Source organism: Bombus flavifrons, chromosome 8, assembly GCF_040668555.2.
Source record: "Bombus flavifrons isolate JBK064 chromosome 8, iyBomFlav1_principal, whole genome shotgun sequence".
Lineage (NCBI taxonomy): Eukaryota > Metazoa > Arthropoda > Insecta > Hymenoptera > Apidae > Bombus > Bombus flavifrons.
Window position 1 is genome coordinate 15,878,577 of NC_138449.1, and position 72,089 is coordinate 15,950,665.

General features: G+C 49.9%; 1 protein-coding gene across 1 annotated transcript; it reads right to left on the reverse strand.

Annotated features, from left to right (window-relative positions):
• Positions 1-10,463: 10,463 nt before the first annotated feature.
• LOC138182523 (uncharacterized) lies at positions 10,464-54,536 on the reverse strand. Its single transcript, XM_069118464.1, has 2 exons — positions 50,738-54,536; positions 10,464-11,656 (listed from the first exon to the last, which is right to left on the reverse strand). The coding sequence occupies exons 1-2, from the start codon at positions 51,876-51,878 to the stop codon at positions 11,289-11,291; spliced, it is 1,509 nt and encodes a 502-aa protein (XP_068974565.1). The 5' UTR covers positions 51,879-54,536; the 3' UTR covers positions 10,464-11,288.
• Between the last annotated feature and the right edge of the window lie 17,553 nt (positions 54,537-72,089).

Here is a 72,089-nt window from a genome sequence, read left to right on the forward strand (position 1 = left end):
ACCCAAATGGATTGCACGGGTCATCTGGCGTCAAATAAATCCACGAGTCCGGTGGGTGGCGCGAACGCGACCGTGCCGATCTCGGCCGTGCGTTGCGCATGGTTCATCGAGATATACGACGTAAACTCTTTCTTCCCCCATTTCACTACCTCTCACCCTCTTTAATCCTCTGTCTGTCGTGGTTCCGTGGGTCGGGTTCGCTCCTCTTCCTCTCGTGGGCCTCGTGGTCCCAGGAAGGACCACCCACCCAACCTATACTTAGCGAGGTGTCGGCAAATTGAGCTATAGATGCCGAGGGTAATGCAACAGAGGGGTGTCCGGCCATTCGTCGAGGGTGGGGGGTGCACACGGTGTGGACCAGCATCGTCGATACCATCCGGCGCGAGGTTATTAGGGACCCGGACGGCCTGGACGGGCGGTACACGCTGCCACCACTAATTTCTTACAGCACCTGGTCTGTTCTTTTACCGCAAAAGACCGAGTCTGCCTTTTCACAGGATTTCGAGACGATCGCTAGTCCCTTCGACACACCGGTACCTGTCCCTGTTGCCTTATTGCCCGGCGATGAGAAGCTCTTTCTCTTTCGCCGTCTATCCGCTTCTTTTCACGCCGTTACGGCAGGAAATATTTTGTAGGACGCGCGTTGCGTCGGTAAGCTGCTGGATATCTACATCGACGGCGATAAATCACGAACAACCAAAAACCGGTAATAGGTGGAAGCATTCGTAATACGTTTTCGTATGATTAACGAGCCGCTCGCGTAGATTATTTCAAATCTATTATTGCCGAGTCGAAGGTAAGTCGAAGCTCGGAGTATCTTCGTTCAAGTCGTGGCGCTTCCGGGGCGTCGAGAGGCGAAGAAACGGTTTCGCTCGGAACGATTAGCGTGGGTAATGTTGCGGTCGACGGACCGCAGCTTTTCCGGCATCGGGTCGTCGATGTTTGTATGATAATAACGAAGGTGTGGAGAAACTCGAGAGGCACTTGGGCTGAAATCGAGAAACGACCGGTGTCTTCGCCGTGTAGCGTATGGTAAGTCGGCAAGGAGGCTGGACGTAGAGCACCGAGAGACCGACACCTCGAGACAGAGAACGCACGATACCGAGAACGAGGACGATAGAAGGGAAAGGGTAAAGAAGAAGAAGAGGAAGAAGATGAAGAAGCGAGGAAGAAGACGAAGAAGAAGAAGAAAACAGGTTGTAAGAGGAAGAGGAAGCTACGGGTGGAAGGAGTCGACGAAGGAAGAGGGAGAAAGAGGGGAAGAAAAGCGGTCCTTTTGATGGAGCCTTTGTCGGGTCTCGCGGCGCTCGGCGATTTGCAACTAAAATCGCCCCGTTCGCTTCGCAATCCTCACCCTCGCAGTGATTTGCTGCGAATTTATTAATGCGACCATCGGTGTGGGTCCATGCGGTGCTTCTCTTTCGCCAATGTACATACATTTCGACATCGTGGATAATCCTCGTAACCTTCTCGGGTATACCAGTTCTCGAGGACTCGTCGTACTCCTCAGTCGAAAGAAGCCCCATCTTTTCTCTCGAGACGCGAAATTCCGATGCGACAAATCGGTCATTCGTCGTCGTTGGACTGTGACGCGGGTCTGCGTCGCGAATAAGCTCGGAACTGCACCGATGGCGAGTCGGCGCGCTGATCGATTGTCCATCGAGCTGCTCCCTGTGATCGAACGTTTCTCCGCTTGGCTATCCCCTTCGCGCACTCGCGAATTTCCACGGCAACGTGTAACGCCTTGCAAAAGTTAAGCAGAAGGACCACTCCGCCTCTCGACACAATGTTGCCGGCCGGTCGGCGTATCTCTCGCGGACCCCGCGGAGATTGCATGTCCCGGGCGTTACACGCGCGGCCCGACGCGCACACGGAGAAGAAAAGAGCGTGTGGATGATCGTCGAACCACATAGCCGGCCGAACACGAGCGTGGAAATATGAATAATATAGAGGCGAGGGACAGGAGAGAAGGAGCGAGAGAAGGAGCGAACGACGGCGTCCGAGGAGAAACGAAGGGAACGAAGAAGGAGGAAGACGGTGAAAGCGGTGGAGGAAGAAGGACGAAGGAGAAGGTGGAGGTTGGTAGGCAGAGGCGAAGAGAAGGAAGAGAGCGGTAAAGGAGCGCGGGTAGAGACCACCCCGTGGCTTGTCGGCTCGTTTGATCTTCTCCCACCCCGGCCATCCTCCTGCACCCCCTTCCGTTCCCTCCTCCTTACCATCCTCTGCCTCTCGCCGTGCCGCGTATCGTTCTTTCTCACTTCTCGGTTGCTCGTGCTCCGAGTGCTGGCCTGTTCCGTCGCTACGATTTCGATGTCGCCGTCTCTCTCTCTTTCTCTCTCTCTCTCTCTCTTTCTCTGCCGCGCTCTCCTCACGAAGAGGTTCTTCTTCACCGCGGTGATTTCTCGTTTCTCCGTCCGATCAGAAGGTTCCGTCTTTCTCCGGTCCGTTCTCTGTTCTCTGGTCTCGTGGTCTCTCACCTGCGGAGAAGAGGCGTCCGACACGTCAGAATCACACCTTCTACGACTACCCGCTCACTAATAATCCGAACCCCCGTGTGCCGTGATGCCGTGTTCCCGGGATCTGTGGAATTCTCTGTGTCCGAACCCATGGCCGGCTTTTGTCTCCTCGCAACCGTCCACCGATTTCAGCCCCGAATCTCCGTACAATTCTACTTCGCACTCGCGTCCTCTCTTCCTCTTCACCGACGATTAAATCGTACGACGTAATTGTTTCTCGCGTTAGTCGGACACCTGTCCTCTTCCAACGTTTCCACTTCGATCCATTTATCGTAGAAGAAAGGTAAAAAGGAAGGGGGCGGGGTGCAAAATGGCGTCGCACGTACACGTACTCTTAGCATCGAAACGAAGCATCGGCCATTAGCTGTCATTTTTCAGCGCTAATTGGGCCGACCGTTCGAAATATCACCAGCTACGCTTCGAGATATCGGAATCCGATAGAGCCGAAGGTAAAGAACGGCAAAATCTCTTCGAGGGAAATCCGTGGCACGAATATCGGATATCGTTCTGCAGACCGTTGTAGCCTGGGCGTTAGTCGAACGCGCTACTTAATTATCCCGCGGCCTCTAATCTGCCTGTGCCGACACACACGCCACGCTATGCACCTAGTAGACGCTGCCGCGGCCGAACCTACTATAGACGTCGACGAACCTAAATCTCTGGGTTAACCGGCCCCGACCAACGGTGCTTCTACTTTCCAACTGTCGTAGATTATGACATTTTCTACGATTCGGCCGACGTTCGTCGACCTTTCGATCGATCGTACGTTGGACAGCCTGTATCTTCCGTTAAATAGCGCAGAACCCAGGACGTACGATCGTACGTTCCGTTGTATCGCGCCCGATCCAATTACATCGAAATATTCACGTTCCCTAGCATCGACGATGACCTCGGCCCTTCCTCCTGTGAGAGAACGAACGGAAGACGGCTAGGCGAGTCTCAAGAGGCGGCAGTATCGAGGACGAAGAAAGAGTCGCATCAGGAGGAGGCCGCGAAACGCCACCGATAAATTTCTCTGGAAACTGGAATGCCCGGGACCACCTCCACGCTTACGAGTTGCAACACTTCTGGCCGCGCTGATCGGACAAACTGCCGGCCGGCCGGTGATCTATAGTGATGTCCCGGCCTCGCTCGGTACAATAACCGAGGTGAGAGCGAGAGTGTAGGGGATCCAGAGGTCTGTAATCAGCAGCCGAGCCGCTGGCAGACCCTGCCGCCTGGTCCTGGGCCTCCTTACCATTAACCTATCCGGTACCCGTTCCGTTCCGTCAACCTGACGTCATCGTGATCCCTGATCATTCTATACGCGCGTATCCTGGCCGCGTGAAACGACCTGTACATCGATCCTATGCAACTTTCCTGCCCCCTAGGTATCCTTCTAGGACTAGTTTAGGTCGTTGCGACGATGATTCTACCGGTGATTGATGCGATTGTCTATGACTTGGTTAATTGCTTTCGCTCCAAAAGGAGCAAAGTTGGGGATGTTGATACATCTTTGCGGTTTCGATGCTATAGCGTGTAAGGCCATCGACCACTAAAGGGTAGGATTTCTAACAAAGAAACTCAAACATGACGTCATATATGAAAAATCGTGTAACGAAAGGATACGCAAGGATAACGCATTTAAACGGACGAGAATGGTAAATTTATGAAATTTCTACGAAAAGTCGATGATAGAGCTCTAACGTTGAACGAAAAGCGCGTATATATGTATGAATAAGCAACGAGCGAAAGATTAAATCTTTGCTCTTCGTATTGCAAATTGATTTCGTCCGAATCGACACGCGAATATACCGTCGATCTCGAGACAGGTGAACTGGTTTCGTACGTAATGCGTCATTTTTCGTTTCGACCACGAAACAAATCGTTTAATTTTAAGATCGCCGCTTTACAACAACCATCGACGGGACATGCGATCCGTATGGAAAAGTCGAGCGAAAACGGCGCAGTATAAAACGTGTTAACGATCCTTCCATTCGTCGAATACCAGCACGAGGTGTCGGTTAACAGCATTTGAAACGCAAAGTTGTATCGCTTCGAGCGTTTACGCAGTGAAACGAGTAAAATCCATTCGTTCGTTCGTTTACGAGTTAATGCGTTTCCGTTCGATAGGTTAGGAGCTCACGAGGGAAAAGTAGCCGTTGATTCGCCTCGTCCGTTCTTCGATACGTTATATCGTACGCTCCACATCGAGCACAATGGGGAAAATAGATCGTTCTATCGGAGTATATTTTATGGACATGTGGTGCGTCTAACGCCGATACCGATATACTACCGTCGTCGTAATTAGCGGTCATCGAGGACTCGTTCCGTCGGACAGACTGTTTACCGGGAATGATCGAACGGGTAATCAGAACGGATGATTGACGGGTCTGATTTTGACGTTTACAGGCTGTCAGGCGAATGAAATCGACGTCAGACATCCGCCAGGCAACTTTATCATTTATTATTCCAGTCTACCGGCTTTCCCTGTTATTATTCCGACCGTGCACTGTCGACGATTTCGAGTATCGGCCGGTACACGTTTTCTAACGTCGATACGCACGGGATCGTTCGGCTAACGGCGACCGTGGCGAACGACAGACGCGTCGGACAGATCTAGTTAGCGTTCGTGGGCTATCGAAGCCGACCGAACCGGTGTCCAACGCGTTTATTAAACGGTTTAATTTGCCAGCCACCGCCGCACGAGCACAGAGGATATTAATGACACATACACGGAAAATTGCACGGTACACGACTAGTATCAGCGGCGACTCGCGACTTAGAAAACAAACGCGACCCGTTTCGACACTGGCGCGCACGCCGATCTCCAAGGCGGACTCCTATCCCGAACGACTATCGAGACTAATTCCCGCCAACCGTTCATTTAACTGTCAAACGATGATTAATCGAGCGAACATGGCCAAACGATTGACCCGGCGAAACTGGCCAACCGATTAAATCGTTGGATAGGTTAACGGCGCGCGACCGATACCGTGCTATCATTTACGTCGCTTCGACGTCCTGCAGCTTCCACCTGCTTCCTTATTAGCCGCGTAACACGGAAGGAGTTACGTAATCTGCCGTGTTCGTCTTATTGCCTCTTCGCTATTACACGAAAAACGTCTGGCGTTTGAACTAGAAAAATTCATCGAATCTTTCCCACAACTTCCTATCTCTCTTATTAAAAAAAAAAAAAAAAACCTAGAGTCATCCATCTTTTAATCGTACAATTCTTCGAACCTTCGAGGTTTCAACAGGATCTTCTTATCCCTCGAATATCCTCGTCAGATACTTTACACGACGATCGTGCAGTTTTCTCAGAAATGTCTTTGCTCTAAGCATGTTCCAAGAACGATAATACTAGAGCGAATTACGCGATTTTTGTCGAAACACGAGATGTTACGCGATCGCGGTGAATCGGTCGTGCGTTGATTTTCGTGCGAATCGCACGATACCAAGAGTTTGTTAGCGTCCGGACTGTTGAATATCATGGCTTTTTAGCCTGCAGGTGTCATTAGGGCGAGGACGAACGGACGGACGCTGATTGGTCTCGGCCGATCGCCTTCGGGGACACCGGCTCATCAGCTGTCCCGTTCGCGCCGCCGCCGTCGCCGCCACCGACGAAGACAACGACGACGACGACGACGAACCAACGTTTCCGTTACGTCTATACCAAGTTTCGATCCCGATTCCGTAGTATTACGCAGTAGAGGAAAATAGTTGTCACTGGATCGTCCGACGACTGAATATAGAGATAGTTTCGTGTTTTTTAAAGCGTTCAGCTCTCGTGGATCTGGCTAGGCGATGGATCAGACGAGATAAACTCTTGCACAGTTCGGTGAACAGAGATTTAATTAAAAGCTAGTTTTCGTGATGCGCGTACGTAAAGATATGGACACGGTAGCTCTTGTAGATCGAGCTTGTTTATCTTGTTCGAATCACAAAGACTTTGTTAGCGTTCACGGCCAGTCTTGCTTCGTTAAACTCTGACAGATTTGGACTCTTATCTCGTTCAGTGGGTAGAGAATTTGCCAGAATCCAATTTCCGTGTGCATTAAGGGATCATCGTTGATAGAGGTTGGCGCGGGTTTTCGTTGACGTTGGTCCTTCGTGCCAATTCTGCGTTCTTATCTCGTTGGAAACGCAAAGATTTCGTTAGTATGTCAGTTAGCCTCGTCCACGTCCATCACGGAGGCGTAGATCGAAAAGGGGCCACCGAATCGTAGTTCGCGAGTTCTCGTTAGCGTGGCTAGTTTCGCCCCGAAAAAAAGTCCACCTTCCGTGTAAATGAAACTCGTTGGCGAGGAGGAAGATCAAAGACCCCGGCAGGTAGAGAGGGCTCCTTCACGAGCACAGAGCAGTCGGTCTACGGGGAATCTAAAAAACGGCTGGAAAAAAGAAGGGCCGAGAAAACGACAACGAAGGTTGGGGGCAGGAGGGAAGAAGAGGAGGAAGAAGAAGAAGAAGAAGAAGAAGAAGAAGAAGAAAATGAAGAAGAAGAAGTGGAAGAAGAAAGCGGCTGAAGGAGGAAGGAAAGATTTGGGCGCGCAACGAGCGACCATCCGGCGGATATCGTATTAACGAGGCCCGTTGATGGGTCCAGCCTAGATTCACGCTGTCTAATTACATCGTGGACCGAGGGAAACTCGTTCCTCGCGTGCTGAAGCGGATCACGTCGAAATTATGGATCTGCCGCGCGCGGGGCCACGACTGACTGACGCATGACTGGCTGCAGGTTAAGCGAGTCAACGAGTAAATGAGTCCGAATTACGTGGGCGTGTCAATGCCAGAGAAATGATCCTCTGCCCTGGCCGTGCCGCAGGAATTCCCTTTGCTTCGAGGATTATGCAAAGCGCCAATCGCTTTCAGCAAAGTACCGATCACCGATTTCCCAGTTATTTGGACTCCGTTTGCGTCCGTCTGTCTCCATTTTCGGACTACGATACCACCGGTCGCGGTATACTAATTGGAACATTTATATTAGCCATTCGAAGAAAATGAATATAAAAACATCGCGTCTCCGAGTCGGTTAGACCCGTTCCCGCGTCCTTGAGAGATTAAACGTTGAATCGCGGTTGATCGCCAATTTACCAAAAACCCTATGAAAGACGAAGCCTTTTTTCAAGGACCAATTTGCATCGGAAATTCTCTCGCAGCTAGAAGCGTGAACAAATCGGACAAGGAGAAAGGACAAGCAAGGTAATTTCACAACGGTGCAAATAAACGGGGGGGGGGGGGTGGTCGCGTGACACGATTAATTATCCGCGAAGGATTGTTTGCTCTTCTTATCGTCCTGCGTTCGATAACGCGTGTATCCGACTCGATAATGTCGGCTCAACATCGTTTTATTTTCCAACGATGTCATTCTCGTTTCGGCCGGACCCGCGGACAATAAGCGAAATTACGTTGATGTACCGGTTGGATATCGGTTGAGTTATTGGTGTATCGGCTATATCGAGAAAATTGGCGGTGGTCATCATCGCCATTATGAATTCTTTATTTGGATGTTGCGGCGCTTGAATTACAGGGCGGTGTGGGCTACCTTGCTTACTGCTTCATACGTGGACTCGTCGATACCAGCGACGGCTACGAACCGACAACGCCACGTTTCATTTGAACCAGCGCGCGATTCGTTTTAAATCGAATCGCCACCGTTGTTCCCTTCGAACGAATACGTCGTCTTTTATCGATCCGTCGAACGTCTACGTCGATAAATAATCGACACTTATCAACGACCAGATACGCAGTGAATCCGCGGAGAATATAAACGACGCGTTCTTTTCCGAACGCTGAATAAATCTCCTATTCCAAGCGGATTCGAAGCGCATGCGTGCATACTTGGAAAAGTAGTAATCGGATTTCTTCGCCTCTTCCTTCTCCCTTGCCCTTTCCTTCTTTCACCGATTCTTCTCGCTTTCCTAGTTTTTGCCGCGTTTTACGTAACCGCATCGCGAAAGTCTATATTGCGGGGAGAACGTCTCGAAGCGGTATCGTCGTTGCACACGAGGCGAGCCAAGCGAAACGTGTAATCAGCGTGTATATGCTCATCGCAAGTAATCACACCTCTAATAGACATCCTAGATTCAGCCTCGATTAATCGATCAACGACGGCGGTAACGACGCGTGTTTTATATCGAGATAATGACGACAGGCTAATGACGGGCTCATTAACGAGACTCGATATAAAATGGTTCCGTTTAGCATCAGATATTCCGCTAACAGGAAGTAGGTCGGTAATACGCGCTTCGGGTATCTTGTCGTATATCTCTCTTGTTTGGGCAGAGACGGGGAAGAGACGACCGAGGTAAAGAGGGGAGGGAAGAGAGAGAGAGAGAGAGAGAGAGAGAGAGAGAGAGAGAGCCGTCGCCAATGTCCGATTAGCTCTTCTATTTACGAGGCAGAAGCTAACGGCGCGACATGCGAATCGCCATTAAAAGCAGACTGTGTATTAAAAACTCGATCGTTTGTTCACGGCTGTCGACCTTCTCACGCATCGTGTTCGATAACGTGACAGTTTTCACGATCCATCCGCATTTCATTAATATTTTCAGAATCTTTGACGAGAAAACGAGATACGCGACTTTTCATACATAAACTTTGAACGTAACTTCGTACTTAACTTTCATACCTAAACTTTTCATGCTTGAACGAATCTCGTAGAAAAAGTTTATTTTTCAAAGTCGCGATATTCCCTTTAGGTTTGGAATTATAATCCAATGCATATAACTTGGTTTGGAATTTTGCAAGTTTCCGTGTAAACGGAGTTTGGCTCGGTTATGACGAGTACCAGACTTTCCGCGAACGAATTCGGATCGCGAAATGACTTACTTCATCTTAATAAATTACTGCTTCGAGTAAACCCTGTGAATAACATCAAAAAGATTCTCGGAAGGGCCGCGTGTATCGCGCTATTTCCGGACAATAATTCTCATCCTCGTGTGGCCCTTTCAAAGCGTCGAATGTCTCTGCGAAACTTTCTACGGCGTACTCGTCGTATTAACTCGTAGCAGTAACTCGCAATTGTACCTAACGTAATCCCACCAGACGATTTCCGAAGTTGTTCGATCGTTTCGTCTACCGTCTTTCTTGGTAGTCGCTTTGCGTATTGTCTAGTTTCGCGGACAACGAGTTGACATAAATCGTCCATCTGATGGTCTGTTTCGCCTCGGAGCACTTACCATTCTGCTGTTTTTCTATCGCATTCGGAGAGCGAATCGGATCGGTTTAAGGGAGAGCGATGGGACCAGGAACAGGGCACAATTATTCCTCGCCTTTATTTTAAATGTCTTCGTTTATTTCGACTCACTATACACGCTACTAAGATTCCGTTCACACACACGCACTCTCTGCTTCCCTTTCACGCGTCTATCACCTCGCAGACCATCAAGCGCGATACGGATTTACATCTTACGCGATCATAAAGCTCACTAATTAAACTGTTGACCAGGTATATTGCAGTATCCCATCTATCGTTTATAAATCTCTTTCCATTTATTTATTTATCTATTTATTTATATTCGTTTGTCCTGTTGTCTCCCTTTCCGTTTATTCTAATCATGCTCGACAAATCTATCTCGTTTATGCGTAATATTATCGGAGGGGGAGGGCGGGGAGAGGGATGAACGATGTATATATAATATATATAGCTTATGTACAACGACGAGCACTTCACGACTGAACGGCTCTCTTTTATAATTTATACGCTATAATAATTACTTAATAACTTACGTAAATCGCCGATGCTTCCTCCGGATTACTTTTGGCTTTTTTTTTTATTCGCCACGATTATCTTCTTTCGCTTTTCCGCAAATAAATACAATATGGTACACAGGTGTCCGCAGAACGATCGCAGCAATTCCGTCCTAGATATTCGCTAAAGGAAATGTGACATTCGTTCGACGTTTCGTACAGGATACGTACTTTTCTCTCTTTCATGTAACGTGGATTACACTTTGCTTGCGCGTAACACACCCGATGAAATAGGATGGTCCGATCGCGACTGTAACATGAAAAACATCGTACGGTTTCATCGACGGGTTCTCGACGGGGCTTGGCTGTGAATATTTGGCAGTCTTTAATTTACAAAACATTTTACAGCGATCGACGAGTCGCTACCTCCGAAAGGATCATCCATTCGGTGTCCCCATCTTGACGCGTCGACACGATCGTTTTGGGCCGGGTCCACCAACGACGCCTATTATCCGTCTTGTCAGACCGTTGCAGACTTTTGCAGACTCTATTCAGTCTTTGTACATCTTCTCGACGAAGAAACGTCGCGGACGACCTCATCTCCGCGAATAAATCCCATTTCTTCCAACAATATCCAACAATATCTTCCTATACAATCTCGCCAAAACGGTTTCGTCTTCGTCCGTTCTCCGCGATACGGTGCCGAAGAAGACGCTTTCTTTGTACTATGCCTTGTCCTTCCGTCCCTACGCATCGATTACGATACACCCGAAAGACACGCTGTCGCGACGATCACGGTCGATCTATACGACAATCTCGATCGACCCCGTATTTTCCTCGTGCTCTCTCCTACCAGGTAGATACTAAACTGCGAGAGTGCTACTCGTAACCCCATCGAGTCGATGCACGTGGAAAAGAAGATCCGACTCGACCTTCGCGTAGCCTCCCACAGGTCGCGTTAGGCAAACACACAGGGAACGTTTCCAACGATCGATCGATTATCTCTCTCGATTACTCTCGGCAGACGGCTGCCTTGGCGAGCCTCTAGTTGCAAGAAATCGCGGTTTTTCCTCAACGACGAGCATCGAGGCGTCTCGTTCCCTACGACTTCTCGTCCATACTGCTCGGCAGAGGTCGTTTCTTCAAGATCCCAAGATCCTGGACGTTCTCCAAAAACGTCTTGTGATGTTGCGCGACCAGCAGCGGATTCACCGTCTGCACGTCCTTCTTCAGTTCCTCCATGTCCCTCTTCAACTTCGCCCGCCTGTTCTGGAACCACGTGATTACCTGAGCGTTGCTCAAACCCAACTGCGTGGCGATCTCGTCTCTGTCGGCCGGGCTCAAGTACTTCTGGTACAGGAATCGTTTCTCCAACTCGAAGATCTGCTGATTGGTGAACGCCGTTCGACTCTTGCGCTTCTTCTTCGGCTGCTGCCGGTTGTTGAACAGGTTTAGGTGGTTCGCTTGCTCTGCAACAAATACGGTTCGACAGATGGTTAGACGAGACGTGTTCGTTGTTGCAACGGGTTCGACGCGTTCATCGCGTTAATAGAATCGATTCCCGTTGATAAGAGTTTCGAGTACCAACGAGTTGTGATTACGTGTCACGTGATCGTTCCCACGTTTCTCGTGCGGCGGCTCAAGGTAAAGAAACGTGATTGCGGAAACGTGTGCGCGGAGAAATAAGGTAGAACCAATCGATTCGAGGCATGCGTGACTTCTTGTCGGCGAATCCCATCGAATCGAGGACGTTAATGATTTCTATTCCATATCGTTAGCAACAGATGTGGGTAGTCATCGCGTCGACTACGATCAAAAAATTCTTTCGCCTAATAGAAAATATCGAGTTAGAAACATCGAGCGAGTCTCTTCGACCGTACGACACGTACACGTAGAGTAATCGTTTCCAACGCTTCGAAAGGTCTGAAATTTCGCCTTTTGATTTCGCGTTTCGAGCGTTGGAAACGGAAGATCCCGGTATACGAAGCGACCCACCACAAAAGAAATACCTCCTGAAATTCGAGGGCCGATTCTTTCTAGTCCTCTTTCTAATATCGAAATTTCTTAATCTCCGAACGAGACGGCTAGAGGAGAAATGCAAAACGAATCGGACATGGTCGGGCGTGTTTGAATGCCCGGCACCTAGAACAGGGTCCCTTCTCTCGCACGGCGTTGCTCCACGCAGCTTCCACGGCCACAAATCAGATGCATTTTCGTGCGGTGGTAGGGATCTCTCCATAAAAATCGTATTACCTATTCGTCACGGTGTTCAGAGGACGGGATTCCAGCGGAGCTTCTCGTCCACCGGATGTTGGAATTTTCGTTGCTTTCGGCCGTGGTACCCTCGACGAAACGATCCCAATTTGACGGACGCGGACGATACGAACCGAAATGCGCGGTTAATACGATAATTGTTCGAGCGTTCGAGTTGTAGAGTCGCTTTCAGAATTACAGAGATTCGGTATTGATATTTCTGCCGTAGCCTTTCTTTCGTATCTACCGTTTCGAAATTGGCGTCGATTTAGAAACGGAAAATCGAGAATCTATCAGCGGCTGACTTTATCGTCGTCGGGCAAACGCCGTTTGTAAGCCTCGCGATACCGCCGACGGTCAACGTCCACATGCCGTCCACTTTGAATCGAGCTGTACTTTCCTAAACGATAAAGTCGTTTGAACAGTTCATCGCGCGCTCGTTTTTAGCGACACGCTCGCAATTTTTTCCATCCATTTCGGCGATCCCTCAAGGAGGGTACACAGGAAGCCGAACGCGGCGGGAAACGGTGGCGAGATTAGCGACGGCCGTTTTCGCGATGGCGTTAGCCATTAGGAAATAATCGAACCGAGCGACGAAAAAGAGAGGCGGCCGATGAGTCGTGGACAAGGTAGCCGCGGAGTCTCTACAGGATCAAAGAACGCCGCCATCGGTCACACCTGCGCAACCCGACCGTACAGTCCAGCTTGAAAACTACCTCGCCGATCAGCGATCGGCCTTGCTTCGTAAGCGTTCGCCTCAAGGATGCAACCTTCCGTCGTTCTTTCGCCGTCGTTTGAAACGCGCCATATCTTCACCCCTTAACTCTCGTGCATTGATTTCTCGGCCAATCGAACAAATTTTCGTAAGCAGAGAAAACTCTGTATTTAATCGCTCGTCCGTCCATTTATCGACGCGACGAATTACGTTAACGAATCGGTGATCCATCGGAGGCGTATTTTGTTTTTGAGGAGGGGATTTTAACAGTACTGTCTCTGATCCGTTTAATCCAAAGTAATTGGAAAATCGGTGTCCGAATAAATCGCGTCTCGAAACGAAAGATGCGTTTCGCGAAACGTGTAATTCGAACGAACGAACGTTGACAACCGGCCGAGGAAGCGGACGGTATATTCCGCTTAAGAACGCGATTTCGATCCCTTAATTGTAAATTACCGGGTTAATGGCGTCGGCTCTCACGACTCTCGATCGCCACGCGTTCGCGATTCGGTCGAGCATCTCTGTGGACTTTCGCCGCCACGTATCCGCGCCGAGTTATCGGCACCTATCGACCAAGATAATATCTATTACGATGTCTATTACCGACGGAAACTGCTTTCGTAACGGTCCCCCCCCCCCCAAGCGCGCAAAGAAGAGGCGCTTTTCTATCCGCTTTTCTCGGTTTTATCCGCGCTTGTTTTTCCTCCGGCACGGTGGACACGTTCGACTACTTTTCTAAACCACACCCGGAAACTACTTAATTACCAGTAGGATAGCAGAGCGTTTAGCGTTCACCGAAAGTGTTATTACATCGCCGTAAAGCATGCAGATTCACCGTTTTAATGCCTCCGGTGATCGAGTCCGTTTCTTGCGCCCTCTTTTTTTCCTTCTTTTTTATTGCTCAGAGAACTCTTCCCTTACAATCCAAGGAATTGTCTAATTGTAAGCGTCTAACGCGCTGGCTTGCTACAAGTGGCAGTGCTAATTACGCTCGTACCAGCTCGTTTACCTCGAAAATTACATCGTCTCGCCGCTACTTTATCATCTGACGGCTGTTTAAGGAGAAGCTGCCGCAAAAATGCTCCGCATCCATCGTAAAGATTAACGTTTTGCCTCGGTTTACGAGTTTCTTCTCGTCGTTGTCGTTGTCGTCGTCGTTTTCCATTTAGAAGCAATCTTTTTTCCCCTCTGTTCTACCCTCGCTTCGTTTTCCCCTTTCTCGGTATCTGCCGTCCGAACGTGACGTACGCGAGCAGCACGGTTTTTCTTTTCGGGTACGCCGCGCTTCGAGCGAGAAAAGTACACGATAATTTTGTCGTCCCGTCGTCCTGCGCTTTGTCTGTTGCGCGGGGCTCGAATCTCTCGAAGCAGAATCCAGAAATACAACGATGGCAGGCGATGGTCGAGGAAAGAGAAGCGACGGAGAAGCGACGGAGAACGGAAGAAACGAGAGAGCTCGCAGAGATATTAGTTTCTGCGGTTGACTCGCCGCGGAGATTTAATTCGTTTGATGTTCGCGAATTCGCCGCTTCGTCCTTTCGCAATGCTTCTCTTTCTCCGTGTCTTGCCGTTATTGTTGTTGTTGTTGTTGTTGCTGCTGCTGCTCCATGATTCGCCTCCTCTCCCCGTCCCGTATATTTTCTCACCTTTCTTTGTCATTACGTGGTACTTTGTATTTCGTCAGCACCCTCTTCTCGCTTCTGCATCATCCCTCAGAGAGCTAAAGACAGAATCTTGCGCGGACTCGTACTCCACTCCTTCGATCGTGTCAGCAATTATACGTTATGTACATTTGTATTTTTACCGATTACGCTTTGTTTCTTAATCTATCGATTCTAATTCGATAGCGCGAGTTCAAATTCCGAGAATTTTAATTCATTTCGTGGAATGCCGCAATTTATAATTTCGTTTCATCGCCATAAGGACTAGAAGAAAAGGAGCAAAAGAAGCGGCGTTGGCTGATAAGAAAAGGATCGACGAGGCGTCGGGCGACCCTCGTCGCTTCCGATACCGTCGATCACGGAAAAAGGAGAAGACGATCGGACCACCTGCCGCACTCTCTAGCTAGGTGGACCACAGGTGGCCAGCAACGGTCGTTCGATTAACACGGTGACTCTGCCGAAATCGCGCTTCATTACGAGACCTGTTATCCCTGTCCATTCTGCCTTGTTTCTCCGAAACGGGCGAAACGAGCGAAACGAGCGAAAGGGGCGATGGATCGTCGACGGTCTTTCGTAAAAGAGGCAAGAGGAGAAGGGAAAAATGGAAAAACGAGGAAACTATTCGAAAGACGCGAGGACCGTAGACGTTACGGGCGTCGATTCAAAGTTGCAAAGCGGTCGTGCGTCATTAACTTCCAAGTTTCCTCCTTGGTCGGTATCTCTCCGTCGATTACAACCGCGAATATATTAAAAGCAGCGGCGTCATTCGTCTCGCGTCCCGTCCGCCATTAATAAGCTATCAACGTAAATTTTATTTTAACGCGTTAATCCGCAGACGTACGACGGCCCTTCAAGCGGAAGTCATCGCGTTGGCACTCGATGCCGCGGTGGCAGCCGAGTTTCCGCACGCCAATTGGCGTGTCCGTTCGCTGTTGATACCGTGCCGATAGAGTACGAGCGATGAAGATAGCCTACCTGTACAGGGAGCAGTTGGAATTTCACCTTTGGATCCGTTTCTTTTTTCCTTTTTTTTTTCAACTACTGACGTTTTTTGTCACATGTTCAGGCGTCTCGTGTGCTCAACCGCCTCGTGCGCCGCGTTCCACCGGCAATGGGATGTACGATCGATACTGTCGGTGGCCTGTGTCAGAGGTCGATTCGCGCGTGCTGCCGTAAATTTCGTGACTTTTTATGGGCCGCTGAACGACCGCGAAATGAAACGACGGTGACGCGCGACGAGCCGAAGACCGACAACCGATGCCTCGTTTTTTTATTTTCCCGTGGTTCGCGCGAGAATTTGAATTTCACGAAGACGAAAGAAAATCGGGCAAAGTCGAGTAAAACTACGTTGCTGCTGTAAAAGTAAAATTATCATAGAATAGGTTTCGAATCGCAAGAAAGTTTTATTACGGCAGAACGGTGCGTGGGTTAATGAAATTAGCGGACTGAGAAACGAAATTATAAATCGCGCGTTAATTACGGTGTAGAAACCAGCCTGCCTTAACGAACGGCACGCATAAAAAGTTGGATAATAAATGTCAGCGGTGAACCCTGATGCAATCACCGAAGGATATCTTGCGATCGGTACATATATCCGAACGAACGTGGCCTCGTGAAAACGCGTCTGGCTAACAGGGACGAAAGCGTTTGGCGGCCATTTTGGTTCCGCTCCAACAGGAACCGTTCGAGTAGAATAGGCATCGAAGCTAAGAGACGATTTTCAAACGAGCGGCCACCGATCCAATAAATTATTCGCTAACGGTTTCTCGTTAACTGACTTTTGATACGGTCAAACCGTGAACACGGTTCCCTCGCTTAGGAAAATTCGATCGATCCGCTCGCTCATCCTACCAATAATTTCTCCGAATGCCGCTTATCGATCGGTACGTTTCGTTGTTGAAAGTACGCAGCAGAGGAGATGGAATGAGAAACGGAAACCGGGTAATCTGACGGGTAATCCGAAGGGTAATCCGAAGGGTAATCCGAAGGGTAATCCGAAGGGTAATCCGAAGGAAATATGAAAGATTGCGCGGATTATCGAGATCGTTCTGAACGAAGTCCGGAGCATGTTTGGGAAAGTAGCTTTTGATTTCCACGAGAGAAGAGTTTCGTAAGAACGAAGAAACAACGCGCGACCAACGTCCACTAACGAGCGTGTATCGTCGTTCCGTGTGGGACGATACGCGTGAAACGCTTTCTCGCTCCTTGTACTCGAACGAACGAGCGTTGTTGCGTTTCCTTCTGTTCAGCGTTCGACGAAAGGTCCTTGCGATATTCGGCCGCGTAAAAATTATTACGTTTTTCGGCTATACGCGCAAGAACGTTAATACTAACCGTTAATTAACGTTAATACTCTCTCTCTCTCTCTCTCTCTCTCTCTCTCTCTCTCTCTCTCTCTCTCTGGCCAATACTTACAGCGAAAGAGAATCTGTTTCTCCACTCTTTATAAAATACATAGTAATCTATGTTGATTTTGAAACGTCGTAATCTCGACAATCGTTGGCTGAGAATCCGCTCTTGCTCGAATGCCTGTAACGCGTTTCTATCGCGTTCGTTAACCAGAAAAAGAAGAGAATATCGAACGAAGGGAGCTTCGTGAACCGTTCGACGTGTAGTTATTCGAGATACTAACGTATATACGAGCTGGGCGGTTAAGAGCGATCACAAAGAAAGTAGAAGCGTGTATAATGCGGAATTATCGAGTGGCAGACAGGTATGCTGGAAGAACGACCTGCCTGCAAGCCCATCGACGTGATTTTTGGAGCGAGACGAAAAACTAGCCGACCGGTTAGCGGCATGAATCGCGAGACAAGAGGAACAGGGTATAAAAAGAGCAAGGGAAACAGCCTACGGATCCGATAATAACCGATGCGTTGCTCCATCGAACCAGGCTACTTCCACGATCTCATAAATTTATTGTATCGTGATAAGTGGAAAATTCGAAGGTATCTTAATCGATCATTGACCGATTTATCCGCTGGATCCCTGTCACGGCATCGCTGACCGTTCTCTAGATAAGACCGTTCAACCTTTTATTCCTGTTGCGTGTTTACGTTTGTACGGTATATATATCGCGTGGAAGAAAAGTACAACTTCGAGCCTGAACATAGGTATTCCAAATTTGAAATCCTAAAACACCGATACCTTTCGATATCGCCAAGTATTAAGATCAAAGTTGCATCGTCGCAAGATCGATCGAAACAACGCGATCGATTCGGAGTTCGCGAGAAAGGTGAAAGGCGGCCACCACCCCCGTCGACTGTTCGATGCCCAACCCCGGCTCCGTGTACCATCGGCGGCGAGGGAAACGTTTCGCGAGTGTCCTATAAATAAGACAGAGGCTGTCCGGTGACGGGCTAACATCCGAGGCATCGCCGGTATCAAAATACTCGTTAGAAAAGCTCGCCGGTGGCACGCGTCGCCGCTTCCCCGAATATTTTGCTAATAGGTCGTTCGCTCGTGACTCGAGAGGACGCCACGAAGGATATACGTAAAGGGGACACGTAAAAAGAGGCGGGACAGCGACACCGTGGAGCAATTTGGATGTGTCTTCCGTCGGTCGACGGTCATTTGTCTCCCAGCGGCAACCATGCGCGTCCTTTCTCGTTCTCGTTCTCTCTCTTCTCTCCTCTCCTCTCCTCTCCTCTTCTCTTCTCTTCACTCCTCTTCTCTCTTCTCCTCTCCTCTCCTCTCCTCTCCTCTCCTCTCCTCTCTTTATTCTCTTTCTCTCGCTTCTGCAGCTCTACCACGATTCTCCGTCTGTCGACCGTGTTTCCCGTCTTTTTCCATCTCTCGAGCTGCCGGGAACTTCCTTCCCTCCCCCGGCTAACCCGAGGGGCTTTGCCCACATGTCAACGATATATTTTCTGCCGGCCCACAAATCGTTTAGCGGGTAATTTTGAAATTGGAACACTTATTTAGTCGTTTAGGCCCAAGGGCAGAACCGCAGAACACCGTCGGAGATTTATCGTTTGATTTTTCGCCGGTTTATAAATGCCATTTTCTTCCTCGCTCCCTTTTCCTTTCTCTTTCCTTCGTGCCGTTTCTTGTTTCGAGATTCGCTTCACGCTTACGCCCCGTGTCTTTGAAGTTGACGAAACGAATCGTCGGTTTGCCGATGATGTAGTACGAGAACGTCGCTTCTTTCGTTCGTAGATTCTGGTAATTTCTGGGTAAATTGAATGGGTTCGCGGTAAAAATACTTTCCTCGGTGTGATGCAAATTGACACGTCAAACGAGTTATTCCGTGCCAGCTGACTCCGTTCGATTTATCGACCCCGACACCTCACCTACATCCTCCGGTTCATCAATATTCATCGTTCCTTCCCCTGTCGGATTAACGGACGGGGGATTCGCAACATCTTTGTGATTTACCGCGTTACTTTTGCCCCTGTTCCGCGTTAAAATTTATCACTCGCAGCCTTTTCTTCGAACGAATCGCAAGATCGGTGGCTAGACGAGCAAACACGAGATTCTTCTCATCGGCTGATTTCCCAATAGGAGATTTAATCAGCCAGACCGTTCCAATTTCGATAGCAGCAGAGGGAAAATGGCCAACGTCGAATCGATCGCAGGCGATACGACGCGAACGAGCAAGGAGAGATAGGGGGAAAAAAAGAGAGCGGGCAAAGAGAGCGAAAGGCGGAGCAGGAAATAAGTATGGCCGCCATTTTGGGTAAGATTTGTCTTCATTAGGACTTCCTGCGGCGCCGTTAACGTCCCACCTGGTGTTACAAGGTGTTGAACCACTCGAAGCAGTGATATTAGCGACTGATGAAACGATATTGCTCCTGATGGGTGGTCCCTCTTCACGGAGCCGTTGATGAAGACGCCAACAGTTGGCTCTCCTTCGTCTTCTTCGTAGCCGGGCTTACGACCTGCCTGAACCGACTTATTTGCCCCCGCCGTCCTAGCTTTACCCGCCGTGTCGTGCAGAATAGATATGTTTTCGTCGCGCGTGCCTCGTGTTCGCCCTTCTCGTACGCCAACCTTTTGCCGATCGTTTAAACTCGCTTTCCCGGTGGCGTTTTCGCCACTTTCGAACGAATTCGTACTCCAATAAAACTGTCGATCTTCGAATTTGAGCGAAAGTTTACGCGAAAGTGCACGCGACGCTGCTTCGAAGGCGGAATGCCGAAACGAACGCGCGTCGTCGCTGCTTGCTCCGCTTAATAACCTCGAGCAACCAATTAATTTTAGACAGTCGAGATCCAGCAACCGAGGACGCGCTATCTCGTTCAATTCACCGTCGCGAGAAACAGCAAAACGAAACCCGATTCTCGTCTCTAATTAAATCGTATTACCAAGCCTATGAATGAATAACGGTCACGGTAAAGAGCGTTCGTCGACGAGAGACGCGATGTTTAGAGGGGGTTGGCCTCGCTCGACATAATTCTTCGAACGCGTCGCGCCCGATGCAAGTAGCAACGTAACGTTCCACGACGAGACATCTCTTTCTCGTCTCTTGAAATAACAGACGTTTCAAGAGCCGTTTGGCCGCGGTGCGATGATCCTATTAAAACGGACTTCTTTCTCAGATCTCCATCTTGCTCCATCTTGCTCCATCTTGCTCCATCTTGCTCCGTCTTGCTTCATCTTCGTGACGAGCGTCGCACGTTCACCCTCTCTCTCCTCGCCGTTTCTATTTCCGGCGCCAGTCCCCTTTCGCCCGCTTTTACCGGCTTTCAAATCGTCCCAAGACAGTCGCTCGATTCACGTGCCGCTGATTAGCGTAATTATCACAAGCATTCCTCCTACCGTTGGGCTCTCGATTCTGCGTCACGTGAAAATTGACGCACTTTCGTCTCAGCTGCAATTTCTCGATCGAACGCGCTCGATCCCGGTCTTGTAACACTCGCAGAGTCTCCTACCGTACGTTATATTCCCAGTATACTACGACATAATCCATCGGTTTTTGCTATACGACTCAACGTTAATCTTCATCGGGCTGGAAATTCGCACGGAAAACAAGCGAGAAGGTAGAGGCTACCTCGTTTACGCGAGTCCAACTATCGGTCCGGCGATCACCGGCGCAAGAAGCGAACGCTTTCTACGCAACGGTAAACACAGGATCGCCGGAAGCAGAAAAGCAAGAGCCAGTCACAGACCGTGTTTTTCATTGGCGTATTTAAAATGCGCGCTCGTCCGCACCTCGTCGAGGGACGCTCGTCTCGTCGCGGCTACTGACAGGACGTCGTCTCCCGGTCATTAGTTACGGCGTCGTCACTTCTGCAATTAGAAGCCACTAAGCATTTTTTCTCTCTTCCCTTCGCGCGGTCTGCACGCGTATCCGTGTGTGCGTAAACACGCGTGCGCCTTCCGAGCGCGAGCGCGTTTACGAGCTTGCTCCTGGCAAGCGAGTCAACACGCCGGCACCGCGTTCCCAAGAGGATCCTCCCGCGACAATGCGTCGCGTCGTAGGTAGCGCGTTAACGTAGCTACCGTAGGTACTTGTGTTCGAAAACGTTCCCATTAAACGACGGAAAACAACCCTGAGACGGACAGATTTCGCCTTTCGCCAGCGGACCAAAAGTAGATCGCGTTCCTTTCCCCCTTCCTCTTTTCGTTTTTCGCGTTATTTCAGTTATTCGGCACGAACGGTGCAAAGTAAAATTTTCGATATCTACCAACTTTCTCGTTGTTCTCGATTCTCTAAGATATTGTTACAGAATAAAACGTTAACTTCTACTTCTCGATGGCGCCAACTCTTAATTCTAGAATAAACGATCCTTAGCATATAGGAGCTGGTAATTTCTATGCTTATCCTACAATTTCCACTCTGTACGCGTCTCCGATATCTCGGTGAATCGGCTCTTACCGTGTAGCGTCTGGGTGTTAATTAACACGAGTTAAACGATTCGTGTCAGCGGCTGCAGCAGCGTCGTTGACAGACGGACTGAACGATTTCCGTATCTCTCAGCGGTCGGGAAAATCGCGTCAACGTACGAGCGCGATTACAAGGCGCAACCTCGTTTTCACCGGACGCGTTCAACCCCGGAAGCTGGCCGCGATTCCCCCGAGTCCAATATCCAGCCGGAGGTTCGACAGTTTACACGGTATTGAGTAACAACGCTCGTAGGCCAACGCTCCTTCTTGGAAAACAATTTCTGTCGTCAGGGTTGCATTCCAACGGTTCTACGAACGTAGGCTTCGCGGTCGCCTCGTGAGGATAGCCCGACGCTTTCGCCCGTATAAATCAGCGCTCGTCGTGACCGTCGAGATTTCTTGGGAAAGCTGCTTCCCTAAAGCTCGGTCGTTCCATTCGAGGGCAACGAGAAAATCAGAGGACAACAACGTTTCCTTCTCGAAAAAAAAAAAAAAAAAAAAAATAGAAAAAACCAGCAGCATCTTCCGGGTGATCGGAATTAACCGATAGAAGATTGGATCAGCCTGGTTTCTCGAGTCGTCCGAAGAAAGAACTGTTTTGTTATTATTTATTCGGCCGGTGGTGGTTCTTGACACGTACCAACTAGCTAGAAGGGGCACGATACGGCAACTGGCGATCGCTGGAAACGGCAGCAAGGGCGGAAAGTGGCGTGATGCGTACCGAAGGGCGGTGGCTATCGACTAGACAAACGATAGAGCGGTGTTTTCGATAAACTACGAACAACCACAGACCAGCCTAGACAGCGTGCACGAGTATGAAATAATTCCCCTCTCGATTGATATGTTAATTACACGCAACAATCAACCCAGAAAATTAATACTCCGATCGTTCCCTACAATCGATCCTCGACCCCTTCCTATACGCGTTTCCCAACACTTTTCTCGCCGTAGTAATTACCGCGATTCCTCTATCAACGCTTTGAAATCGATCGTTTTCTCTATCTGGTGTAGCTGTCTCGGCTGTTTCCACACCGGATTCGCTCGCATCGAGCAAACGTTTCCAATACAATTTTCAACGCGTTCGAAGATCGACGAGGAAAGTGTTTTCAACTAAAAATTTGTCTCGATCGCGTAGACGTCGTCGTTTAGATGGAACCAGAGAGATCGCGCAAGATTCACGCGAGAGAGAAACGGGGAAGAAAGAAAAGTAGGAAAAGATGAGCAAAAAATATACGCCTGACAACTATGTAATTATCGTTTGGAATATTGCCACGCGGCAACCGATCGTCGCTCGAGACCCTGGTTTTGCCTAATGGAATGACGAATTAAAAGCGCGATCGAATCCGGCGAATTAGCCTGGCGGTCGGTGTAATTAACAAGGGGCTCTCTCTCGCGCTCCTCCATTTGCCCTCGTTAACGTGTCGTTGGCCGTAAATCCGTTCGAATCAGCTACTGTTAATTTCCTCCGTACCGTACAAACCGAACGTTCCCGTTCCTTCGATTCTCGAAACTTTCAAAGTTAAATTATGATCCAACGTTCGATTAAGGCGACGTCGTATCAAGCAACACCGTCGAATTACCGCGATTGTAATCGCGTTCCATTGGAAATCCAACCTGTCTTTGCCCCGTTCCTTCTCGCAGACGAGCTCGAAGATAAAGGAAAAGTCGAATCGTCGTTACAAGGTAGAAAGTGCGGCCGACGCTCGTCGATTTTTAATGGGCCTTCCGAGAAGACGCCGCCGCCGCAGCGAATCGGTACAGCCAATCACCGTGAAACGATCGACCGACACGGCTCGCGACTAGCCATCTAGTAATATATACGCGCTCACGACGCGAGAGAACATCGTCGATAATAGTTACGACAGCGGTTGAAAGTCGCGTTAGTCAGCCGCAGCCAGAAAAACCAGATCGATTTCGCTGAGTTACGAGTTCGTTAGTCGGGCTGGCCGGTTATATCGCTCGATCGATCTATCTCGACTATTCGATATCGCATCGGAGATCCAATGAAATCGGTATGATTCGAACGCGACGAATCCCGACCTCATCGCGTCGTTCGTTCTGATTTTAATGGACGGCACTGCCATCGACGGATGTCCTTCGAAATTAAGCAACAACGTATCCACCGACGGGACGCGAACGATTCGCAAACGAGCTCCTAAATCTGCCTCGCAGCCGTTTCTCCTCTCTTTTCTCTCCAAATCGATCGAATGCAAATCGAAGGATAGCGCGATACGCCAACGAAAACATCCGGGAGTGGCAGTGAAAGGATCAAAGTGTCTCGAAGAGATTTCCCGGCATAATCCACTCGTCAGAGCTACGTTGAACTACGCGCGATACTCGATAGTCGATAGTTTGACGCAGTTATATTAATAACATCGAGCATCTCAGCGGTCTGTCGACCTAAGAAAAGCTCTAGCGGACAAATGATTCTATTTAATGACTCGCGCTATTAACGCACCTGCGGGGATTAAATCGCCAAATAAAAACTGCTTTTTGCCCGGGACGAGCGTTAGTCACGAGAAGGAAAGAAAAAAGAAAAAGAAGAAAAAAAAAAGGAAGGTGAAAAGAAGGAAAAAGGAAAAAGATTTCATCGGAGAAGATCAATCAATTACGGATTTGTACCACTCAATAACGCGTCTTTTATCTTGGCGATTGTGCGTGAATAAAATTATCGATAAGTACTCCGATGATTAATCGACGGTATTATTGTTAATTACCATTCTAATGAGTGATTGATCGAGGGAACGACACCTGCGATTAGTTACACATCGAACAATTAATTACAGGGACAGAGAGAGAGAGAGAGAGAGAGAGAGAGAGCGGGGGTGGGACGGAGACGACACTTGTAGCTGAGTTTCGCCGGAGTCATTCCACCGTCCATTTTTATTAAGAAACAATGAGATCGTTTCGTCGATTCGCGATTCTTTCGTTTCGATGATCGCTTAACTGTCGGTTCCTTCTTTCACCGGGCCACCGGTTCTTTCTCTCTCGACGGGCGGTAAGTAAACGATGAAAAAGAGGACAATAAACGAGAATGGAATGAAAACGCGAAGCGTCTACGGAACGGATCGTCGATGATCCGATTCTATGAGATCCGATCCGGCACCGGTTCGACACGCTTCGTTGATGGAAAGGAAAACAAGACGATAGAACACGGCCTTTGATCGGCTTCTTAATTTCCCGTCCGAATCGATTGTCGTGGATCGCTCCTTTGCCTCTTTGTCCGAAAAGACCGAACCTATACCCCTTACCCACCCTTCCACCCCCGCCGAATTAATTCGCATTGTAAAAACAGTTGCGGATCGAAGGGTTCTTCTCGCGAGCGGACCATGCAAAAAATCGTGCGGAAACTTTTCAAGATCGCCGCCTTTTGCAGCGATTGGGGCACTCGGGGCGAGTACAGTTCGTGTAGATTTAAAGGAGCGGACGGCAGAAAGATATCGAGTATATTGGCGAAGCAAGAAAATTTAGCACAACGTTGACATTTGGTTCCTTTTAGCGTTAACGTTTCAGCGTCAACTTTTTAGCTTTAACATCGCTGCTACGGACGATTCTAATATGATGTCACTGACAACAAGTAGACGTTACGTCCTTTGGACGAAATATCCTTCGTTCGTACTTGCCTAGTGTCGCGACAATTCCGACTCGAGCAACGATACCCTGAAACCGGCGATAAAGAGAAATCGCGAGGTCCGCGGAGAAGGGAGAAACAGTGGAAGAGAGGCGAAAAGACAGGTTCCAGTTCCTCCTGTAAGCTGCCTCCTTCGTTCTCGGCCGATCCGCCATTTAGTTTAGTCGTTGTTCCATATAAGGCAACGATCGACGATGAACGACAACCGACTAAGCCTAATTAACAGCCATCTAGTATCGCCTCGTGTAAATTCACCCGGTGGCTATTAGCCACGATACTTTCCAACCTCTTCGCCAATCGAGAAAACAACCACTGGAATATCGCAAGGCTCGGTGCATCGCGGCTGCAAATTACTAGAAATAGGTTTACGTTGGTTAACCGAGTCTTCTAGCGAAGCGTTTAACTGGAATAGCGGCCGGTTAACCGTGGCAAAGCTATGGGCAAAGGTACGGGCAAAGGTACGGGCAAAGACATGGTCAAAGGCAGCTGTGTCAACGGACGTTAAACGAATTCGATCTTAACGCGTTTATTCTTTCGATCGATATTTGAGAAGGGTGCGAGATTCTGCTTCCACAAACACGTCTAATCCTTTAGGGTATAAAAAGATCCGTGTTTTCTCACTAAATAGCGGCTAATTAGATCGCTTGATACGAAGCGAAAAATAGAAACACAATGGCGGCTGTTCACCGGAGCACGATGTTGTCACGGGTTGTAATTAAGCGCCGCGGCTTTGTAAAACTCGCGCGGTGGCTTTGTATAGTAGTTATCATCGATATCGATCTTCCCGTGGGTGGCGCTTATTGCCATGGTGTCGCGAAGAGTTATTAAATACACGCGGTACGACAACCGATATTAAATCGTCAATGCGACGCGTGATTTATGGCGTCGCGTGAGAAACCACCGCCAATACGCCAGTGCTGGAAATAGAGAATAAATCTGTCATGTTCTATTGTTGGAAATTGCCAATGAGAAGTGCCGGATAGAAGCGATCGCAAAGAACGGCTAATGAATAATTAATTGTCCAGACACTTGTCGTTTTTCCGAGAGCCAGACGTGAAAATCGGCTATGTTGGCGCCGAAATATAGCCCAACGCCGATTCGAACGGCATCGAATACGTCGATCCAAAGACCCCGTTAGAAAATATCCTTCGTATTCGCGATGACATTTATCCCGAAAGACGAGCATTTCCACGGCGAGAAGATCGGTCTTTCGTACGCGTTTCGCAACGCGGTCTCTTCTAGGTCCAGTCGTCGTTAGACGTAATTGGTGGGATCGATCGATCGATTGCACGCGGACAAGTTGGCGCGATAGCTGGCAGAGCCAAGTGCATCTCAACTTCGTCCAGTTCGTCCACTTCGTCGATATTATACGTCGACCCTCGTCGAGCGAGGAGAAACGGACGAGCCCCTGTGCGATTCGTTGCAAAGGTCGCGCGCGCCTGCGGCTGCTGGAAAATCTAGTCGAAACGATCCTGTCGACGATCGTTGCGCAACGGGCCGCGTAATTGGAAGCATCTCCGTCGATCGATCAGGGTAATCGCGAGATGGAACGTGCCGGTGCACCGTGTCAAACGTCGCCACCTGTACGCGTAGCTAAGCCGATTGCGTTTTCACCCAAGCTTTCCTTCGCTTTTCGATCGAGTCGTTCGGTCGTGAGAGTCGGCCGCGACTAATCGCGCAGATGTTTACAGGCAAATCGATATAGGTGCCTAGGATCACGAGTTTGTTGAAAACTCGCGTGCCAAGCAGATGTCGCGGTAGGTGTTCTCGGCTGCTTCTTCGCGAGTTTTCCATTAGGCGAGCTGCGAGATGTGGTTTGCAACGACGCTAGAGTCGTTCGCCATCGGCAACGGAAAAACAATCTCCGCGCGTTTCCAAGCTTTGATCGTTCTGACTGCGAACTCTGCTCGTTTCTTACATTATCTTCGGATCGATACCGTTCTTCGACTTGACATAGACTTGGCGTTTCTTTGCCATTCCTTTCGCGCAATCTTATTTCTCCGACTCCAACCATAGAATAAACATCGCGTGCGAAACCTGTCATCAGTTTCCAATAGATTGGATAGAGAATTACGAATCGCCGAGTCTGCGAATCGTTTTAATATGGTTACTACGTATTTAGCGAGCAAAGTATCGGTAAAGGTTAACATTAGAAGGGGAAGGTTCCCTCGCATGTTTTCTGCTGTCGTAGTACACGAGTTTCGATAGGTCGCGTTATATACGAGATACGTAGAATTTGCGAATACAGCTGTCTTTACATCCAATAACGGCGACAAGGGGACTCTCTGTCCGGTGAACGCTTGGCGAAGCTTATTAAGAATTCCGCGATTGAGCGTCATCTATTATTTCCAGCGCAAGTGGTAAAACGGCGAAATAACCGGGTATACCGTAGCTAAAATGACAGGACGTAGGTCGGTTGATACGCTATACGGTGCATCAATTGCCCCTTTTTTAAACAATGGGAAAGCGAGACTCGGATCGCTAGCGAAAACTAGCACCGCTGCGCTTTAGGAAACTTTTTCTCCCGTTTCCGATGAAACCGACGACCGATTAAAAGACTCGTTCGACGAGCAAAGAAACGATCGACGAGAGTGGTTTATCGAGCCAGAGAGAAACGACTCTCGGACGGTGTTAGCGGCGCGGGTGTCGGAAGAATAAAAGCGGAGACTACTACGTTCGAAACTATTGTCCGGAACGATGTTTGCCTTTAAGTAATGGGCCATAAAAGTACGCAAATCGAGCATGCCACGGGAAACAAAAACGTCAGACATTTTAACGCGTTGCAATCTCACGAGCCGACGATGTTTCGCCGATACACTGCATGGTGTATACCCACGACTAAACAGCTTTCGAAAAGCCAGCGTCGTATACGCTGGTAGCAACGAGATTTCTCGAGCACATCGCCCTACCTCGAGGAATCGATTCGCTCGTGGCGCGTTTTTTCCAACGACAAAAAGCTCCGGATCTTATTGTACAGTTTGCGCGAGCAGTAGCGAGAAAGTAACGATATACGCGACCTTTCGCGGCGTGCGTCAATTATTGGCACGCAATACCCTCTGTAGGGCAAAGTATTTTTCCATTAAGCCTCGTACGGTACAAGCTGTTCGTCCAAGATCGCGTTTTGACGTTTCTCTTTTCTCTCTCTCTCTCTCTCTCTCTCTCTCTCTCTCTCCCTCTCTATAGTGATTTAAACGTTTTGATAAATCACGATTCGAACTACGTTCCCTGTACGGTAGTTGCCGACCGATCAATTCCAACGCCCGTCGGCCATTTTTCGTCCATGGTCGATCAACACCGGTAGCGTTGTAATTAAAATCCATCCTTCCAGAGAAGAAACGGCGAATAATCGGAAAAACATCGATCGATCGGTGTGTCGAAACGATTTTGGCGCAACTCTATTCCGCGCGTAATAGAGTATAACGCTTAGGTAGGTACTTCCATATCATTAAACCGCCGTGTTCATTCACACGGAGACCGAAAAAATCTGTAGCCAAGAAGAATCGACTAATGGACATTAGCAGGTGTTTATTTCCAAGAGAGTGAGCGCGTTCTAGCTCGTCATGCAGCAGGCGCGCGTGTCTAATTTACATGGAATGTAGTCGAAAGGTTCGAGAGTCGTCGTTTACTGCCGCTCGGGCTACTTTTATTGGCCACCTTTCTTATTTCCTCTCTTTTTTTAATTGTTTCTTTTTTCTCCCCCGTATCTCGGCCTAGAGTTTCGCTCGAGCTTCTGTGGAAGACGAAAATATTTTCTCTGCGGGACCAGCGCCGACCTACAAATCTCTCGTCGTGTCGGGATACTCGCGCGAACAACTTCATTCCTTCGAGCTTCCGTGGAATGCGAGCCGAAACGTTTGTTGCCGGTGGCCATTCGGCGGAACTGCGAAATCTATGAGTGTGCATGCACGCGTTCTCCTCGTTTACCCTTTGAACTCTTGCAAGATGAGGGTTGCCCGATGATCTATCGCGAGGTCATTACGACCGTTGCTCCGTTGTCGGGGAACGGCCGACTCTAGATCCCGACTACCGACAATACGAAACGTGTTTCTCGGTTATGAAGCACTTTACCGGCGTAAAATTCAAATCTAAATTCGCATTTAAATTCAAATTTGAACTTTCAGATTCAAGCGGTTTCGAATGGGCGTTTATTAGCGAAACTCTGGCCCTTAATCGTCCAATTACGAACGAAAATGCTAATTGCAACAAGTAAAAACGCGTGTCGAGCGTGGTAACGAACGTTTGCCGATTCGTCTGGCTTTTTCTTCGGTCCTGTTCCGCCAGGACGTTTTTCTTTTCCGTGACGTTCCCTACCAACGATAACGTCCGGCGCGCGAGTATTCATAAAGCGGCACGAGTAATTAAGTAACGACTGCGAGAGGATTGGAGCGCGGCTAACACGCGGGTCGCGTCGCGGACCGATGACACCGGCGACGCGGTGATAAAAGATTTTCTTGTCCCCCGCGTGAATTACGATGCAACGCGGCCCCCGCTGCTTTTCCCCCCACTTTGCTCGTTCCTAATTACCGCGCCTCGACTAACGATACTCGCGTGTTCCACCGCATCACCCTCCTTCTCGCTCCTGTTTCCTCTCGCGTTTGTCCCCGTTCTCGCGGATAACGCTCGTCGATGCACGCTTCGATCGTTGCCACGCGAGAACCGCGCCACCTTCCACGAGTTTTGCTCGGTATAACCTCGTGTAACGCGTAAACGCAAGCATGGATATCGTTGGAAAATGGAAAACATCTAACGGACGATTACGAGAGTTTCTTTCAAAATTTTAATTCGTCTGCCGTGAAACTCGATTTCCACGCGTATACACGGTAAACCTGCTAACCGTCATAGTCGATGCTGGTTCTCTGTAACTCCCTTCTCCTCTCTCTGTTTTATCCTCCTTTATCTTTGTGTGAAATTTCTGACGTTAACTGATACTTATCTCAGAGAGGAGAAGAAAAAAAGGAAACGGTGGCAAGATAGAAAGATGCACCGTGTGCAAAAGGGAACGAAAGGGAACGGAAGGGAACGGAAGGGAAGGAATACTTTGGGATCGGTGCGATGATCGATTAAGGAACCCGATGCTTTATTTGCATCATTGACGTCTAAATTGGACGCATGAATGGAGGTCGCCCGCGGCGAACAGGCTAGCGGCATGGCACCGTGTTCAAGCTCACGGAGCAACAGCCGTAGACCAGAGGCCGAGATAAGTCATCAAACAAGCCGCCCGCGCGGCTATCTGCTCGTGATTCGAAGCAGAGGCCTGGTTCGTCCCCGAGACACTTCTGCTTATCGGTCGAAGAACGAAAATGGCCGCTCCTGGTACCGAAACAGCGTTCGAGCGATCGCTAATCTGTCATCGGGACGTGTTCCAACTAACAATTTCCTCGGGGTACTCGAAAATTCCAAATTGAAACTAACGCTCCCACTTTTCGATAGAAACGTCCTCTCAGGGACGTATTACGTGCTACGTCTATCAAGGAAAACCAGGATACGTTGCGCGTTTAACAATGAAAAGTCCGTGTACGACGTCTCACCGACGCCGCAATGTTTAACCGCTTATGTCAAAGGCGTGTTTCGCAGCATTAGTTAGCAGTTAGGTAGAAACTTCTCGAACCAAACTCTGCTCCGTCGTGCTCGGCGCGTTTCCATTTTCATTATAAACGAAACGACGCAAAAACAGTTGGACTTTTGTGAAAAATTCAAGGCTCGAGTTCAAGGTATCGACGACGCCGATGACGCCGATGACGCCGATGACGCGAATCGAACCTCGATTCGTTCTATTGTTTCACAGTCTATCCGCCCTAGTCGTTTTCTCGCTCGACCAACAGATTCAGCGGGCTTAATCGGCCGTGAAAAGAGCAAATCGTTTCGCGCGATTATCCGCCACATTGTCTCTGTCTGGTCCCCTCTCGCGATCTCCCTTTTAGTCGGTTTCCTCGAGCATCCCCTCCGATTCACGGTGTCGTTCGCTATTTATCCGGCTCTCCGCTTCCAACCCCTGTATCCAGCCGCGAGAAGCACCAACCACCGTGTTTCGCCGGGGTTGCGACGTTAATCGTTTCGCGCTGAAAGGTGTAACCGATTCGTAACGGCCGTAAGATCCACGAGAGCGGCACAGTAAATTCGAAAAGCCGGCTGGATACTCTCGCTGGAGCGAAGGGTGCGATGTATCGGCGAGGGTGTCGTTTAATTATTCTCAGAGAACCCGACAATTTTCCGTTTTACCGACTCTGTGCAACGAATCTCGATAGACGCGGAGCAAACTAACTAACAGCGAGAAACGTTAGGAAAATATTTCTCTTCGACGATATCTGTCTCGACGATTGTCTGCAACAAAGCGACGGTTTCGTCGGAGATCGTTTCGCTAACCTTTCTACGGTAAGAACGAATCTCTTTCCATCTCTCGGAGAAAACACTCGTTCGACTCTGTGCGAACGAATCTATGCATAAACGATCGCGCACAGTGTACGTACTTCTTTAAACGCGTAGAACCGCTTTGGTGGACGCGCGAACCAGCGGAGGTCGCGGCGTCCCGTCACAGCGAAGTTTAATTATCTTCCAGGAATTTAGTAATTTTCCGTTTTACCGTGCATCCAGTCGCGCGTTGTTTCTCAGTTTCAAACGATATCGTTCGCCTCGTTGTATCGCGGCCCAAGTCTGCCGACGTACCGCGTAGATTTCAATTTGCGCTTTAGGAGATTTTGCGAGGACAGATAAAAACGAGCCGTAAAAAGAAAGGGAAGAAGTGGAAAAAAATGAAGGCTAAAGAAGGGCGGAGGGCAGGGGGGAAAAAAACTTCCTCCCCAGAAGATTCGAGATAACGGTACAAACAAGCGTTTTAAACGCCCAAGGGCGCCATTTAATTATTCCACAGGAATTCAGCAATTTCCCGTTTTATCGCCGCGCGGTATCGCTCTCGACGTTCACGGAGGGTTTCTTCGAGAAAACAGGAAACGGCCAGCGGCATTTTCGCTCGAACCTATCGGGATGATCGGAACAGGAGAGGAGCGACGTTTATTCCTCGCGACCATCGAGTCCCGTATAGAGCGTCCCGAAAAGTGGTTTTTCCAGCGATGTAACACAATAGCCTGGCTCTTGCCCGCGTGAAATAAATGGACCGATTTACGAGCCCCCACCGGCAGAGTTCGCTTAATAAAATCTCAGCTATGTCGATACATTTTCCTCGAGCATTCGACCAACCTCCCGTACAAAGAGGTTATCGCTCGAGATGGCTATTGGATATCGGGAGGATCGGTTAACGTGCAGCGTGTAAACCTGATTCTTTTTTACCGCGAGGATATGGCGAGTGTGGTACGATCGTGGAGAGCTTTGCGATGGATGCAACGCGTGTTTGAAATTCGACAAATAGTTCGAGTATAATACGAGCCAAGCTGATCGTATTACAAAAGGTTATCGAAGTTGAACGTCGTAGCGAAACGCGAAATTAATTTTAATGTCGCGTCGTACGCCGTGAACCTTTCGCGGTATGCATCGAGCACGTGACGAGCGACGTTCGAGAACAGTTGCGCGCATAGAGAAGATACCGTCAATAAATAGTACCTACGCCGCGGAAAAGCTATACAGAACTATTTCCGAGGGTTTTTACGACATCTCTCGCGTAGAGAAAAACTTGTGTACACACGTCGATCTTCCGTGTATTCCCTTTCGTTCCGTGGAAAAGTGCGAGGATATAACACAACCTTCTTCATTGCCACCGAATGCATAACACCGATCGGCCTTGTTCGCGTTTTGCCGCAACTTCGGGTTATGTATTTACAATGAAAAGAGACAACTATGCCCTCTTTTCAACATTGTACGATCTTATTATCCATAGAAAACGTAATCTTCGCTTCAACCTTATTGCAAACTTTCCGCGCGACTCTTTATTTAACCGATCATTGTCTCGGAAAAGTCAAAGATAAAATATTCAGTAGCTCGCAAATACAAAGTTCAAATGTTTGCTCTTGCGCGATAACTCTCGTTTAAAAGGAAAACCACGATCGTCTTTTTAAAAAATTTAAATATTTGCTCTTCCATTCACTCGGCTCGTACGCAACGCAAATCACCGATGATAAAGAAGAGCAAAATAGAAAAGAAACAGGCGAAAGAAACGGCGAAGAAATTTTTCAGAAAAGCGAGTAGAATCGCGTAAAAGCTTTCTGCTCGTTCGCGTTAGCCGCGCTATCGCCCAATGACCGCGGCGTATTCACCCCGGAACGACGTGCCTCCCTCTTTCCCTCTCTTTGGCCTCTCCTTTCCCCGTTCCCCGACTCGACTCGTCTATCGCTCGGTACACGCCAAAAGCCAACCTTCACCCCGCTGGCGATCAACCATTTGTCACCAGGCCGCTGGATTTCCCATTTTCCGGCCGATTTCCCCGCGACGACATCGGTACCAACCCCTTGTCGCCGCCATCGTCACCTCTGCGCGTTCTCCCTTCGACGTGCCTCGTGTCTTCCCTCTTTGTCCCTCGAATCGTCCGGTAACGCCTCCGCCCTTGGTACCGCGCGGATTTTCGGGATCGAGACGACGCGACGCGACGCCACCGACACGATAGAACGAGACACGGTGTAGCCTATTTCGCTGACATTCGCCGCTACTAACGCGACAACGCCGGCGTTATTCACGACCCTCCGTGCTCCCGGCCAGAAGCTCATTTTCGCGGTACGCCTCCGATCTTCCAGCCCTTCGCTCGGGGCTGGATCGTTAGTTTTCCACGCGAGCGACATTGTCATTGTCACTGTCGACGAATCGATACGGGCGAGCCGTACGTACGGATACCGACCAACGAGCTTCGCTTCGCGCTTCTCACTCTTGCGAGTCGATGGTTTTTTAAATCGCTAGGTTATCATCGTTTTCATCGCACTTTCTCCTTTCCTATTCTAAGCTTGATTTAGCTTTTACGTCGTTCGCACCAGCACGTTTTTCTAAATTTTCTACATTTTCTTCCGCCATTTGGCTTTCGTGATTCGTCATACTCGTACCGTAAAAATTTGTCCTCGCCCTCTCTCTCTCTCTCTCTCTCTCTCTCTCTCTCCCTCTCTCTCTCTCTCTCTGTCTCTTAGTTAAAAAGCAGCTGTCAACTTTCTTCTTGTCAGTGGTTTCTTATCGCGATTGTTCGTATTCGAACAAACGAGCGTCTTTTTAACGCCAAACAGACGCGACGGCGCTCCTTTCTCCCCGAAGCGTGACGTATCGGAAGCGAATCGTGAAATCGGCTCGCGAAACCATTTGACCGCGTTATCGCCGCTATTACCCGATATGAAAACATAATATCGGCTGCGTGGGGTAACGATCACGACACGGCATATCCGCGTAATGAGGATCGCGTGTGCACCCTGCTCCGTGCACCTCGACGATGCTCGAGTGTCGGCGGCTACCGAAGGTTGCTACCAACATTTTCCTTGTCTTCTGTTACCTTCTCTCTACCCCTTCCGGCCCGCCTCCGCTAAACCCACCCCACGCAGTATCTCCTGCAATATCCGCTCTTTAAGGGTGAAACGCGATACCGCGCGCGCGGTTCGTTCGATATCTCGTTATAATGTGGCAACAGCTAACACTCGTTAACCCCCGCAGGGGAAACCTTGCTCTAGTTCAATCATGTAACAGTATCCGCGTCCTAATGCGCGCTCGAATTTTACTCGTGCTCGAAACGACGGAGTTCTACACCGTCGGAGTTTCGTTCTCTCCTCGCCGTACCGACAAGGATTTCGCTGCTTCCACCGCTCCTTTCGTTTCTCGCTTCTTTTCATCGGCACGTTAACGAGTCCCCATCGATTTGACTAGCTGCTATCTCGCGATACCGATCATCTAACGTCGGTTTACGGCTCGACGTATTTTTCATAGCTGAACGACTCCGCTTTTTGCGAGTTTCTCCATTCCGTTGGCCGATTACGCGATTACATAAACCGTCCAAACTTGCTTCCAGACGAACGACTCGCATCTATGAAATCGTTTACGGCAAAAAGATCGCATAGATGGCCGTAAATAGCGAGGCAAGCTTAGAGAGGGGAAAAAATGCTCCTGACATCGTCACCTTTCTCTACTTTTCGGTACACGGAGTCGATCAGCGTCGTGACTTTTCAGCAGGCCATTTATCAGACCGTGTCTGGTCGCGCGAAATTTAATATTCTCTGCTGCAACCTGTTTGCTGCTTTCCGTCGTGAGGCCTGCTGACCGTGGATGACAGAAACGTCGATAACGGTTGCAACCCGACGATTCGACGTTGCACCAGTATCGCCGAGTTTTTTGCTCGCGATCGTTAAAAATTTTCACCGGTCTTAACGACCTCAAATTACAAGCCACCGGGCAAGCGGTAGCTCTGCTCTCCACGCCGGGGCTGTTATTGTTCGCAACGTGTCCAACGACAGCCGCGAGATTCGCCGCGATTTAATTGCATTTGATTTGCCCTTTACGTGAAATACCGATTATTCATTATCCGCGTATGCCCCGCGGCGAATAAATCATCCCGCGGATCGGCCATAAACCCGCGCGCAATAATTACTCCGATTAATTTTAATCGCGATACACGCGATTATCGTTAATACGACGATTCATTACCGTTAATAGTTGGCCGGTAGTCGAGCATGCCTGGCTTTTTTTCCTCCCGGCCTTTTTATTATTAATTGCAACATTATAAAGCCACCGGATGGAAAACTCCGCGTAATACTCCGCTCTCGAACGTCTCCTCGGCCTGCTATAGCCGTCTGGTTCTATACCGAACACGATCCGGCGCATACATACTGGTGCGCGATGCTCGTGTAAGACACGAGACTTTAGCAAGTAGGTGTTCGTTATTTATTTCAGCCACGCTTCGGACGAGCCGGGGTCGCTCGATCGTTTGTCCATAAGATCGAGGTAAGTAGACTGGTTAATGTAAGCATAATGTGCAAATAGCTCGGCTGCCAGTGTGGCGTTATAACCACCGGAATAAGAGAATCGTCGATTAACCAGCCAGACCCCGTTATGCCGCTGCCTGGCCGTCTTTAACCCCTTTGCGTCCACCAACGAGATATCTTACGCTTTCAATTTCGCTCGTACGACCGATATTTACACCTTACGTCGCTTCTTTAACGAACATGCTACACCTACGTTTGGTCTATAGCGTCGTAGAAATGAAACGGTCTCGTGAATATAGGTGATATTTCTCGTCTACGGATACGCAACGATTAGATTCGATCGATGCACGATTTAGCGAAACAACGCAAAGCGCTTTTGCCCGTTCGTTTATTTAATATTACGGAGGAGTCTATTCGAACAGGCGTAACAATTTCCAAACGGGCCACGCGTCGACTCGAGTAAATCGCGAAGAATCGCAAATTCTAAGAATCTGCCAAAAAATAACGAATCACCGGTGAAAGTAACGGAGCGAAGCCTCGTTAATCACCGCGGCTGGTTGGCTGGTTGGCTGGTCGGCTGGCTGGCTGGCTGGCTGGCTGGCTGGCACGTTTTCACGAACGAGCGAAATCAATTGAAACGATCGCGAAGAGGCATTACCGACTCGGCCACTTGGCTTCTCTGGCGACGTCTTAAAAATCGCCCGGCTAGATTTCGCGATTAGACGACCAACCGTTCTCCTCGCGGTTCTTCTCGCGGTTCCCCTCGCGGTTCCCCTCGCGGTTTCGCTGTGCGAATATTCGCCGTGGCCGACGTACTCGGTTCCCGGACTGTCCAATTAAAGAATGCGAAACGCCCGGCGTTCGTGTCTGTGGGACATTAATCCAGAGCAAACATGGCCGTTCTGGGCTCGCGTATCGAGCAAGGCTATCGTGTCTAATGCGCTAATGACTCCGGGATCGATTAGCCTCCACGCTCGTCGTCTTATTTCCGCGTGTCTCGCCGCTTCTTCGTCAACGTGGTCGTCGCCGCGTGTTTCCATATCTAATCCGCCACACTCTCGAACGCGATTCCTCGCTCTTTTCGCCCACACCGGAGATACTCGGTGTAATTCTACGCTATGTTTGACACATACAACGCGTAACTATACTTTTCTCCTCTATCGAACGCGACAAACGGTATACCGTCGTAAAAGGCTAATGGCAGACACCTTGGACATTGCTTGCGGTAAACACGTGGATTTGTCGCGTCTTAAGTAACTTTCGGTGAAGAGGAGTATAAAGGACTTTGGGAAACGTACGACGCGAGAATCGTTCGACCACGATCGTTCAAAGTGGAAGCGGAGGAAAGATTGATTTAACGAGTCGGTAACGATACACCCGTTATCGATTACATGGACGAAAGTTTGAACGCGTCGGGGATTTCTGCCAGTACGTTGCGACGATCGATGCTACACTACCATCCACCGCGATAGTCGTCCGAGAGTGCACTTTTGTTTCCAAGAGGAAATCGAATTTCGACGCTGAGACCGTAGAAATACGGCTGCGGCGCGAACAGACAGGCGCAAGATTCAAGCTTTCAAGAGGCATACTTTATAGTTTGGAGCACGAGCTACGAGTCGTTACTGCCTAGCTACGCGCATGATAAATAACACCGCGTTACAGGCATAAAGAAACGCGCGTATCGATAAACGTAATTGGTTTTCACGCAAGGAAAGTGCTTTTCAGTGGAACTCGAACGCGTTCAACGAAGTAAAATTGCGACGAAATTGCGTCCAGCTCGACCGGACACGTGCTTTCAGACGACGACATTCTATTTACGCGATTTACAGCGGCACGTCTATCGCCTTTGCGGCGACGCTGTGACATCGTTTGCCTCGTGAATTATATCTCGAGCGACGAGCAACTTGTCCAAGACAGCTACTATTTAAAAAGGTTAAGCTTGGACGCGAGTGTGAAATAGCGTGTATTATTCATGAGATTCGGTTAATACGCCTGCCGTTTTCATTGCACGGAACTTTCCAAGGAAATAGCGAATTATAAGAAGGCCTGTACGATGAATTTCTGATAAGTGCAACGGTTAATTATACAGGAGCAACCTCGTTTCGCTAAACAGTCCAGGGAGTGGATCGAGGAAGGGAACGAGAGAACCGCCACCCGTTTCTTTTCTTTCGCTATCCGTTGATAAAAAGCAAGCGATTGCGAAGCGCACGGCATCGAAGAATCAACAATAGACGCTAATACGCCGTAGATCTTGGCGGTCTCGTTGCCGTGCAGCCGAAATTACGGCCGGGCCGGAAGTCGTTCGATCCCGGTCGAGATACGATCGTTTGCATACGCCGTTGGTCGATACGCAGGCGAAAAAAAGCCGCGTTTCTTTGGCGATTCGAGGCGACCCCGGGTTTTGTTTCACTTAGCACCTCCGCACGGTGAGGAATTAGCACGACCGTAAAGTTTCGTGGAAGGCGCACCGCGAACGTCCGCCGAGTGCCGTGCGATTTGCATGCGAAACGAAAATAAAACGAGAAACAGGAGGTAGAAAAAGGTGGGGGAAGAAACAGAATGAAAACGTGAGAGGAGAGTGGCGGTCCGAGAGGGGAGTGGAAGGGAAGGAAGCGAGAGGAAAGGGCAGGAGAGAATGGAGGAAAAAGGAGAAGAAAGGAGAGGAAAAAAAGGAGAAGCACGAAGCAACGCCAATTCACCGGGGGCCTAATTACATTAGAATAGGCGTATTTGAGCCGAAAGGATGGTTTCCTCGAAATCGATGCGTTCGGTGGCCAATTTCACGACCGCTTCACGTCTTCATTCTGTCGCGTCTCGCCTCTCGTTGCCCCTCGAACCGTCTGTTCGGACGGGCTATCTAACAAGCATCGGAACATCAACGGCGAACGGGGACGAGGAAGGTTCTCGAACGGAAGTCTCGAATTCGAAAGAACGAAGAAGGGCCCGGCGAGCACAGGCGAACACAGGCGAGCACAGACGAGCGCGAACGAGCACGCGGTGGTTCGACGCGAGTCTTCGAAAAGGCTTTTATGGCTCTATTCTACGTCACTCTTTCTCTTCCTCCCTTCCGCCCTTTTTCCTCTTTTCGTCTCAGTTCGTGTCCGCTCGCCGCGTTTCGCAGCCGTTTCCAACTCTTCTCTTTTCCTTCTCCCTTTACGCTCTTTTCGTTTCAGCTCGGTGTTGGTCGCCGTTCTGCGGTGTTCCCCGGCAGCCGGACCGGCTTTTTCGTGCGTACACGCCGCACGGCTACTAGCCCGACGGCCCAGAGAGAGCGCACCACACGAAGCAGAGAGGCAAAAAGGAGCCGCTGCTGCGGGCAGCATCTCGCCATCTCTGACAATCAGCTCTCGCCCCTGTCGAAAAATACGTGACACGCGAAAATCAATTTCAACGGTGGTTGCCCCGTCGTCCCCGGGCCGTAAAACCTATTATAGAAGCCTTCGCAACGTTCGTCCTTCCTCGCTCGCTTCTTCGTCCGCGGGATCGGCGCGAACTTGCCTCTCTTTCTCCCCGGCGGAGGACAACGGGGCCGCGATACCGAACGGAGCCGACGATTCCGGACGATGGCCGTATTAAATTCCAATTTTACATTCGACGCGTGCACACGCGCCACGAGCGTCGATAGAGCGATCAAACGACCTCGGTGCACCGAGAGGAATACGCGTATTCGTTCGCCACGCGAGAGCTCGTGAAAAGATTTACACGCTGCCCATTGCGCGTTCGCTTCGACGCGTGGCCTTGTCCGCGTACAAGACGCGGAGAATTTCTTTCAACACGGAGAACACGAGGGTGGTAGGACGTGCGCGCGTAAGCAGAGGTATCACCTTGCGAGTTCGAAGAGTAAAACGAAATTACGCGGTGCTTTATTTCGCCGCTTTATTTCTTCGTACAAGCCCGCGTCCTCGACTCTCTCGCCCGACAACTTCCACCGAGACGACTCAAGGAAACGAATGGGCAGGATCAGTCGGCGAAAGCAGGCAATAAAGCCGGCGAGAGCTCAATAAAAATCGGGCGAATCGAAACGTCGTTCGTCGCGTGATCCGTGTGAAATTTATTTCTATTTGTCGTTGTTGGAGGGTCGTCGATGATCGCCCCCCCCCACGCACGCCACGAAATCCCTCAGCGCGGATCGTGTCGTCGCGTCGCCACGGGAGCGATTTTCCTCGGGCACGCGTCTCGCAGTTTTGCGGCCGAGCCACGACGTGCGAGACGACTGAGAAGCGGGCAACTACACGAGGGATGGTAGACGGCGGGGAAACGGGTCGGAGTGATTATTGGACGCGGGGATCCACGAGCAAACTGAGACGGATCGATCGCATAAATCTCCCGGCACGGCGTAATATAAAGCCGAAGGCGGTCGGGGCTGGACGAGCATCCAACGACTGGCATAAATACGACTTAGCGAGTCGCGATCTCCGCCGACTAATTGAGAATTATTCGGCCGCAATAGCGTCCAACTTGCACACCGCTTCCCCGCTAATTTCGTTGAGTTATCGGAGGAAATCTTGTCCGGAGGAACGCAACGAGATTACGCGGCCCCCTTCTCTCGCTCCTCGCCCCACACCCCTCTCCACTCACCCCCTCCCCTTTTCCCTAATGAAATTGCTCAAACATAACGCACCGGTGAATCACGTTCCTCCGGAATTTGAAGGAGATTCGGCTTTCGCTCGGTGGCAGTCCCCCGGCGATGGTAGATTCCAACAAATTTTCTCGAAAACGTGTTGGACGACGATGCACCGTAGCGTTAAATAACGTCGAGCCACGAAGACTCCAAGGTACGACAGAAATATGTAATTGAATGGTAATTTATTGCTTTCGAAAGGAAACAGAAATACGAAGGATCGTACGCGTCGTACGTATTTCAGAAGCAGATAACGCAAGCAGTCGACGGAAGAATGTCGCGTAATTGTACGTTTCTCGGTGGAGACATCGCAGGATGTTGAAAGTTCGTGCTCCCGTCCAACAATCGAAACGTTTCAAACGAAATTTAAGGAGTCCTCGATGCAAGAGGGGTAAGGAAATTCTTTTAATTTTCAACGAGGGACACACCGAGTTTCCGTACGTGCGCCGGCTTCACCCTTTCCCTCGGGCTAAAATGATATCATTAACATCGCTTTACGTCCAATTTGACCGGCCGTGACGTTTTATTACAACCTGGTACCCGGTCATTTGGCTAGCACGACAGTTACCCCGTAATACGAAGTTGCACGAACCGCGACAGCGTCATAATTTCCAGCTGAGCCGATCGCAGCCTTCTTGCGTGCATTAATAGGTCGCACTCGCTGCTGCGTATACTCTGCTTGCCTCGATTAGAGCGGACAGCACCCGCTGACTGTGTGTATGTATACACGAAATGAATCGAAACCGCCGTTATTTCTCAGCTACCGTGCCATCTGTCCGCGGCAATTGCGCCTGGTGCCACGATTTTACTTGCTTATTGCCGCCCCAAGATTTCCGCACCATGTGTTTCTTTATCCCTTTTTACGGAGCTGCGCGAAAGAAAAATATATACCAAGGCAAGATGCGGAAAAAGCCAAAGCAAACGAGTACCCTCCTCGCTGTTGACTCGCGTATCCTCCAATTCTTCCATTCTTGTTCTACCATGTTTCTCAAAATAAGTACTCGCTTATTTCGCGCTCTCGTTCAAGCAATCTTACGAAAGTATACGAACGAGAATCGTTTCGCGATCGTCCTTTCGATACGACGACGAACGGTATCTGGGTCAACGAGGATTTTTCCTCTCTAAAATGTTTCTCGACTTACGTAACTCGATGGCAGGCCTCGGCGTAAAAGAAAAACGCGAGATAATGCGCAACAGGACTCCCGTTTTCGGTTAGAGGCTGTAAGAATCAGCGTGTCAGAGCGCATGAGAAGAGTCGGGTGTCTTCGAAAAGACAGCACACACTTGTTCGAAAACCGAATGGTCACTTAACGCAGCGGGGGTGCCTGCTTGTCGAGTAAAAAGTTCTGCCGGCATCCGGAGTCTCTCTCTTTCCTTCTCGCCCAAGAGGGGGTGGGGCGGGCGGCTGGTGTTTTGTTTGTTCGGCAAACTGTCACAACAACTCGAAACGAACGACCCACCCTCCTTTTTATCTTCCCTCCGTCTTCTTTTTCTTTCTACCTCTCCCCGGTCCTCTTTCCTTCTTATTTAACCTCGAGGATCCGGAAACTCGAGTGGCTCTTTAACGTGACTAATACGCGTGTCTCCTTGGTCGCTTGGAAAAGAAAACGCACGACAGGTTCGAGGACCGATCGCACGGTCCTCCACGACTCGACTCTGCGTTTCGACTAGCTAAACGAAGCGAAAAGAAAGAGTCCCGTGGGTGTAGCTTTGACAAGCAACGTTGCATAAGAATCGCATCGAGATATCGTCCAACCATCTTTCCTTGCACTATTCGCAAATTTCTATTCGCCTACGATCAATCGCATAATTTTAGTTTGACGGTTTCCTAAATTTACCAATGTTCCCTTTCTATTGCCGTAAACGATAGATCTAGGGAATAGATCGAAAAACTTGGTAGAAGTTTCCCCTGTATAAGGGGTAACCTGTGTTGTCAAACGATTGTACGATTCGGACGGTCAGAGAAGCTTCGACAACTTTGCGTAGTGGCTTTCTTCGCCACGAAGTAACAGCACCAAAGACCACGCCTTCGTAAGAAGCGTACGTTAGGTAGCTCGAACCGCGATCCATAAAAATGCGTCGACATCTCTGTACTTAGTCGAAGCCGGGAAAACAAGACTGCGCAAGGGCCCGCACAAACGCGCGGCACTATTCTTGCAATCATTTCCTCCCTTTCACCTCCGCAGGACCCAGAAACTCGAGCATCTCTTTTAACGCGGCTAACGGCTACTTGTACCGATTGGGAAAATGAAACCACGACGTATTTGCCGTGATCGAGCCTCCCTGAGTCGCATGGCGTTAACCCGTCGAATCTGATGAATTGCGCGAGCGTTATCGGTGAAATGGCGCTAACGGGACCAAGGATAAATAGGCTCGATTACGCGTAGGTGCCACGTTCAATTATAGAATCGTCCACGCCGCGTAAATATTTTCATCGCTTCGTCCGGCTCTATGCTAATCGCGAGACACGGTCAGCCCCGTTATTATGACTGATAATTTCAGCCGCGACTATGTTACGCGGCGAGAGCGACGTCGGTGCTTCGCTTAATTACCGGCATGATCGTTTGTCGTTGCAACGAGCGGCTACGCGGACGCGTGCCAATCAGAACGCGCGGATGGTAAACAGACGCGCTGGAAAAAGGGGAGCTAGACTAATTGACGTGTAATTGATAACCGAAAGACCGCTTGGTTAACCATCCATCGACTCTACAACGAAGATCGTACAATCGCGAAATTAACAGACAAAGCGTACGGTGTACGGTGTACGTAACCAACTACTAACTAATTAACTTCTTTCAACTACAGAATCGCATTTAATATCGGATCGTTGCACGGGAGGAGTAGACGCGATACAGGCAATTTCTCATCTCTTGTAAAAATGTTTCTACTATAATACGTAATATATACAGCCGTTACTTTGCGTATTACACGATTCTCGCGACTCTATTACGAATCGGCATCGCTATCGTACACCATAAAATTTGTTTACTATCGCCAATTATCTTTCTCAAGCTCCGAGTCTTGGATATCCTACTGCTTCGTGGCCAATTTCGCCACAATCGGTGCTACTGCTATCGACGCTATCGGGAAAACGATTAACAAAATACTAGACCGATCGTTCACCGCAAACTGGAGCAACACGAGCGCGTTTTCATCGAGAGGGTTCGGAGCTGCTTCCTCGTTCGAGATTCCCGACAAACCTGTTATACACTACTCGGATCGTTACCCGACAACGTGGTATCTTTTGTTCGCGCTGTTCGATGCGCTGTTCGATGCGCTGTTCGATGCGCTGTCCGATACGCAGCTCGCAGGTTAGAAGCCCGTCGTAGTCGTTACGCTCGATTGTCCCGCGAACTGGGTTCGGCAGCAAAAAACGAGAAAATCCCAGCCAGCGCGAGATGCGACCTGTTTACGATGCACGGCGGTGCGGTCGATTTTGCGGGCTGTCGCGCGTAGAAATCGTTAGATCGTTCGAGTCAAGCAGACGGGGTAAAAAGCCGCCTCGAGTGTTATATGCGTGTTCCGCGAACGAGGGAACGCTTCCAACGTTCGACGGACGACGCGCGCGCGAGAAAACGAAAAAATCCACTCCGGGCGGGCGGTAATTTGAGGTAAACACGAAAACGCGAAACGATCGCGCGAGCCGAAGCAGGCAACCGATAAAAACACGCAAACCGGACCGGGGATCGTTGCACACCGGACGAACAGATACAATTTGCCGATCGATTCCTCGTTTGTGCGTTAAACCAGCCGAATCGGCGTCGGTCTAACGCCGCTTATTAAACGAAAGCGAACGCCTGCTTCCTTTCCCAGCGACGCCTACTTTTTATCCAGGAAAACTAATCCACTCTTACGCAGTTTCCCCCTCCTACTCTTTTTTCTTTCTCCTTTTTTTTTATTCCATTATTTTATCGCGAATAATATATTTCTTTTTTTTATAGCGAGAAAATACACGTAAAAGGATACTTTAGAGGTGGTAGGTAATAAGCAGCATGCAGCGACAAAATGTAAATGGCATGACGACGTTCTGTTAACGTTTTACGAGTCGGGCCCGAAAATGACGAAGATTCTGCGAGGAATCGAAAGGTGCACGACGCGTGTACAGGGTGATCTTCTACGAACGACTGAGAGATCATTTTTTCGATATCGCAATTTTGTATCGTTAAAGCGATTACTTCGAGAAAAACTTCACATCTTTTTTTTTAGACACCGCTGTTACGAAGAAAATAGAATTTAGTGAAGCAAAAGATTAGAGACAAGAAGAGGTCCATTATTGTGCCCTCGAATATGAATGTCGTTTCGGGTTACAAGGTCTAAAAACAAAAGAGCTATAAGTAGATTTCTATTGCTGTTTCTTGTAGCCTTCAGCTAGAGCTACGCGCCAAGGTCAACCTTTTTGGTAATGTCCTTTGCTAAAAATGCACGAACCTGCTCCCTATCGTGTTCTATCGTATCGTAACACCGAGAGAGAGTGAGGATCTGGATTAGCGTTACACCGTACCTATACTTGTTTCGATATATTTTTCGATTAGAAATTCATCCACTCGTTCGTCTATCAGTCAACCTCGACGTGTATAATTTGTAATAAAATGGATCGATCCGAAAGAAACGCTCGTCGACACGTAATGAGGCGCACCGGGGTATACTTTGTACCCGGAGATACGATCGGAAGAAGTCTGCCCCAGCTTCCGGAATCAGCCTGTACGGTAGCGTTGCCGATAATTGACCCGTAGTTTCGACAATGCAGCTGCAACGATGTACTTGGCCGGTACAGTGGTCGATGAGAACGTAAGGTCGCTCTTACTCAACTCAACCTTCAACCGGTCTTCAACCGAGGACCACTTCGTGTTCCGGAAAGCAAATTTTATCAAAGTCGCGTAAACGGTTCGGCCGATCGCTGATAAGACGAGGTACATGGAATGGGTTATACGAACGAAAGCCAGGGTTCCAAGCGCGCAGACAGAGTGGCCCAAGCATGACGAGGGCATATATCGTCGAGAATCTAACGACTGGGTACCGTCGTAAATCGATACCTGCCTCGATTCCCGTACAGGGCAGCGTCCAAGCTCACCGCGCGGGACGGACGAAGAACAACAAACAGCCAGAGAGAAAGGAAGGACGCGTCTGGATCGAGGGAAAACGAAGGGGACGAAGAGAGAGAAGAGAGAGAGAGAGAGGCGAGATAAGAACGCCGCGTAAGTATAGAGAGCATAATAATCAGAAGTAAATTGCGGATACGTGAGGCTACCGTGTTGTAGGGGCCTCGGGCCTCGCTGACCGCGTCTCTCTGTTCCTTCGGTTCTTCTCTTATTTCGTCGATGTGTTCGATCCCATACACGCGCCAATGGCTCACCCATACGCCTCTACGAAAATACGTTCGAACGTACGTACGTATGGTAACTTCTATGGATATCGAGAAATGCGTTGGTACGCGTGGAACGTAGCAAGACGCGGCAGATACGTACGATCGGGAATACCTAACCCGGCGGTAATCTAATTTGAATCCCTGAAGCTCAGACTTCGCCAGTAATGGAACACGTATCGAATAATATTACGAGCGATTCGATTCGATATCATTTGTAATTCCGGTCCCGAGACCGCAAGCGGGCTTCTCTCCGAGAAGGCAACCTCGACCGGCCTGCCTGACTGCCGCGCTCGCTGGCTCCGATCGGCTCTCGTGTGAACAACGCGTTTTATGCGTATTCCGGGTGGTACGGGGTAAAGAAGGGGACGAATCGCGTCGTGTTCACCCGCAAAAACCTTCCACGGACGATCTCGCGCCGACGATCAAACCCCCAGCAGACTCGCCACCAGCCTATGGGATAATGGAGATGATCGAATTCCATCGGGAGCCCGGTACGGCACGTGAGAAATCGACAAGACGCGGTACGTACGGTTGTAGTTTCGTGAAATCGCAGATACGTCCAAACGTTAAATTCGTCGATATTTTGGAAAGTACGCGTACGTACGCGCGCGTATTAAACACGATCTCTCCACGGTATTAATAAGTTGGTTTTTCTTTTAAACAACACGGATAAAATAATTTGTCGAGGAAGATGACCGAGTTTGATTAATTTCGGCTAGTTTTCAATACGCGTGCGGCCAATCACGGAACCTCGTAATGGCCCCTGTAGCTGTTGCCTCTTTGCCTAATGTTAGCCCTTTTAAAGAACGTATCATAAATTGCGTAAAGCGAAGGCGCACCGGCTTTTATACCACGTTGCCCGAGGCGAACCGTTCCCCTTCTACTTTGCCGCCTTTCTCTCCTCCAGCGAGATCCGAAGACGCCCTTGCGCGCCGTTAAAAAGTGGCATTTCGGACGAAATATAAAATTGATAAAACCCACACCATACTCCCGGGGGGCGTAAATCTGCGATTCCCAACGAATCTTCGTTAAAGAGCGATTCCTTCGTTATCGAACCATCGTTGGATTACGAGATTTCTAGATAAATTAACCTTCTCACGAAAATCAATCATAGCCGATGCATATTTCTCACGCGGTGTCGGTATCCTCTTACGTGCCGATACCGACACTAGCGATCAAAGCGCGGTATTTCAGACGATTCGACTCTGCAGCGATTCCTTTCTCCTCTTCTCCAACATCGACTCGTGACTGTGAGATATTATAAAAATTCGAATACAAAAGTCCCAAGATTTAGACAACTCGCGTTCCTTCCAAACTGCCGCCGTTTTTTCGTCGCTATCCATACGGGCCACGAAACGTATCGCGAACTCGATCGCGGTGGTATCGTATACGACGTAAAAGACGCGAGGACGACGTCTCTTTGTTGAAATGTTTCGCATATTGGCCGCCGCGACCGCCGCCGCCGCCGTCGGAAGTACCGGCTCGCGTTTTCTGTATCACGCTATATGCAAATGAGACATATGCTCTCGCCGCGCCACATAATAAATTACTCGTGTAGAGATCGCCGGTGTATAGGTGGGCCTAAAATTACGTACTGGTCCTGCCAGGGACACACACGGATGGACGAGGCCAGGCCCCGACCGAAACGTGTAACGAGCTATAGTGTCGGTGTGCGCGCGACCATCCACGTCTGGTCGTCTTACGGCTTATGGGATAATACGTGCCTCTTACGCGCCCCTCGAACGTAATGCCAAACTGTCCTTTCGTCAGGGAACGGGCTCTCCCTTTTATTTCTTCTTCTGTTGCTCTTTTTTTCTCTCCTCTTCCTCTTCCCTTTTAAACCCGACTATATCGGGCGGCGTTCGTCCTGAAATTTTTTCTTCCTACGCCACCGGTACTAACGCCACCGTACGCACGGGGTAATTGGTCGAGAAGAACGGAAGTGCGGCATGAAAATGATGAACGACGTCTTGATGCCCGAACAATCCGGCTGTCTAAGGACGCGGCATCGTTTCCTTGTCATTAACGCGCCACCAACGTGTCAAGGAATATTGAAATCTCCAAGGATATTGGCCGTCCGCTTCTGCCTACCGCTCTCGTTTATCGCGATACACGTTTATCGCGTTACGCGCGTTTCTCGTATTCTTACGAAAGTGTAGGGAAACGAACAACTGAATCGACGTCTCGCGACGTACGAACCTCGTTGTAAGGTCGTCGCGTTTTCTTTCATTGACGCAGTGCCCCGTATCGTGACCGACAGACGCAAGATACACGTAGGCTGCGTTTCAAGGATACGAAACAATGCGACATTTGGCCACGTATCTGGGAGAATCGGTTCTCTCCTATGGCAGCTGCGATAAGAGTTTCTGGAGAAGCGCTTGGAAATCCGCTTTAGGCCACCCCCGAAGAGCAAGCTGCTTGTTTACGTGGCCTGTCTTTCGAGAGAAAAAAGATCGTTTCCTTTCCTCGTGCAAACACGGCGGCGGCGCGTAGCATAAGCCAACGGTGTTGTAAAACAATTTGCCGAGGCTATGGCAAACAATGGACGATCACGAGGATGGTCGTTTGAAGGGAGTTGGAGAGGTTTCAAGGTCCACGAAAAGGGTGGCTTCCGTCCGTAATTTTTTCGTTTCATAAAACCCTTAATTTTACGATGATTATTGCGAGTTTCTCTGACCTTTTCGGCCATTTCAATCCCGCCAACGATGCCAAGTTCAATCTCCGAGGCACCGTAGGTCTTGGCCTGGGTTACGGAAAACTAGGTTTTACGATCCGGCGTCTCCGAAACGAGACGCGCTCGGAAAAGGGCACGTGTTTGCGCATCTACGCTTCCACGTCCGGGTGGTTTTTGTTGCTGCAGGCAATTGGACTACGGAAAGATTAGAGACGGCCGCCGCACGGCCTCTCTGTTTGCGTTGTCGATTTCCCAGGATATCATCGGTAAATCCAATTTTTTTAAGAGTTAGCGTGGACTGAAAATTTTCTTTCGGAGCAAGACTCTCGTGTTTATTGCATCTTCGACGAAATTACAATTCCATTAGGACCTCGAGTGCCTCGATCGGATGTTCCGACGATCGGACGAGGGTACAACTTTTGCTCAGCCCATCGTTTTTCGTCGATACTCGCACCCTCCCCCGCCCCCCTTAAAACCTACGCCGACAAAGGGGATCCAAAACAAACTCATTCATGGGGAAATCGTTCCAACTCGCAAGACAAACGTGTACAATTCCAGGTTTAGCCGCGTCTATTCGAGGTTAACGATCCAAGATGACTCATGGATCAATCCGTTTCCCTTTATCGAGATACGGAATACGCAACGTTCGATATCATCAATGGCGCACGAGGTTCGCACACGATGCGTACCATCATCCAGCCTGTCCCTCGTGTACTATCAATCGTGGCCGTCAACTGGTCGTCTCAAGATTAATACTTCCGCGTCTCCGGGAATCGACGCGCGAAACAAGCGCAACACCAACGATATCGACTACCGTTTCGTTTCGAGTACGAGCCAGCGAGTAAAATCCAAGCCACGGTGAAAAATGTCATCGTCGTTCAATTACGGCGCATCTTGCAACAGACGGTAAGAGCAGCTACTAATATTAGTAGCGTTCGCAGAAGCCTGCTTCTGGAAAGTAGCACTTGGTATGTGCTCGACGACGCTCGTGTGCGCGCTTTTCTCTCGTCTCTAAATACCGTAACAGCCTATCCAACGAAGCGGCGCCTCCACCGGCTTCGTCCAAACTACTTACATACTCGCTCTAATCGTTCGATATTCGCTCGCTCGCGAAACAAACGAATCTCGTCTATCTATTATCTAAGACATACACCGCATCGACCGTCTTTCGGCGGCCGGGTATATTTCGTTGTCGTTCCAACGAGAACAATACGAAAGATTTATGTTGCACGCGCATTGTCACAGACGACGGGTGACGAACAGATCGAGTGTTCGCGTCGTACGACGATCAACCGTGTTCCGGTGGTTCCGGGATGAACGCATCGTGCCGGGACGCATAAAGGGAAAATCGATCGAGACGAGCATGGGTGATTAATATTTTTGATAATAGCGGATGTTTGCGGATGAGAAGAGGGTAAGAGAACCGATTCGTGGGTTACAAGGCGAAGAGGATTCGATTGGTCGCGTCGCAGGAAACAATGATAATAGCAAAGTATCGTCGGTGGTATCGGCGAAAGAAACGAAAGAAGCGAACGTACGGCGGTTATCGAGGTTCGGCGAGAAACATCCATCAAAATTAAGGCCTGCATTCATCGATGATGCCACGATGGGAACACAAAAGCGGGCCTCCACCATTAATAAAGAAACCGTCCATTCGATTCTATTAAGAGTCGTTGGCTCGACGCGGAATTTGCATGTGCGAATGAATCGTGCTAGGCATTGTTTCATAGGTTACACCGGGATATCGTGACGATACGTATACCGCGACTGAAATACGACACACGTAATCAGTTGCTCCATCATGCTTCCGTAATAATTCCTATTTTTGCCGCGTGCACGATACGCGTTCAACGATTCTCTTTGCGAATAAATTCCGTCAAGTGGTGATACAGGTAGATAGTAGCTGGTGTGCTCGTCGGTGACGACAGCTTACGCAACGCGTGAAAATCGTAGCCTGTTACGAAAATGCTCACCTTGACTATGCTCGCCAGCGTCGAACGTTTTGCTGGTCATTTGGAACAACGCGTCCAGAGGACTTCCCTGTCCCGTTGTCCTTTTCCCGTGATGCCCGCTCTGAGAACCGTGCTGCTGAGACGTTTTCCTCTTGAACTGTTGCTGCTGTTGTTGCTGCTGTAACACCGGATGGTGCAGTCCAGGATGCATACCGTGGTGCAAACTGTGGTGATGATGATGACCCAATGGATCGGGACTTCCGGAATCGGAGACGGAGCTCCTTCCGGACGAGGACGAGCTGCTAAGAGGTGGCTCGCTGATGGAGCCCGACATAGACGCCAGGGACATACCCATCAAAGAAAGATCCCTCGGCGTCGTGGAATGGTTGTGATGATGATGCAGATGGTGCTGATGATGAGACTGCTGCTGCTGCTGCTGCTGCTGCTGCTGTTGCTGAAGATGATGGCGGTGGTGGTGGTGGTGGTGGTGGTTGAGATTCGACTCGACCGTGTCCCACGGACGTACGATTTTCGCCTTTGGCCGATGCGATAAAATGTCCAGGATGCTGAAAGATTTTACTCCTCGTTCGTTCGTGTCTCGATCCCTGTCGTCTTCCTCGTCCGAGTGCTGCATCTGCACCATCTTTAGCCGTTTCAAGGGTTTGAAGTAATCGTCCGCAGCACCGGCCGCCGAGGCACCGTTACTGCTAGTCCTGCTATTCGCTTCCTCGTCGTCCTCATCGTCCTCTTCCTCGTCTCTCAACGTAGTCACCGAGTCGCCGCCGCTGCTCTCGTGGGTGCGCAGGCCTCTTCCGTTTGACATTCTGTAATCGCCACTGCGAGAATAACTGTCCTCGTCGTCGATCACGGAATCTCTCGGGTAACTCCTTCGCGGGCTCAGTCTCTCCGCGTACTCCTCCCTCGATTGGGACAACCTCTCGTCGTCGTCCGCGCTGGGAGCGACGACGACCAGAGGCAAGGGGCTCGGGCAACCCACCGAGATCTCGTCCTCGTCGTCCTGAACGTCGCCTCGGCCGGGGGAGGCTCGGCAAGGTGTCCGTCGGTGAGCCGGCGATCCTAGGCAGCCCGGCGTCGTGGCGCTGGAAGACACCGTCGTCGACGGCGACATCGTGTACGATTCTGTCATTTCCGTGGTGCACATCCCTGACGGACGATCGTCGGATCCCTGTGACGCGCGGCCGATTCTCCGGAAACGACGTAAGGAGCCGACGAGACGAACGATCGCAGGATCGATTCAATCGACGGTCAACGATTCACACGCTACACCCATACGCGAAACGACAACATTCGCGAGTTTCTCAAAATCCATCGACACTGAAATTTCGTCGAACACTTGGCCGCATTTTCGCGCTAGATTCTCCGACCAAGTCGTCGAGAGTCTCGTTCAGACCGGCTGCTGGTCCTCTCCGATCCAACGAGTCATCGTGTGCTTTTCGTACGAGGCAACGCGACCGCCGCTCCACTTTCCGACGCAATTTCTGCTTTCAACGATGCACCGTCATTGTAATTCCCGCTGATCGTCCTCAGTCATCGTTTCAACGGTCCCTCTTACATCACGGTAACCTCCTACGACTCCCACCGTACCGTCCGTCGTTGCGTACCTGTCATCCTTCGATCCTCGTCGAAACGATCTTCCTTTCCAATCGATTCTCGCACGATTACCAGGACACGAACGAGAAAACGGAGCGATCCAATGATACGTACGAGGGTTCGTCCGATCCCGAGGCACTCAGGCACCACCGTCTTCGCAATCGAACGTCTTCCTTATCGTCTTGTACGGTCCACGGCTCGCACTTTGCTGTCGTTCGCTCCAAAACGAGTCCGCTCCGAAACAAACGCGGAGCGTTGCCTGACGCTAGAAACGGAATTTCACACGCGCGTAACGCTGTCGGACGTCTCGGTCGCGACACTATCACGGCCTCGTAGCACACAACGATCCGAGTAGTCCGGTGATCCCGTGGTTAGACGCGAGCATATCGAACGTCGGTTCCGTAGACGCGGACGAAACGTCAATACGTGGATGGTAAACGAGCTACGGGATTTCGTGGCTCGCTATCAGGCCAGGCCAAGCCAGTGACTCGAAATGGTACGGGGACGGGTATCTCGGGCCGGTGTTCCTGCGGGGGCAGGCACTTGGCTCTCGACCGCCTCGAACACGACCGGAGGAGGGAGCACGATCGTTCGAATCCCCTACTACGTCTGGTCGGTTCGTGCACCACCTCTGCCGATGGGACGTTCCTAGTCGGTGTTGCATGGGCGGCCTCAGGGTTAGTCCTGCCTATCCAAACCCCCGGTCAGGCCTAACCGTATCCCCTTAGACACGGCAAAATGACGCTGCCTCGATGGAATTTTTACGAGACGTACTTAACGTCCCGTGGCGCTGCTCCACCAGCCTTAACGTACCCCGGCCCTTTCGTCCTTCCTTCCTTCTTTCTTTCTCTTCCTCTTTCGCCACTTCGTCCCTCCCTCGGATCGTCCTCCTTCCTCTACGACACGCTGTACGTAGCGCTCTTTCTCTCTTTCCGGCTCTACTATCTTCTCTCTCCTTTCTCCCCTTTGTCTCTTTCTTCCTTCGTCCAAGTTGACTGCGAACGTGGGATTGACCCTCCACGACGAAAAGCTCGCCTAACGAGGCCCACCGTGATTTCATCCCACCCGGACTGCCGATATCCAAGTTCCGCTCGGCCGCCACTCGCGGACCACCGCTTGCCAAATAGCGCGATTTCCAAACTCGCGTTCGTCCACGTTCTCTCGCTGGCGATCGTCTTCCATTCTCTCTTCTTTTCCTCCTTTTTTTCCTCTTTCCTTCCTTTAGACGTCGTCGCATCGTCCGTGTATGGTCCGATTCTTATCCGAGTTTCTCCGATGTTGCTTCGTTCATCGACGCGTGAACGGACACTGTTGCCACGACGCGAAACGTCCTTTATTACCACATACATATCGCTTTATCGCTATTACTCCAACTTCGGTACAAAGTGCTTGTCACAGTCGATCACGGTAATGGCAGAGCAATCCCGTTCCATTTCATCCATCGATAACAAAATCTACGTACACGCGCGTACATCTTCTCTGGTAAGAAAACAGAAGCAAGAAATCGGGATGATCGAGGAAGAAATTCGTTTCTACGAAGGCCGACCTTGACGAAGCTCGATACGATCGCAGCTCGTATTTACTTCTTTTATGGATGTTTGTTCCTCCGTAGCGTTGTCTATCCAAATCGAGGTTTCAACCATTGACGACGATCGGTCGGGACAAGCGGAAGTCACCCGCGGTGCTCGATGGCGAACATGTTTCCGGAATCGTTGGGAACGATCGTCGTGTAGGGTCGGTCGAAACAGGCAGGGGCGGGGAGGGAGGGAGGAGAGGAGTGGAAAGAATCGTCGACCGAATAACGTCGTTTCGAGCCGCGCTCGTCCGGAACGAGTCTAGAAAGGTATCTCGCGACTATTACATACAGACTATTATCCGCGATCGGTGCTGAGAATCGATTCACTCGCCATGTAATTGTAGCAATCTGGTCGACAACTAGCAGCCGACACGACACGAAAATATCCATCAAGCCTCTTGCCACAGAAGATCGAATTTTGCCCCCTTGACCGCTTCACAGTTCGCTAGAGAGGACCTGTGTATCTTTCGTCTCTCTCCCCTTCTCTCTGCCTCTCTTTCTCTTTTCGTCTCTATCTTAGGAACGGTTGCGTGACTTTGGAGTTTCACAGAAAACGCCTCGGTCTTCGTAAATTAATTTCCATTCGGATGGACAAGCTTTTGAAACGCAATTCGAGCGCTTAATTTGCTTAGATCAACGCGTTTCGAAAGTCATTTGCAGAGATTGCCCGCATACCTCGACCGCGAATATCGTATACAAACTGCTGCTACATCATACGTCGCAGAAGCTCGCGAATCGTCTGCCAACGTTCCGCAAATCTTGCTTCATACGCGAACAATGTCCGCAAGCTTCTACCGCTTTACGGTTCACGCGCCTCGTCGTTCTCAAAGATAAATTAACTCGCAACCCAACGAAATCGACCCGTTTTTTCGTTGCGTAGCTTCTCAAACCGTGATATAAGTCTTACGTTTACGTAATTCCCCTAACAAAATACAAATCGATACTACGGTCTTTCCTTTGGACTTGCCTTAGAGATATACTCGTTGTTTCGGGCGTAGCGGACGAGTGGAAATCGCGACAACGATCAAAGATCACGCGTAACTGGGAATCGTGAGCCTCTTAGGAGACTAGCTACGATTTGGCAAAGACCCAGACGGGAAGGACCAAGAGGCACGGAGAAGAGATAGCGCAGTGCAGTTGGAGCAGCAAAGGCATACCGAACCAGAGCAACGGTCCGTCCGGTCCTTTTTCTTCTCGTCTCTCCGGCCTTCCCGTCGGCTTTTCTATCCCGATACAAAGAGGCGCGAGCGAGCCTAATTATTATGATAGCTCGCCACTGGATTCTGTCGGTCCCTTTGATCTACCGCCGTTTAGCATGATCCCCCGATATTTAGGTAGGGCCCATTGTGTCCTGTCGGTGGAAGGGGATACCTCGTGCAGCGAATCGTTATGGTGGGGTTGGTCAGAGGACCACGAACTTGGAACGGTCCTCACTCACTCTCTCTCTCTCTCTCTCTCTCTCTCTCTCTGGGACTCTCTGGGACGCGATAAACTATTCATCAATGAGCGGCTTTTTTCACAGAAATTTACACTTTCGTCCAACTTGCTTCCCTCCTTCGATCGTAGACCACACGCGTGCGCCGCCAAGAACCTCGTAAATTCAAAGACGAATCGATTCTCCGATATTTCTTCGGTGATTACCTTATCGATCCCCGAGTGTACCGTAGGTATTTAGCTTGTCGCCAGACTGAATGAAAAATTTGCTTGCGCGATACCTGTGGATAATTCGATGAAGAAATAAAGAGACAACGATCCAGCCGGATAATTTGCAGCGTGTGACGGAAGGACTCGCGAGGAAACCTCTTGGTTCGACGCGGCTTCGACGAGTACTTGATGAAAGGTTATTTATGCGCTAACGGATAATGTTATTTATCCGCCGACCAGCAATCACGTTGGATACGCGTAGTCTATGCACGTCGAATTCGTTGGTCGAATAAATAAGCAGCCACGAGTAGACCTTTCGCAACGTCCTCGAGTGTCTCGCGGTTCTAGCAGAACCGGCGCATAACTCGGACTTTTCTACGCCACGAATTTCTGACATTTATGGGAATGTTAGCGGGTCGATACGGACGTTACCGAGATTCCGAACGAGTTCGAGTCTCGAATGTCACTCGGCTATCCGTACGCCGTTCTGTACCAACGATTAAAGCAACGAATCTTTCTTCTCGTTGCGAAGGAACGCGAATGTTCCAAAAACATTTTTTCCTATGGAAGAATCGAAATCCGTGTCTGATTAACACGCCTCCTGCGACTTAATAAGTCGTTAAGCACGCGAAACGAGGCGGGTTCGCAACTACCGATAAAATTACCATTACTACCAGCAGAGAAATCCAGTAGGTGCTTCGTAGCGCACGCACACCGGCTTCCCGAGGCAAGGAAAAAATGACTTTACATCGGGTCTACGTTTAACGAAATACCGCACACCGTGCTGCCACTCGTACGAGTAAAGCGACGTGACGAGCACTAATAACTATCCAGTACGCCGTCATTCTTATCGAGTCGTTCCATCAAAACCGAGGTTCTCTCTTTCAGCTGATATAATGGACACCTATACTTAACGGTAATTGCCGCGTGCATCTCGTCGTAATAACGAACCGGTGAACAACTCGCGCGGCCCACGGCGGAGGAACGCTTGTTTGCTTGGCCTTCCCTCGAGGCCTTGCCTCCGCTTCAAATCAAACAGAATTTAAAAGAACCTTTCGTCGTACGCTTCATCCTCCGTCATCCGTATAAGCGTAAAGTCCCTTTCGTTCCACCGGCGAAATCCACCGTCTTCTTAAGCCAATGAAATTTCAAAGCACGATGTCTCTTTCCAGGCAATCTGCTGCGAACGAGCTTTTCCGTAAATTACCGTTTTCCGCGATCAAATCTGCCGAGTAAGAGCAAATATTCGCGTCGTATCGTCTTTGTCCGTCTATCGTTCCGCGAACAACACTGCCCGAATAGACGATCGGTCGATTCTCTGTGGCTTGTAGGTATAGCGTAACTGCTGCACAAACGCGTCTCGTAGCAGGGCAAACGAATCGCACAAAGGGCTCCACCCGTGAATAACATTAGTCTAAACATGGTTCGGTGTTTGGACGGCGAGGCTTGGTCTTAATCAAAGGCATCGAATAGCGCGGCGTGACGACGCCCGCTAATAACGTGTATACGACGTCTTCGCCGCGCTATCGACCTGTTCCATCACGTTCTGTGTCCTCTCCGCGTTAGACGCGATACGTGTACTTAGCCATAATTGACGAGAGCCGGGGACGAGTCACGCGAACCCGCTCTCCGACAGCAGTTTAACGTGGCTTTGGCGCATGTGCGTTCTCCTCTCGTTGCACCGCTCGCTCGTTCCCTCCGGACCGCTGCCACAGCCGCTGCCACCGCCGTCATCACCGTCACCCTTGCCGTCGTTACCGTCGTCGTCGTCGTTCACGTCGTCGTCGTCGTCGTCGTCGTCGTCGTCACTGTCGTCGTCGTCGTCGTCGTCGTCGTCGTCGTCGTCGTCGTCACCGTCACCGTCGTCGTCGTCGTCGTCACCGTCACCATCGTCGTCGTCGTCGTCCACGTCGTCGTCTTCGTCGTCGTACACGTCGTCGTCCACGTCGTCGTCGTCCACGTCGTCGTCCACGTCGTCGTCGTCGTCGTCGTTGTCGTCGTTGTCGTCGTCGCGAGGGGTAGGGAACCTATCTATTTTCCCCTTCTACGCGCCTCCGGCATGTACTCACCAGCATCGGGAACATGCCGTTGAATTAACCCCACTCGCGTCCATCGTACAGCCCTCAACACGCCCTCGTGCGTTTCGTTGTCTCTCTCCTGTTCAAGGTTATCCTGCCTGTTCCTGGTACCACCACCCTTCTGCGCTCGTTCGGCTCCGTGCCGCTTCCGTTCCAGTCCACGCCTCTGCCCCGTTCTGATTGGCGAACGAGTTTCGACGCGCCGCGACGCTGATCCCCGGGACCGATTTATATCTCGCGGCTGTTCGCCACCGCCACCACTGCCACCATCGCCACCCCTCTTCGTCGCGAAATTTTTATGTCCAACGGGGGTTGCGCCAACGCTTCGCCGCGTCTCACCACCCTACGCTACACGCCTATTTTTCTCATCTACGCGCCAGACTCCTACCTCTGGCGAAATTACGTGGCCAGGCACTGATTTAACGAGCTTTCCTCCGAGATTGCTGATGGATCTGTCTCCGTGGACGAAAACGCGCGTCGAAAGCACGAACCGACCAAGGGGATGGAGAGAACGGAAATGAAAATCGCTGGATAGAACGCCTCGTCGACGTTTGATGCGACGAAACGATCGTCGAAATCGAATCGCTGCGCCGTGTCGTGCGCATTATTTATTTATTTAGTAGGTTCCGAGCTCACATTCCGCGGTACAAAGAAGAAAAGGGTTTACGACAACGAATGGTAAATGTATAGCAAAGAATACGGAAAGAATATAAATATACGAGCGAAGATGCGTAAAAATAACACACAGTTAAGAGTTAAATAATTGCAAAGCTGTCCGCGTCTTAATTTACGATATGGTGCTGAAAAGAGATCGACTCGTTCGCAGATACCATCACTGTCACCAAACGTGAGTTTGAACTCTATCGGCTGTCCAGTTTCCGACGAAACTGTAGAAACGCTACTTCCCATAGAGTGCGAAGAAGTCGTGCAAACTGTCGCTTTTGTGGCTGATCGAGGCAAATAGGTACCGCCGAACGACCAGGAGTCCTTCGAAACTGGCCGATGACCGCGACCAATCGAACGAACGACCGGTCATCGTTAACTCCTGCGAAGGTGCCGGAACTTCGAAGCATCTCTTAATAGGCACGCGACCCCGTACAACGAAGATGGCTGCTCTTCGACTACGAGTCGGATGGGGAACAATCGGAGCAGCTTTTCTATTTGATTCGGCTGTGTGGAAGGGGTTCGTTCTCGAGAGAAAGTCGAACAAAAAAAAGAAGAAAAAAGAAGGAAAAAAGACGACGCCGAATCAAAGTGGAAACTACGACAACGTCTCGAATTTGTTAAATCGAACGAGAGCTTCGGTTTGAAGAGCGAATATGGTGGTATTTCGAGATATTAAAGAATTTTAATTTCTGGTCGGCTATCTTTTAAGAAAGGACTTCTAGCCTGGCACGAATTCGATCAGCCACTTTTCCTTAATGCACGAAGCCATTTCGCTGACACGGCCAGACAATTCCGGGAGCCAGAGTTTTCGCTTTGTCGATAGACTAATGACACCGTCGAGGGCGTTTAAACCAAACTTGCTAGTCTTCCGGTTCTACACGCTCCTTACACGCTCTGGCGGAAAGGGAATTCGTGTTCTATCGCTCGGAAATGATTCGATATAGCTCCGGAGAACGTCCGACCCGGCGGAGCAGCTAGGGTGCTGACAAATCGAGTCTCGTCTCGGTCACCGTGAAACTCCTCCGAGATTCTTTCCGTTCGCCCTACGATCGATACCGCCTTTTATCGACGAATCTTCGACTCTCAAACCGATTATACGTTAAAACCGTACGTATTACTCGAAATGGAAAGATTCGCCTTGCAACCGCCGCCAGATCCAGCCGCTCTATCTTTGAAATTCAGCCCGAAACGCCAAAAGTGTTCGAGCTTGTTCCGTTTAGAGAAGAATCAGGCCAATCAGCTTTCATTCTCCTCGTCTCTCGCCGATTCCACAGCCACTCGTCTCGCTATTATTAATTTCCACAGGGTTTCCCACAGATTTGCAGAGCTTCGTAGGCGCGACGAATCACCGCCAGCTTGCGACATGTAAATCGAAAATTCGACGATGAACTCGAGGAACTCGTTCCGTCTCGTTTCACCACAATCCGTGACTGTTTCTCCACGATTCCGCCTGTCTCTCTTCACCTTCGTATTCTATGGCAGTTAGACACGCTTGCCTACTTCGGGCAGTATCTATGGGTGGGCCCAACGATGGCGTTCGACGCCTACAGCCGTGTTTCACCGGAGAAAGAGCCCAGGTAGAGACGCGAACACGGACATCGCTCGAGCTCTCCGCAGGCGTTTATTTGCAAGCGTGACTCTGGGTCCGATCGATTCGCGATACTCCGAAACGCTCGCCGCTCTCTTCCACTCGCTCCTACCGTACGAACCACTCGTCAAACACGCGCTCTCTATTCGTTCGCACGTACAAACAACGATTTTTGCGCGGTGTTGCTCCACGAAGGCGAACAAAGTTGCCGAGTTTCGGAATCTTGCCGTTTTTTATCTTAGCGGGGACCCCTAGAACGATATCGGAGCGTTGCGTCGAGATCATTATGCGATCGGAGATCGTCCGCGTTTCGAGATCGATCAACGCGCGAAGACCCGTGTACGGTCAATTTACGTCTCTGTAAACTGGAACTGTTTCGAAATTGCTGGATATAGGTTAGCGAGGTACCGTGTAAATTTGGAAAAAGTTGATTCAGACAGGGAGAAACGAGAAACGACAGAGAAAGAAGAGGAGAAAGACACGCGCGGGACGATAGTCGAAGCTGGTAATAAAGGACGTCTACCATCGAGAAGATAGGAAACGGGTACCGTATCAGTCACGCCCATCGATACTAATAAATCGCCGTGGTTGCTACCGACCGATCTATTCTACCGAAACGACCGAAAGTCGTGACACGAGTGGAAGCGATCGGCCAATCAACGATTCTCGACGGTTGTATTCCCTGTGTTCGAGACGTTGCCTCGAGGCGACGCATGTAAATTATAAATTATATAAGAATCGGCGAGGTACCCGTGTAGAAAGCATGCCAACCAACGGCCAACGACTCCAAACTATTCCGATAGTACGAATTTTAATCTCCTCGCTCTTCCAAAGCGAACGTATCAATCTCGCCGAAAAGCGATCATCGTCCGTCCATGCTGAAGAACGGTCGTTTCCTCGTCGGGCAAAAAACTTAAACGTCCTTCATTTTCGAACAGTTTAAGTTGCCCCTTCCTCCAATGCATCGAATGAAGCTGTCGACGGGCACACCGTAACCAATACACGCACACGTACTCGCGATATAAGTCATTCCTCGCAATTTGACGTGTAGTTGGAGCCGCTTGCCCCGAGGGGAGCCGGATACTCCATCATGCTGAGTTACATAAATCTCTTCATCGAATGACCCTAATAATTGGCAGAGGGATATCGATGGCGGGCCTGTCCTTCCGGAAAGGCATTGTCGGCCTAGTTCGGGGCGGGTTTACAGAGAAAAGGACGAGTGTGTTCTATTCCGGTGGTCCCTGTTTGCACCGACTTGGCTATCGCACGCGTTTGCCACGACGCGCGTATTTCCTTCTCGCGTTAACGCGTCCAGCTTGCCATCGATATCATTCGTACAGTTATAGTTTTACACGGTTACGCGTATTATTTACATAGTTGAAAGTTACGAAGGATCCGCAAGTGGCCCGGGATCCGCTCGTCGGAGAGACAAGCGTCGTTCTTCGTTGAGAGAAATCGTGGATGCTCGCGATATTTTCGTCGTCAGGTAGCGGTCGATATTAACCGCAGTTCACTGTGCGCTCACTGCTCGGTTGCCATACGACGTCGTAAATTCCTCGTGTATTTCCTGTTGCGGTTACCGCTGCGTTTTCAGCCGGCGCAGTTGCAGCCGAGGTAACATGGCGACGTGTAGAGTGATCCGGCTAATCGACAGGGATACGATTTTCAAAATTACCCTTTCAACAGAAGAAGCTCGTAACGTTCGGCAATAAACGTCTCCTTTTTTACTTGCTGCGCGTAAAGACGATCCACCGTTCATTCGCGTTTCTCTTTTCATTCATCGCTGCGGAGAAACGCGTGAGTCGAAACCTCGCGGAATCAAACGGACGACGTCATCGAGCGAAGAATGGCTTTGAATCGGCATCGCTCCATCTCATCGTAAAACCAAAAAACACAAAAGGACATCTTAGAGGCAAATTTAAGAGCGCAATTTCGACGCAAAGTAGCGCGTGGCGACTGGTGACAAGAGGCCTCGTACTCTGGCCGGTTCTCGTACGAGCGGAGCCGCATTCAGCTCGTAATTGTAAGGCTCAGGGTGGTCAAACATTCGAGATGTCCCGGTTGTACAAGAGCCAGCGGCGCAGCCCTGCCAGTCAATTCCAACTCCATTTAGGCTCCATTTAGCTCGAATCAGTTTCACTAACCACTTTTCGAGAGGGAAGGCGGGTTTGCTCTCTCTTTCCATACAGACCATTCACGGGCCGATTCACGTTGTGGATTTTCGTCAACCATCGACGCCAACCTCGAACGCTCTTTTGTACGGCGACTCGTCCGTGACGTTCCATCAATTTTCCGTTGCGGCTCGCGCCTCACGCCGTCCCTTTCCCCGCTCGTTTCACACAATCGAACCGAAGGGTCGCTCGTCGATCGCGCTACGCGACCAACCAGGCCTCTGCCGACCTCTCCAAGTTAGTCGAGCCAACAACGACATCGGCGTGAATTCGTCATGCTCAGAGAGCGTGATTCGTCCTCGCCAGCCACTGAATAGTCGTTGATGACTTGATATTTCGAACGTGCACGGAACGACGACTCTAGGCGCCCGTATTACCCGGCAGTCGTTTTGTTCGCGCCTCTTTTTTCACTCATCGAGGCAAGAGGAAAGAGGGTGCCGAGACGTTTTAACGTAGATTAAAACGACGCGTTACAACGGGCAGATTTCAATTTGGCCGCATCAGGGCCGGAACGCCACCGGCATGACGCCATCAACTTCCGTTGTTTAGGTCGCGCGATAGATCCCCGTGAGAACGAATTTTGCAACCAGCTGATATCTTTTCTCCAACGACTACTCCGTGTTCCGATACTCCGGTCTCCTTTTCTTCTTTTCGTTGTCCTGTTCGTTGAATGTTACGCGTAACGTGGAACAAAGATTGGCATTTATTTATTGGCAATTAGAAAATTCGTTAACGTCTTTTCGAGAAACGTCGTCTCTTCGACGGAAGGAAAAAGGAGGATTTCGTAATCGTCGGCAAAAAGGCTAGAGAACGGGTTTCGCGAAACTCTCGGTGGACGAGCCGAGCAGGGATTTTCGTAGATGCGCGGCCGGCCGACCTACGCCGTTCTACGTAGCACCGTTGAAAAGGTATTACACTTTAGTGGTACACAAGTTAAAGTAAGTATATAAAAGCAATTCGTGTGTGGCCCGGAGATGGCCGGTTCTTCACCTCGCGAACGAGAAGTCGGTTCCCTTTGATGTTCTGCCTACCCGCGTCTGGTGGGAGTCGCTTCTCCCGTCTCCTGCCCCCACCCCGCAACCCTTCGTTCAATCCCTTTACCCGCCACGCTAACTTCTCTTCCCTGCTTCCTTCTCTCGCACCACATCCCGTCTTCGTCGCCCTTGCGAGTTCTTTTCCACCGCGCTCTCCTCGTACATTTCCTTCATCGACGTTTTTACACCTCCAACACACGCCTCGCGATGTGCTTACGCTTTATGCTCGGCTACCTGAGATCGTGACCGCGATACGTCTGATAAGAAATCGTGGAATTCCTCTTTCTTCGAATTACACGAGCGTAACGAATCGATCGAAGTTTGCTCGTTGAAAGTTCGATAATATGGTGCGAGGAGAAATCATCGGCGCACCAGCTGACAACGGTCGATTTAATTAACGGCCATTATGGCACGTCGTTGCGATCGTCCCGAGCACGTTCCATTACCGCTTTGACATTTAATAAATGCGCTCACGGCGCACAGCACACGTGCAAGCATCGGCCAAGAAGCGGAGTTGTCGACGCTCTAATCGTTGCATTATATTTAGACGCGAGCCCACGCCAAATCACCGGTGATTAATGGAACGTTACGACACTCGTGAACGATAACAAAACGATAAAGGCCGTGTCGGAGCCGCGGGATCGTTCCATCTACGCGTTTTCTTTTCTACCTCCGGCCTCTAGCGACTCGTAGTTCCAGTCCTCGCTAATTCTACGAGCTAATATACAAACAGTCGTTGGAATAAGCACATCGTTGTCGGACGTAAAAATCGGCTGCTATTATCGACCGATCGATCGGCCACGTGCCTAACCAACGACCGCTAAACGGCGTAGAGCAGCAAATCGCCAAATGTATCCAAGTCGGATATGAATCCAACGATCCGATAAGAATATCCGAGTCAATGATGTCGGATCCGTAAAGTAAACTTCGACTTGATCATCGCGTTGAATCGCGGTTCAAATTTTGCTTTATCGCGGTTTGTATCAACGCAAAGTCGACTAATTACAGAAGCGCGCGTGATCGTGAATCAAGCCGGTCGTCGACGACCGCGCGTACCGAAGGTGAAATTAAAAATTATCTACGAATTAATTAGCGCGAACGCGAAGAAAAAGAGAGAGAGAGAGAGAGAGAGGCCGCGTTAACGAAGCGTGTCAGCGTTTGTCTATCGCGAGCACGGCACCGCTTCGCGTTGCGCCCGAGGACAGAGCGCGGCGCGGCGCCGCGAGAGATTCGAGAGATACCCCGAGGGAGGGTTCTGCTTTGCTTTCAGAATTCCAGCGTAACGTGAAATTAAGAATTACACAAGCAATTACCTTGCTCGGTTAAAAGCCTAACGTGGTGTATCATCTTCCAATTACGCGGCTCGCACGCGGCTCGCAAACTCTCCGATGCGCTTCGCGCTCGCGCATACTCGCCCCGGATACCGTTATAGTTTCACGGCGAAACGACGAGGGCCGCGCGATTACACGAACTATCGAAAGATTGATTATACGGCGGAGAGTCTTTACGAGAAACTTTTGCACCGGACCGAACGTTCTCGACGGTTCGTTCGTTCGTTTGTCCGTCCAGTCGTAGTCGAGGCTGTAGTTACGAGTTCTGAGAACTCGATCACGAACCAACAACTCCAAACAGTCACGGACTATCAAACTGATTCAACATTGGCGCGAGCAGACGAGAGAGAGAGAGAGAGAGAGAGAGAGAGAGAGAGAGAGAGCGCTGCCAGCTGTTTTATTCCGATAGTTTGCAAGTTGCTCGGAGCGGTGCAACACCCACGCGGCCCGCCGCGACAGCTCGATCGATGATAAATCGTCGCTCGACCACGAAAACCAATCTCGTTCCGGATTCTATGTTCCTCTCTCGTTTCTCCCGCGGCCGTTACTCCAATGACCATCTTTACGTTTCGATTCCTACGCGCGACAAAAGTGAATTGGATCCTCGCGAGAATAATTATTTCACATTACGATTTCACCATTGAAAATTGAAATTATTTTTACCGTGCTTTGGTTCGGACATTTTCCATCCGCGTGTAATATTCTTATCTCTCGCGTGAATTAGAAAAATCAACGTCTCTCTACGTAAACCTCTCGTTCCGTCGTGTGGCGAACGAAACCGAACCATCGATAGATCCATCTAAGCCCGAGTTCGTTCCCCCGGGAGCCAAACTAATAGACGATCCTTTCACGGACGAAATCGCTCAGTCCTTCGACGAAACTGCGCAACAATTATACGCGCGGCACGAAAAGTTTCCGCCAAGTACGGATAATAACCGGCGGCCTGCTATCTGCATCTCCGACCGACGCTCTCGCACGTCCATCAGGATCCTACGGTGGCATCTCGTACACGGAACATTTCCAACAATTTACCTCGGATGAGACAAACTTCGTGCCGTCTTTCAGTAGCGGGAACCTCGACCGTTCTAATGACATTTTCTAATCTCGATTGCGCGTTCGTGTCGACCACTCGTACACTCGAGCGCAATCGGCACGAGACTAAAGAAAGAGAGAAACGAATGACACGAGATTCGAGATGCAGGAACGAGCAAGAGGCAATCGAGGTGTATTATAATCGACGGCTCGCAACATGGTGTATCCGATTTTTTCCGCGGATTAATTGCCACCGACGCGGCTTTTTCGTCATTAAAATGATATTATACCTGGAAACGCGGACGGCGGACAATTTACATGCGGGGTGGCGCGGACACGATAATGGAGAGAGAAGCAGCGCGAGCGCAAGGGGAGGAAAGCTGTACGAGACGTTACGGGATTTCGTTGATTACCTCGGATCGCCTCCGTGTGGATCAACGTAGATGCCGATTTCCATGCTAGACACGGACCCCATCTCGGATCGTTTTAATTACGTTGTTCGCGTTTCCTAGAGACGCGGCGAAGCTTTCGTCGCCGAAAGACAGAAACCAACTTGTGGCGTAGAATCGAATTAGTTTGTTCGTACGACGAGAGTTATATCGATTCTCGACGCTCGAGATCGTGGTTAACCACGAGCGTGTCCCGAGTCATAGATTCACCGTTGTATTTCTCGTTCCGTCTATAAGATCGTTTAGAGTTTCTATCGCGGTCGTCTTGCTTATAGTCTGCCGTGGATTTCTGTAATAACTCGTACGAGTTTCCGTATCAAGTATTCGCAGGAGGGTGAGCCAAAGTAGACGAAAGAAGAGAAAGTAGAATTAACCGTCTGCCCTCGGACTGTTTCTTAAGATTCTTCGGGAACACGACCGTTCTTGCCGAACTTGAAACGAAACTCGATCGTCGAAACAGAAAGGACAGGAGAACGTAACGTTACGATTTGATTCGCGTCAGGAAAACTCAATCGTTTCCTCGGAATAGTTTCTCTTAAGATTGCCAGAGAACGGAATACGATTCCAGGTAATGAACGTTCCACGAAATAAAAGTTAGCCGTCGAAGAAGAGAGAAGAGAGAAGATAGAAGAATCGTAACGTTACCAGTTCGTGTCAGAAACAAATTCCGCCGATGCAGATGAGTTGCAGTGGCAATCAGCCGAGTCTGGCTTAAACCTCTTTTTCGATTCGGCCTAACAACGGTAATCTAGCCGCGGCCAATTTCCACCACCTACGGACGCCATTTGCGGCTCGCATTTTACCGATTCTCGTCACGAGAGCGTCGCGTAACGTCGCATCGCGTCCTACCAATTTCACGGGGCATCGCGAGAATCGTACCGCGCCGTATTTTCAGCTATCGGCAACGACTTTCCCGATCCGAATATAGCGTTGATCGGGCCGAACGCCAATAAATAGCGAGTTTTCGCGTACGATTAACGCGACTGGTCGCTTGCGGCGTGTTCCGAATCGACCTATCGAAAGAGAAAGCAGGAAGAATAACAGGCTGAGGACAGATATCTACGATGCACGCGTATTTCCTACTAACTACGAATTACTATAGCGCAATCGGGTCGCGGCTGAAAACCATAATTTCATCGTAACGTGGGTGTATCCTCGTAAATAGGATCCGCGAGTCATCGATAAAGTACACAAGAGCGGCGCATTGTGTTACGCGATCGCCGTTCTACCTGACGGTGTGCCGTTGTCGCTAAATATAAATTATCCGTTTGCGATATTCACGACTTCCCGTAAGTTACGGTATCGCCGTTCTGCGCGCATGTGCCGCCTTCCGACTCGTTGTCGCGTTTCTCTTGTTCCATCGTTCGTCACGTAGCAAAACGAAGAAAACGAAGGAAATCCCGTAGATACGACTTAGGAATATGGTAACGCGAGGGTTCGATCCACGCCGTCGATTAACGACGGACGATCCAATCGCGAATCGTCGCACCAAAATGGCGACTCGATGTACCACCTTAACGTATCGCCTTGTTCTCGCGTACGTACCTGACGCGAGTGTACGGGGCCAAGCCTATAGATAAAGAGGCTAACAACCCTCGTTGTTTAACGCTGCACGGCATGGAACGCAACATGGCCGACGTCGTAGACGCATCAAATATTCAAGAAATCGAGCCCTGTCCCATTTGCCACCCTCGTCTACCTACCTACCAGTTTCTTCCAATACTTTTGATAAAAGCCGGTTGCTCTCCGTTTCTCGTTTCGTTCGGTGCCATTTTTTATCCGCAAGGAACGCGTAAACGATTCGAAAAGCTACGATCTACGATCGAATAGAAACGACGAGAAATAAACGTCGACGGTTTGGACTTTGGCTAGGAATAAGAACAACGACAAGATCCTAAAGCGTTTCTCGCGACGAGTAAAATTCGTTACGAAAGCGGAAATTAAACGACGTAGGAAACGATAAGCGGGAGGCAGACAGGTTGTGGGGTTGCACCGCGTCCGCCATCTCGCAAGCTGCTGCACAACGCTGTCATTTGCAGCGTAATTGCCTTCCGGTTACACACGTCCAGTTCTGCGTTCGATCCGACGCTTTGTTTCATTTTGCCGACGGTGTTCGCAGCTTCGTGCAAACAAACAGACGGCGCCCAACACGGCCGACAATTACCACGTTGCCCATTGTGTCGCGTAAACGCTCCAACAACTTTAATAAACGGCAACCGTTCCAATGGCCATCCTTTTGCTTAACTGCCGCGCCTCCTCCAATATCTTCCAGCCGATATTAAGTAACGATGTTACGCGTTCGCGTGCGTGCCTACACAACGATCGGTTGAAAGGTTGAATATGAAAATTGCTCGTCCTCTAGCTCGATTCATCAGAGAATGATAAATGAAAATGGTACTACTTGCTCGTTTATCTAGACAACGGCTTCCAGTATAGTTAGTCTCGTTAATCTATGAACGACGCGAAGCTTTTCTGCTTATCTACGTCACCGTCGACGAATGAGCCGCCTAGCCTGCTTACGAGCTTACGAGTACTTTGCGTGCACGCGGGTAATCGGTCTGCTATCATTAACACCGGAATGTCAGTCACGTAGGTTTGTCGAACGATCGCGGCTTTCTGGTAATCGTCGCGGTTCGCAATGGCGGGGACTGAGGACTGGGGACTGACGGCCGACGACCGACGACCGACGACCGACGACCGACGATTGACGGTGTAGCGAGTTAAACAGGATTACAGTTACGAACGTAATTCGATAAAATTACGCGCAGCTATCTGATTCGCGATTAGATGGACACGGAGATCCGAGGAAAAGGCTATTAAGCTTCGACCAACGTTTCCGTTTCATCCGGTAATCTCCATCTAACAGCTAGAACGAAGCACAATTCTTCCGCAATTTCCTGTTAAACGTTTAATTACGAATTCTTCCACTTCCGAGGTCGATTACAACGAGGAAACGCACACCATATTGCTCGTCCGTTTCTTCAATTTTCGTTAACCATTATACGCTGATACGAATTTTCAAACGTTAAATCTAAACACGCAATTGCAACGACCTTCTACGACTATTTACGACGGTCTTTATTGCCAACAACTCGTATATCCTTCTGCTCACTTTAACCATATAACGACACCAACTCCATGATCCCCAGTTAAGACCACGGTACAAACGCGAACCAACAAACAATGGTGCTTCAAAATTCTCTACACCGTTCTAGTCTGCTCTCGTCTCCGACATCGCTCGGCCATTCGCGATCCGTATCATCGAGATCAAGCGTACTTCGTGAAAGGAATTTAATTCGTTTCCTACAAAATCCCGAAAACGACCAACGATCGCCGTTAACCGCAATTGCAGGCAGGCCAATTCGAATACCCACCGGGTATGACCGCTGATCGAGCGAATAAACAAATACGTTTCTTCCCACACGAGACACGTACGTACATCGAAAGAAAAATCTGAAACGTCCGTCGTATTCTTGGGTCTCGAATTTCAGGTTGACGGCTTTGAACGTTCGCAACATCCGTGGTCTGGTAGCGCCAGACCAGAATCGACCGTATCTACTGCGAGTTCTGGTCGATCGCGTGCACGCCAACAATTTTAGATTTGCGTCTTCCGCGCGATCAAAACTTTTCAAATTAACGGAGACATCATCGATCAGCGAACGTTTGCTTCGCGTCGGACATACCGTCGCACTGGCTCGACTTGCGCGATTAAATATGTAAGCTGTCGTATAGTAGCGAGCGGCTGCGATTGACGTTTTCGAAGGAACGACTGTTGCGCTTTAAAAAAAGAAAATCATTAAGCATCGAGCAGACGATACGCGAAATATCGACAATTTCCTTAGCCTGGAACAGCGGTAGAAATCTCGGATGCCGCGTGTGAATTAAGAAATCGCGACTGTTTCCGATGCGAGTTACGAACGAGACCTCCAACGACACGGATGGCTCTTTAATTCCTAGGATTAAGGTCTAGAACGTCGAAAATCACCGGCTAATGCATTTCCCTCCATTAGCCAGCCGGTGCAACGGCGTTGCCTTCAAAATGGCGCCTAATGTCCTAAAGACCCGTCCCCACGATTCTTTTGTTGGCGTCGTGGGTATGTCTTAATACGTACCAATTTGTACGTTATTTGCCGGTACGCACAACCGGCTAAATGGTCCCAGAAACGTCGCTCGTTCGTGACCAGGCAGAACCCTTCTGTTTGCGATAAACGAAAGAAACGAAAACGTACGCACAAAGAAGCTCGTAACCATCCACCCGGTCCTCCCGTGGAAAAGAGTCTCACGACTTTTACACACTTTTGCGCACCACTTTGTGCCCCGGCTAATGATAGCCGGCGCGCAACATCCAAGTGCGTGCAAACAACGTTACCTGGAAAATGTCGGTGACTCATGGTGTGTGCGTGACAACACGCACGCACCTACACGCCAAATTTTTCCGTTTCAACGAGACACGCTCGCGAGAAAACAGCCAGCGCGTTCGTCCCGCGCCGCTCGCACACTCGTTACCTCGAGCAAGTCCGGCTCGTACGTAAGCCTCCTCTGCAATTTTAATAACCGCATCCTTCGGCCTTCGCGTAAGATGGCGGATCACTCGAAGACAGAGTGCCCCGCCACTCGAAGAAACCCTCTCCCCGTCGCGAGGCGACCGCGACGCGACGTTCTCTCCGCAACTCGGTATGACGCGTTACGTCACCGGCTATTGCCAAGGAAAATCGAGCCGAGTTTAATATCGCTTCCGACCACAGGAAAGAAAGGCCGTTGCCGTTGCACGAAAGGTGCCGGCGTGCCGCGACCACGGCCACGGGGGTACCACGTCCTTCCTCCCATAATGAACTCGTCGACACTCCATTTGCATTCGGTACGCACCGAAAATTGCCTCCGCCATGCGCGCCATATGCGCTTTCGTGGCCGCTTTCAATCTCGAGATGACGAGTAGGTACTCGATATTATGTACTCGACAAGTTCAAGTAACGCGTTCGCCGTTGATTATTCCACAAATTGAAACTCGTGTGCGAAACGTAATTGCACGAGAATTGCGCAAAAAAGGCTAATCTCGCGGCACCAACGACTCGTCCAGTTTATACTTATAAACGAGATCATGCTCGTTCGAAACGATCGTTCTCGCACAACTGTAAGGGGTTGCTCCACGGCTATAGATACGTCGAGGTAGCTCGAGTTCCAATCGGAAACACCTCGAAATCACACACCGCGACTACTTGTGCGATAAAGTAGCTATCAAACTCGACCGAAACCTGCCATTACTCCGCTACCTCGTATTTCGTAACTATTATAAAACAATTACTCTCGAACGGCTAAATCAAACCCAAGTCGAGAAAACGCGGAAACGCTGCCCGATTCGTCGGCATTCCAACGCACGGTTGCTTCGTTACTGTCGCTTCTCGATACCTCTCGATTCGTTATAAATACCAGGACAATCGCCATGTGCGTAGGCGAAATGTCAGAATCCGGACGTAAAGACTGTTCGAAGAGAATCTTTTTTCCTCGCTACGCGTAGTAGCTTCCGCATCTCCGTGCGTTTCAATTAAGACGTTACATTCGAGGGCAGAGTAATTCGCCGCGAAGGCGAACGTCAATAACCGGTATAGAGACAATTGCGTGGTGGAGGCGAGCGCCGAGATAAAATAAAAGGACGTTGTTCCGGCCGAGACGAGCAATCGAGAAAGAAAACGAGGAGAATTAGTTCGGCGATGTTCGGTCGCTTGGCTTCTCACCTACGGGATACCGTTCAGACGCTCTGCAGCGGATGGTGATTCGTTAAAAATTTGAATAGCTCGAGCTCGGATTCTCGATCGAACCGTGAAACGGATTAGCCGTGTCAGGCTGCATAAAAGAGTCCTCTGTTACGCGCGTCCGAGTCAAAGATCGTCGTCGGTCGGTGTGTACGCGATCCTCCTTTTCATCGCGATCCACCGTAAACTCTTAACCGATCAACGACAGGAAGAGGGTTTCGTACGATCGTGCGTCTGCGGTGAAACGAGTCGAGTCGAATCGAGTCGAGTCGAGTCGTTGCGACGCGGAGCGACCAGATAAAATGATAAAATGACGCTAGATGAAACACAAACGGCAAGGAAATTACGCGAAGTTGACGCGAGTCGCTCGTTCGATATCGGCAACCTATCGGGGTAGCAGGTTTTACGAAGAGGACGCGCGCGTGATGGGATAGGAAGTTCCT

Coding starts and splice junctions, on each gene's coding strand:
- LOC138182523 (XM_069118464.1), bottom strand. CDS start 51,878: ATGTGCACCACGGAAATGACAGAATCGTACACGATGTCGCCGTCGACG. Junction 11,657..50,737: donor CGCTGGCGAGCATAGTCAAG/GTGAGCATTTTC, acceptor TATTTGTTGCAG/AGCAAGCGAACCACCTAAAC.